The sequence below is a fragment of the Equus caballus genome, chromosome 15 (genome assembly GCF_041296265.1).
Source record: "Equus caballus isolate H_3958 breed thoroughbred chromosome 15, TB-T2T, whole genome shotgun sequence".
Taxonomy (NCBI): domain Eukaryota; kingdom Metazoa; phylum Chordata; class Mammalia; order Perissodactyla; family Equidae; genus Equus; species Equus caballus.
The window spans coordinates 77,484,789-77,556,877 of record NC_091698.1 but is presented as its reverse complement, the minus strand read 5'-3'; positions in this window follow the sequence as shown (position 1 = coordinate 77,556,877).

The window sequence follows — 72,089 nt, the reverse complement described above, 5'->3', positions numbered from 1 at the left end:
GGTTGAGAGAGGGCCAAAAGAGAGAGCTGAGAATTAAAGAGCTTTTATTTTTCATACTCAGGAAAGAAAAACATTGTCCTTTGGCCAAAGTTCCAAGTCGTGAAAAATTAACCACCGTTAGGAATAACCAGATTAGTACATGTTTTAAAAATCAGCCAATCAACAACAGCCTTACTCAAGTAACTATGACTTCTGAAAGTCAGCCAATCAATGATAAAACTCTAGTCTTGAAAGTCAGCCAATCAATGACAAGCCCATGCTTCTAAACAGTAGCCAATAAGCAAGTGCCTGAGTCACTTTCTGTGTTTCCGAAATGTCGACATCAGTGTTACTACAGTGAGCACGCTAACACAGTTGAAAGTCCTATATTTCCTGAACACTCCCTCTTCTGAAAGTCTGCCAATCTCTGAAAGCCAGGCCTCCCAAAACCTTGTATAACATCATCTCTGGCCTTGTTCACAGAGACAATGCCTCACAAATACCCCCTCACTTGTAGGAAACTGAAAGTTCACATTTCTGCATCAGATAATTCGATTTATTATTTGCAAGTTCATAGCCCTTTCAACAGCTAACCCCGTTTATGGTTACTTAATGACTTCGGACTTGTGAGTGATGGAGGTAATGACGCTGCCAAGAGATTATCAAATTTAATCTTTTCAATTCTTGTGATGGTTTCTAGTATGTATATTTTTTTAATTTAAACTCCCAAATGTTGAAACAGATGTAGATTTTGTGATGAGTTCTCTGAATAGGGGACATTCGCTAAATAAGGAAAAAGTTCTCTGGGAGCTCTTTGTGAAGAATGTGACTATTCAATATTGAAAATGGTGGAAATTCAGATATAAACCAGCATATTGGTATAAAAGAGGTATGATTTTCTCAACTAGTACCAAAATAGTGATAAAATAACAAAAATTTTGATTATGTCAAATTCATATGAAGAGAAGATAATTGCAGTAGAAGTTGCAATGACCTTCCACACTGCATATCAACATCAGTCTTTCAGCTCAAATGCCTTTTGAATATACAGCCACCAAAAATTTTTTCTGATTATAAAATTACAAGCAAATTTTCAAGTTCCAGAATTAAATCCATTGCAATAATAATAAAATATTGCTACATTTACTATTACAGAGATTATCAAAGATCTAAATGTTTTACTTTTACAAAACAGCCACCGTGCGAATAACCACAACGCAGAAAAAACTTTCCTTTTGCTTGTGTAATATTTTTTCTCCTAGAAAAGACTTCTTTATAAAGCCTTGGGGAATAAAATTCCTTTCAGATGAGACTTCAGGAACACTAACAAATTTTTAGAGACTCCCTTTTTGAGTTAGGAGTTAATGAGAAAACTTGTACTGCTTTCGGTAGAAGTAATAAAAATACAAATTTTGGTAAATGGGTAAAAGTGAAAATAAGATTTATACAAATTTGAAGCCAAGTATAAATGATTTTATGGAAGATATTCGCTGTTCTGCCCATATTCTGCATGATACTGCTCAAAGAGCATACATGTCCTTTCTATTGACAATATAGTGGTTCTATGAAATTGTTCTCTAATTTTGGCATTTGCACCGCCAAACTGAGGGATTAAAGGATTTTTGTGATTTTGTTGGAATTCAGTATTCTTCAGTTCTCTCACATTCAAAAGCCCATTAGCTGTCTTTAACAAACACAGTTGAGACAATCTCTAGTTTATTTGAAACACTGAAATCAAACTTTAGTATTGAAGAAGGTGGCCCAAAATTCTTGTTGCTTTAGAGGGATTTCTACTTATTTCCTGTTCACAGTTTTCAATATCTCTTTAGCAATAGGATTATGCAAACTGAAATAAGAGCAAACAGTGTTATTGCAGTACTTCATTGCTTAAAGACACTTGTGGAATGCCTTAAAGAAAGAATCGATGAAAAATTTATCCCTTTAAGTGTCAAGGCTGTTTTTAAAAGGGACAACGCTACTATGAATGGAAAAGGAAGTCCATCTTTAAGTGTATAATCATTATGGCACTTATCATGACTACCTTTTGAAATGTATTTCATGCCTTGAAGAATTTGATTCTTTTACATGAGTGTTACATGACAACAATTGGAATCATCAGGTATAGTGGTGAAGAACAAGGAAATGAAAATTATGGACAATGTTCTTTCTATTCAAGGCACAGCATTTGAAAAGTCATTGATCAAGAGATGCCACATAATCTTGAAGAATTCAAAAGCAAGTAAGGAAAGATATTATTATATGTTTCAACAAATCAAATTTGAAGAGTAATTCTCAGATTTAACTTTATTCCAGTACATAGTCATGTACTGGCTATTAATACCTATGCTGGGTGTGTTTTCTCATTAATAAATTTTCGGTGAACAAAAGTATAAAATAAGTTGAATGTGACCATTGTAGAAGCTGTATTACAATGTAAATGGAACACAGACTACAAAGATCTTTATAAACAAATTCTATGAAACAAAAACCTTTCAGTAGATTCAAAGCAACAGAGAAATAACTTTTAAATATAGAGGTATATTTCAGATAAACAATGAATAATTTTTTAGTATATGTATGCCCAGTGCAATCTTTTTCTCTTATTTCAAAGTATCTACGCATAGCACTTAGAAATAATTCAAATTTACCTGGGTGTCTTGTATTCTCATTTGCTAAATCTGGCAACCTTAATAAGGGTTGAGATTTGAGAAGAGATTAGAAGATATGAGTCACCGTAGAGAGTGTCAGAATAAATGAACCAGGAAAATGTAATGTGATTGTCAGGCAGTATTTTAGGTCCTCTTGAAGTTTGGAGTCACAAATTCAATGTGAGACCAGTCAGCATGGGTCTGTGTTTATCACCAACCACCTTTGGCTCTGTGGTGTAGTCATGGAGTGAACAGAGAGATGTATTTGATTAGGGATATAGTTTTATGAATAATATTACTCTAATAGAAATACTTTCATTAAAAATAATTGCTATTTCATTCCAGTCTCCACTTTTAACAAATACACTAAACTCTCTCCCAATGAGAAGTGATTACTTAAGATAAACTCTTACTTGCTTATGATTATAAGATCTGAAATAAAACAACAAATAAAAATTAAATTGCATTCAATTAAAAAAGTTAGTAAACCAGGTATAAATGGTAATCCCCAAAACTGAAAGATAGCTGATGTCTCTTTTAGCCTGTTTGTATATTTGCTCACATCCTTTCTAAAGAATTTGATGAGGGTCACACTTACTAGGATACAGCAAAGACCAAAAAATGAAATGATTTTACATGATGCAGAAATGGCAGATAGCTAGAAGTAAGGATTTAGGAAATGTAGTTTCTAATTTTGATCCGTTCACCAAATCAATACCCTAGGCATATCTTCATGAACTCACATGCAAGTGTGTCATTTCCAAAATAATATACAAATACTGAAGAAATACATATGATCTTGGTTGATGCACTTTGAGATCTTCTGAAGATGGAACAAGGTACCTACAAGCAGAAAGAATCCTTGGGCCAGAAGTCTTTCCCTTAGAACACTATCTGGGATTAATTGTCATTCCTGTTCCTATGATAATTAGATTGTAGGCTTTTGTTATTCTTTAATTTTTTTTTGAGCTCACATATCTGAGTTTGTATTTCCCAAAGGATTTTGACTATAAGTAATATACATTTCCTATCTAAAATGCCTCTGTTGTATTTCATAGACAGAATTTCTCTATTTTTCTACTTGTCCCATAACACAAATGATTTTAGACATTCAATGATCTATTTCTTTAGTAAGTCTCTTTCTATTTCAGTGTTTATGCGTGAGATTGATCTAATGCCCAGAGGAGAAATATCATCCTCAGCTTTTACAACATTTTCGGAAAGGCACATATGCATTTTGCTTCTCCTGTTTTATGGAGCTCTTTTTACTGCTTTCTCTTAAGAACATATTATGAAAAATCCAATTCCCCTGCAGATATGTCAGACTGTGCTGTTTCTTGAAAGCTGGAACAAAATCTGCTTTCCAGATGACTTACGCAATTTGGAACTGAATAGGTGGGTGTTCAGCTTAAGAAAATATCATAGAATTATCATTGCAATATTTCCACAGTCTGGAACAGGAACTCATTGATTGCTTTTAATCTGAGTACATACAGTAATGAGTAGCCAGGCACCATGATGAGCATACATTCTAATAACCTCGTGAATTGTTCTGTACTAAATGATTCACTGAGCCAAAGAGGAAGTCTTAAGGAAATAAAATGGCTCTAGAATGGAGATGTGGAAGGGGAAGGAAAGGGGGGATGGTCAAGGAGTAAGGCGAAGGTTCCAAAGAAAAAGTAACTGTCATCTTTCTCCTCAACTCATCATTTGTGTGCTTGTTTATATATTTGCTTATTTTTAATGTAATAGTATTTTATATATGGAAAAGAATAAACATATAAACGTATATATATAAACTAAAGCACAATCGTAAATAGAATATCCATGAACCCCCTATCCAATTTAAGAAGTAAAATTTTACAATGCCATTCTATCTGTGTGTTCCTCCTTATCCACTGACTCTCCCACAAGCGTGACTACACGATGAAAGTTATTTTTATATCCTTCTTTATTTATTTTTACCTTTCTTACTACTTATATATTCATTCATAAATATTCACTTGTCAGTTTTCCTTCTTTTTGACATTTGTAAAGATAGCAGTATACCATAAGAAGATTTCTTGGATTGATAATTCATGCATATTGTGGTGTATAGCTTTATTTTATCCATTTCAATGTGCAAAATATTCAAGTGGGTGAATAAATCATTCTATTTATCCATTTTTCTGTATATTTGAGGTCTTTCCCTCCTTCCTCTTTCCCTTCTGCCCTCTTTTCTTTGTCTTCCTTCTTTCCTGCCTCTTTCTCTACCTCCCCTCCTCCTTTCATTTTTCCCCTTCCTCTCTCTCTTCTTTACTTTTCCCTCTCCCTTCCTTCCTTCCTTCCTTTCCCACTTCTTCCTTCTTATCGTCCTACCTTCCCTTTTGCTCTTTTATTGCCTTTTATGGTAGTTTTGCAACAAACATTTTTTTAAGATTTTACTTTTTTAGAGATGTTTTAGGCTCACAGCAAAATTGAAAGGAAGGTACAGAGATTTCCTGTATACACCCCACCCCTACACATTTATAGCTTCCCCTATTATCAGCATCCTCCACCAGAATGGTACTTTTGTTACAAGTGATGAACTTACATTGACATATCAGAATCATTCAAAGTCCGTAGTTTACATTAGGGTTCACTCTCGGTGTTGTACATTCTACGGATCTGGACAAACATATAATGACATGTATCCATCGTTATAGTATAATACAGAGTGTTTTCACCAACTGAAAAATCCTCTGCCTGTTGACTCCTCCCTGCTCCCTCATGACCATTTTCATAGCTCTGTCTTGACACTTTGCGGAAAGAAAGCATCAAATATATTCATATGGAGGCAAAATTGTTAGATCATAGGTTATGCAAATGTTCAAACTCACAAAATAATGCCAGTTGATTTCTCATCATATTTATATTTCCACCAGAAATTGATTGATTCATCTCCTCTTTAATACTCATATTTGTCCGACTTCTTAATTGTTGTGAGGATTATCATCTGTAGGAATAAAATCATGTCAAAAAGGTAATTTGTACTTCCCTTAATTACCAAAGTGGTTAAACATCTTTTCATGTGTTTGTTCTCTCATCAAGTTTCCTCTTCTGTGAGACACTGTGTGTGTCTTTCCTCTAATTTTCTATTGAGTTTTGTCCTTTTCTAATTGATTTGTAAGGGTGTTAACAATCCTTCGTAAATTACCTGTATTGCAAACATTTATCAGTTTGTATATTGTCTTTTCACTGTCTCTAAGTTGTCTTTTGTAGAACAGAAATTTTTAATTAACAAGCAGTAAAATTTATCTATCTCTTCATGTTAAACATGTATTAAATTTAATTTAAGATATCTTTCCCTAGCTCAAATTTAGAACAAAAATAAATATAATTCCTTATTTTTCTTCTAAGGTCTCAGAGATTCTCCTTGAAATTTTAAGTCCTCACCCCACCTGGAACTGATTTTGGTGTATGGTGGAAAGTAAGAATCAATTTAAGGATCCAATTTATGTGGGCAATTAGTTGTTCAGTCACCCTTATTGAATAGTCCCTCCATTTCACAATGATCTTGAACCCCACCTTTGTGATATATTAAGTTGTAAAACACAGTCTATTTCCAAGATCTTTATTTTGTTCCATCAGTCAGTATTGTTCAATGCCTGTGCCAATTCCTTATAATATGCTTTGACATGTGGTAGGGCACGTCCTTTACTCTTTTTCTCAGAAATGTTTTAGCTCTTCTTGTTCTTTTGCTCCCCCAGAGAAATTTTAGAATTAGTTTGTAAGGGGTCATGAAAAATCCTATTGGGATTTTGGTTAAAATTGCATCGAATTTCAGATAAATTAGAGGCCATTTGTTGTTTCTATGATTTTGAGCTTTCATATCTGTAAGAATAGTATTTAGGTCTTCCAGAAAAAAATGTATTTCAGAAAAAAATGTATTCCAGAAAAAATTGAGGGGATGTGGAGGCTTATCTTCTCTGCCAGTTTTGTAGCTTAGCAAAATGCTGGCTCAGCTGGTCTGAATTCAACGAAGCTCTAGACTTGCACTATATTCCCCAGTACATATATAATGCAAGCCACAGGTGTAATTAAACATTTTCTAGTAGCCACATTAAGAAAAGAGTGAAAAGCTACAGGTGAAATTAATTTTAATAAAGTGTTTAGTTAACCTGAGATGTCCAAAATACTATCATTTTGACACGAAAGCAATATAAAAATTAGTAATGAGATATTCTACATTTTTTTCACACTATACCTTCAAAACCTCTTATGCGTTGTACACCAAGAACACATTGCATTTAGGACTAACCTCATTTCAAGTGCTCAATAGGCATATGTGACTAGTGGCTACTGTATAGGACACTGCCGCTGTAGCGTTTTCCCATTTCTTTGATCAGGAAGTATTACTGAATACACAGTTACCCATATGCTCCTTGGCTCTCCTTTTAACTACAAATATAAAGATCAGTACTAGGAAGAAGCCTTCTATCAGAACCTTTTCACGAAGCACCCACTCCAGTGATGTCTGCACTTGAAAGCATGTACATTTTCCTGTTGTTGGATGCCGAGATTTACATATGTCTGTTTAATCAGGCTTATTAATTATGTTATTCATATCCCATATATTTACGAATATTTTGTCTGCTTAATCTATTAATAATTGGGAGAGATGAGTCAAAATCTTACGCTACAATAGCGGACTTATCCTGAAATTTAGTTTCAGGATTTTGGTGCTATTGGCATTTTCCTACAAAACCACCTTACTTGTCCTTTTTGCTTCAGTTCAAAGCATCCAGCATCATTTTCAGTCCATTTTTAAGGAATTTTTTGGGATATTGTGTGCTTGAAATTTCCCTTATTTCAGCAAACCCAGTTGGGACTGCATTAAAAGGATGCCTTATTCGAGATCCACTTGTTTTGTAGCAGAATGTTCCTTTAGTATCTAGATCCACTTCCAAAAGTAAAATTCCCTTATTTTATTTTTAAAAACACTTTCACTTTCATTATTTTTTCACTAACTTCCCTGTAGGAAATTAATGGCTGGCTGTGTGTTTGCGCAAAAATTGTTTTCCAAGTAGCCTTTTGATCCTTTTTTTTGTACTGAGATTTTTCATTTGTTTGTTTCACAAAAGTTTTAAATGTTTATGTTGCCAAAGTCACTCACTGTAACTTAATGTTTTCTGGCTTTGTTTCTATATTTACACATATCTACTTCAATACAAGATTCTATAAATGTCAAGATTTTCCTAGCATGTTTATGGTTTTTCTGTTATTTGCCTTTTATTTATCTGAAGTTTATTTTAGAGAAATGATTGTATAGGAATCTCATTTACACATATCTACTTCAATACAAGATTCTATAAATGTCAAGATTTTCCTAGCATGTTTATGGTTTTTCTGTTATTTGCCTTTTGTTTATCTGAAGTTTATTTTAGAGAAATGATTGTATAGGAATCTCATTTAATTTTTACTTGAGTGATTATCCAGTTTTTCTGAAATCATTCATGAATAATCTATTCTATTTTGCAGATTTGAAATGCCACTTTTATCATAGAGTAAATTATCTTGATTTCTTGGTAATTTTTCTGTTTCTGCTATTCCAATAATCTATCTATTAGGTTTCAATGTTTTACTTAGTTCAGGTTGATAGCAAAGCATAATATGTATTGCAAGAATACTTCACTATTAGTTTTCTTGTTTGTGGATTTTTCTTGCATGTTTATTGCTTTCTGTTATTCTTTAAACATCTTTATATGAAGATAAAAAGATGTGCTAAGATTATAGTTAAATTTTTTATACTAGTTTTGGGATAATTTTTATCATTAACATTCCCATTTGAGGGGCCGGCTCCGTGGCCAAGTGGTTGAGTTCGAGCTCCGCTGCGGCGGCCCAGGGTTCGGATCCTGGGCGCGGACATGGCACCACTCGTCAGGCCACGTTGAGGCAGCTTCCCACATCCCACAACTAGAAGGACCTGCAACTAAGATATGCAACTGAGTACAGGGGCGATTTGGGGAGATAAAGCAGAAAAAAAAAAAAGATTGGCAACAGTTGTTAGCCCAGGTGCCAATCTAAAGAAAAAAAAAATTCCCATTTGAGCAACGGTTTGTTTCTCAATTTACTCAACTTGATAGTGTCCATTATCGGAATTTTAAACTTCTCTTCACATGAGTCCTATAAAGTTTATTCCTAAGAAAAGAGATTTTATTTTTCAAACTTTTTATTGGGAAAATTTCAAACATACTTGGATTCAGCGATTATCAGCTAATGGTTACTCTTGCTTCACCTGTGTCCTCACGCAGGTCTAAATCACCCACTTTATTTTGAAGCAAATTCCAGAAATCACATTATTTTATATGTGCCAAAATTTCAGTAAGTATCACTAAAAGATAAGGGCTCAGTGTCTTAAACATAATCATGTTAATATTGTCATAGCTCAAAAATTAACTATAATTCCAGGACAGGTAAATTGAACTCTGTAAACTGCAATTTCCTCATCTGGAAAATGGGAGAAATAGTCCTACTATCTCTTAGGTTGAAAAATTAAAAACTGCTAATATTATTATTAATAGTAATTTAAAAGATCATATTCATTTTTCATTTGGTCTGCTGTATGATGGGTTCTATTGACGAATTTTTTTTTTAAAGATTTTATTTTTTTCTTTTTTCTCCCCCAAAGCCCCCCAGTACATAGTTGTATGTTCTTCGTTGTGGGTCCTTCTAGTTGTGGCATGTGGGACGCTGCCTCAGTGTGGTTTGATGAGCAGTGCCATGTCCGCACCCAGGATTCGAACCAGTGAAACACTGGGCCGCCTGCAGCGGAGCGCGTGAACTTAACCACTCGGCCACGGGGCCAGCCCCTATTGACAAATTTTTAGGTTGAATTGTCGTGTCTATCTAGAATGAAAGCTCTCTTGTAATTATATATTGATATTGTGATATATTTTGGGGCTCAAGGATGAGTACCTTACTTTGTATTTTTGTATCTAATAAATGAGATTACTTTCTAGACTTTAGTACATTTTTCTTGGCTTTTTTAAAATTGAGATAACATTGGTTTTTAACATTATATAAATTTCAGGTGTACATCATTATGTTTCAATTTCTTTGTAGACCACATCGTGTTCACCCCCCAAAGACTAAGTACCATCCATCACCATACGCATGTGCCCTGTTACCCTTTCCGCCTTCCTCCCTCCTCACTTCCCCTCTGGTAACCACCAATCTAATCTCTGTATCTATGTGTTTGTTTGTTGTTATTGCTGTCCTTTTTATCTTCTACTTATGACTGAGATCATACGGTATTTGACTTTCTCTGATTGACTTATTTTGTTTAGCATAATACCCTCAAGGTCCATCCATGTTGTTGTAAATGGCAAGATTTCATCTTTTTTTTATAGCTGAGTATATTTCATTGTGTATATATATCACATCTTCCTTATCCATTCATCCTTTTATGGGCACTCAGTTTTTTACAACTGAGTTTTAGTAGCTTGTTGTATTAGTTTTCTTTCTTTCTCTATGCCCTGGAATAGTTTGACTATTAACAGAATTACTTGTTACCAAAACATTTGAAACTTGTTCATGGAAGCATCTTGTCTTGACAACATTTGAGAAAGTAATTCTTTTTCAGTTTCTTCACCTGGCTTTATTCCTTCTCTTTCTTTTTTGTTTGCTTTTTTTTCTTTTTTTTTGGTGTGGAAGATTGTCCCTGAGTGAACATCTGTGTCAATCTTCCTCTATTTTGTATGTGGGACGCCGCCACAGTGTGGCTTGATGAGAAGTGTGTAGGTCCACATCTGGAATCTGAATCTGTGAACCCCAGGCGACTGAAGTGGAGCATGTGAACTTAACCACTAGGCCACTGGGCCAGCCCCATATTCTTTCTCTTTCTTAAAGTCAGAGTTCAGGTTACATGTTCTTTTTCTGATCTCCTAAAAATATTAAGAATTAATATTGTACTTCTTTTATAATTTTTCTGTGTGGTCTTTCTTTCCCATAGAGTATGAGCCTTTCAAAGGTAAGAACCATTTCTGACAATAGATGCTCAATAAATGTTGACTAAATAAATGAGTGAATAAATCAATATTTCTATAAAGCACTTAATACACTGATGTAGATATCAGCTGCTCTTTTTCATATTTACCAAGGGGAAAAAAAAATTCAATCATAGATTTTGGGGCTAAAGATGACAATCCCATTGTGTCCCCAAAATCACTCTGTCCTTTTGGAAACTTTATGTACGCTAGTGGCTGTGGAGGCAACTACCCACCTCCCCACCCAGCCCAGAGTGCCCAGAATATATAGACTGCCTGTCTTTGGTTTTCTTTTTCCACAATCTCCTTTCCTTGTTCTAGGCTTCCTAAGGAAGGAATCTAAATTGATGATCAATACCATATAGTACTGAGAATAAAAGAGACAAAATATTTGAAAGGATAAGTGAGAAACAAACTTTCTCAAAATCATAAATTATATGGTAATGCCATCAGGCGTTCTTCATGCTGATAGAAAAAGGATAAGTTCAGCAGGCAATGATGATAAAGGCCGTAAACATTCACTTTTGGTCTGCAGGAGATTTGTTGTCATCCCTTAGAGAAACCATTTAATATGTGTGGGACTCGGTATTTTTCTCTCTCAGTGATAACTTGCTTTACAGGAATTTAGCCCAAGAACTTAATAATAATTAAAAATCTGAAAGGAAAATGAAAAACAATTAAGAATCATTAAAATAATTGTAGATATTGGATAACAATAATGTGTGAATTTTAAACAATCTAAAAGCTGTGTTAAAAAAACTTCTTAGCATTGATCACGAAATTGTGAAATGTTTCAGACTTCTGTTTTAGATCTGAAAATGAATTTATATACACCGGGAGTTTTTGTCAGCTTTATGGCTCAATGTAAAAATTAATCTTAGACAGGCAGGGCTCTTCCTCAATTTCAACTGTCCTGGGAAGAAAACAGGTTTTTTTCAATGAGTTATACACGCTTTGCTCCCATTCAATGTCAAATGTTAGTTCATATCCTACACATTTGAAACATGTACCTACTTGGATGATATTCTGAGTATTTCTCTCATATTTTGTTTGGTTTCATTGTATCTACTGCTTTTGTTTGCTTTTCACAAAATATATATTTTGAAGTTTTATGCTTTTCTGGATTTTGTTTTGGTTTTTCTGCCCCAACTTTGAGGGGGTTGGTAGGAAGGATGAAGCCTGCTATGTATTTGGAACAACTATCAAAATATTTCAGAGCGAAAATAAGTTTCCAGACACCCACTGAAAGCAATTTTATTTTTAGTGAAGACTCTAAATTGTATGTTTAATCTCTCCTATTCAATTTTCAAGAGGCTTTCTGTCTGAAGGAGCAGCTCCTCTCCACCCACCACCCCCACAATATGCAAACACAAATCTGCTAACACCTTTTTTAAAAAATAAATGTATTTATTTATTTATTTTCCCCTGAGGAAGATTAGCCTGAGCTAACATCTGCCCCAATCCTCCTCTTTTTGCTGGGGAAAACTGGCCCTGGGCTAACATCCGTGCCCATCTTCCTCTACTCTATACGTGGGACGCCTGCCACAGCATGGCTTTTGCCAAGCGGTACCATGTCCACATCGGGGATCCGAACTGGCGAACCCCAGGCCGTCGAAGCAGAACGTTCGCACTTAACTGCTGCACCACCAGGCTGGCCCCTGCTAACACTTTTTGACCTGGCCATGTTAAAGACATCCCTGGAAGCTGATTGCAGGGATTTGATTCAGCCCATCAAATTGTAATCATTTAGTGTGCATCTGTTCATGTCAATAGATATTCTGTGGAACATTTAAAATCTACCTTTTGCTCACCACAGTGCTAGAGAAAAGTGGGACTCTAACATAGCAGCCAATATTAGTCTGCCCTAGACTTAGTTCTGAATTTCACTCTGAAAGTTTAATAAAACAAAGTCCTCTTCCACGTTACCCAATCCATTCATTTTTAACAGTTCCCACTTTATTTTTTTTCACAATGCATTAGCATCTTGAGCTCAATGATGCAAAATATAACACTATATTTTTATAGTGTTAATTTCCTCAGATCATGCCTTCCTCCATGCACAGTACTGTGAGATGTGGATGTCTCTTCTGTTTGGGGACAAACAGCTTTCCTCTTGCCAGTTCTCAGCAGTTTTCCTGACATCAAATATAAACACACAGCTGGAGGTCCTTGCTTACCTCTTAGGGAAAGAGCATTTGAAGCTAAAGCAGGTGCCATATAGGTCTGAAATCAGGTTTTTTTTAAAAGAGTCTTTCATCTATAATTAGCCTTTTCTCATTACTGTATTACCATCGGTAGTCCTCGTTTTGAGATTTTTTTAATTTCGGGAGAAATTTAATTTACAAAACTCTTTGCCTATTCACAGATAGCACCAGAACAAGACTAGATGATTTTTGTATATAATGATTACCATAACTAAAAACGTTTGAAGATCTTAATATAGTTATTCCTATATTTAAACCATATTTGACTTCACCAATAAGATTATAGTATTATCAAAACAGCCCAAAGACCATTTACAAGATTCAACAGTTAAATACCACAATTATAAAGGAATTAACTGTTGAAAAGTGAGTTAATCCTTAATACCAATTTCACAGGGCCATTAGTAACTTCTGAAAAAAGCCCAACTTAACCAACCAAATTTCTAAAGTCCAATATTTTTAGATATCGGGAACATAGGTAGCAAAATCATATATGCTTGAGAAACATTGCCTATACCTCAAATCGAAAGGATAGAAAATGAGGACTTGCTGAAATGATGGACAGATTGGTTTCCCTAGGAAATGGACTTTGAGATGGAGATTTGCCTGAAGGAAATTTATCGGGAGGTCTTTTCAGAATATTATAGCATTCAAATAGTATTTAGACTTGGCGTCATTGACGCAGGTCTCCTGAATATTGTACATTACCCTGGATTACAATGCGGAATTCACTTGTGTTGTGCTTCTAGAAATTACATGAAGCTTGACTGTCTACTTATGTTAGTGGTTTAATAAAATTTTTCTCCCATTCATACTGGGATTTTTGTTGCAAAGGCTGTGATCAAATACTTGGGCATATTTCTCTATTGCACAAGCCAGAATCCTGGAAGTCACTGTCGATACCTGTTTCTCCCTCATACCACACCCCACATCCTTTTAAATTTCCAAGCCTTTCAAGCCTAACTCCTAAATCTCTCTTGATTTTCCCTTTTCTTCATCCTCTGTTACTGTTTCCTTAATTCAAGTCATTAGTTTTTCTTGCCTGGCTCACTGAAATGATCTACTAACTGGTTTCCCAGATTTGATTCTTAACCTCTTCATTTTGTTCTCCATTCAGCAGTCAATGTGATCAATTAAAAATGCAAATATGATTACATTATGCTTCATAAAGGGCTTCCTTTAGCCCTTAGGGTAAAGTCTAACATTGATAAGAGTATTACCCATAAAGGATCTGGCACCTGCAAAAATGTCCAGTCTCATGTTATGCAATTTTCCCTCTCCCTTGCCATTTGGTCAGTTATTTCCCTGTGTTGTGCTTTCTCCCAACTCGGGCCTTTTCCCATGCTGTTCTTCTGGCCAAAATATCCTCCCAGAGCAGTCATACTAACTTCTCTCCACATGAAACTAATCCTACCTAAACTCATCTTTTGGTCCTTGGCTCAAATATCTCCTCCCTAAGGAGGGCTTTTCCAACCAGATCAAATCCTCTGCTGTGGTTTGATAGTATGCTGTGTTCATGTATCCTAAAAGCTCATCACACTTCTGATGACCTATTTCAATTTCCTGCTAGATTGAATGATTCTTTAGGCTGTAGACCTTGTCTGTCTTTTTCACTAAGAAAAGTACCTAGATACCATGAGGCCTTGATTTTATTTTATTTTCTTTAATTAACATTTTTCTCATTATAAAATAATGTTTATCCACTAAGAAAAAAATAAAAATACAGAAAACTATAATTTAGAAATTAAAATAATCTAAATCATCTATTATCCTACAGTCAAATGATAAGCATTGTTACTCTCTCGGTGATTTCATTCCAGTCTTTTTTTCTAGGAATGTAAAATAGCTGGGTGTGTATGTTTATGTGTGTATGTGTGGGTCTGTGTGTGCACATGTGTTTGGGGGAGAGACCTTGTACCGTATACAGAACTTCACTTTCTGACTTTTTAAAATACAACTTGATAGAAATATTCCTCCCTCCAACTCTGATTACCCTATTTAAATCAATCTTTCTTCAGATTCTTTGGGTATATTAGTTCCAGGAAAACAAATCAATTTAAAAAAGTAAGCATTTGCTTTTTGAACGGTAAAGTAAATATTGATGTTGTTGTTTGTTTGTTGATTTTTTATTGCCAGAGTTGGGATGAGGAAATATGGTGGGTGACTATTCCAGGGTAAACCCGGGGGCTGAGAATCACAGAGGCTTGCCCAGTTGGCTTTTTGAAAAAAACTTCCTGCTGATGTGTCATTTACCCTCATTAAACACGTTACACATGTTCCTTCTTTTGTCTCTTAGGTGACAAAGAACAGGATCATATGTTATATATATATAATATAACGTTATATATATATATACACATATATATTTGAAACATATGTAAAATAATGTCTATCATAGCAAACAATTTTTAAGAAAGCAATAAGATATTCTGACACCAGGTTCAGTGTTGTACTAACTGCCGTTAAGAATCATAGACAAGCCAACCACACAAGGAAGCCTGAGCCATTGGAGGGGATGTGGAATCATTGAACATAATAGCACTGGCAGTCACTGCTAGAACTTAGAACGATCTGAAATTCAATGATCTTAAACTGGCTATGGTAGTCTCTTCGAATGCTTTTTACAAAGCCCAGAATAGAAAAGCAGACTCGGATGCTATAGCTACCTCTAAAGAGTGGTCTGGCATGTGCTGGTCCTGCTCTATAAACCTAGGCCAGGTTACTGCTCTGTCCTTATTTCCCTCCTTCATCTTCCGTCTGCAACGTGGTTCCTGATGCTGAATATCTGCCAATGCACAGAATAAACTCTTGTTTCTTTTCATAAAATATTTCTAAATTCTTTACATTCAGAGGCCAAATTGTTGTTTTATTCTCCTATCTCTTTAATAATGTAATGATTTTCTTCAGGTACCTCAACCTAGATTAAGGTAAAATAAGACTGAAATTGTCTATCAGAAGATATCTAGATGTACTGATTTCTGATACATTCTATGTAGCTAATAATGATGACAATAATGATATAGTTATATTGTTCATTATATGCACTGTTCTATGCAGTTTTCATGTTTAGCAGTTTTGAGTAATCAGCAAAAAAAAAAACCCTGGGATGTATGAAGTATTTTATGACCAACTTATTGATGAAGATCTTTAAGTCCAGCAAGCTTCAGCAACTTAACCAAAATCACTGAGCTAGAAAGTAGCAAAGGCCAAATTTGGATCTAGGCAGCTTGAGCTCTAGAAAAAGTGCTTCGAACGCTTATAAAACTGTGCTGCCTCTTGCTAAGAGAACCACTATTGTCCTAGATTATCAAGCACAAAAAGTTGGATTATAATAAATTAGGCCAAAACTCTAACTCTAAGCCAAACCTTAAACCAAACACTAATCCTCATTCTTGATCAAAAATGTTTTCTTTTCAAACAAATTTGCCAGCAACTCCTCATACCGTTCCTACGAATCAGCAGGAACTCCCCACTCCTACCCTTGACGTTTCACACAAGGGCACCAGTCCTACACATCGACATGTCAACATCGGCACACATCGACATGTCAACATGGGCACAAGTGAATGTCAAACTGCTTGTCTTAGCTGCCACAATTCATTAAACATCTCTCATGTGAGTTCAACGGCATAGTTAGCATAACCTAAATCACAAAGCAGAAAAAATTATGCAAATGTGCACAGCCAACATGAAAGTCCATTGATGTCCTGGGGTTAAATATAATGAATTCTCATCACAAATTTTATGTTCATGAACTAATGAAAAGGGACTAATAGTAATGACCAGGGTCGGAGACAACATTTGGGAGAAGTGCCTTAAAAAGTTTACAATATAATAATATCACAATATTGCAATCAAGGAACCAAAATCAATCATTCAATGTATTGCTTTAAAATGGCACTTAGATCACATAGGTTTGGAAGGAACATGAACTTCATGTCTATTATTTTTCTAAGGAAAAGTATGAATAGGAAAAGGAAGACTGGGCATAAAATAAACATGATTCAGAAAGACTAAAAAATTATGGGGAAAATTGGTTACTGTCCCATTTTGGTGTCCAGTCTCACCAAATAGAAATGTAACAAGAAATGTGGGGAAAGTATGCAAGTGTAGTTTGGCTGGGAGTATAAGATTAGTATCCAGAAAAACTCAGTTTGATTTCTAGCTACCTCTTTGCTGCATTCAAAACTTTGAGCAAGTTACAGAAACACCGTATACTCAGTTGGCACAGAAGTATATTATCTATGTGTTATATTATCTAATGTGTTGTATTTATATTATCTAATGTGTTAGATAATATAAGTGCTTAATGCCATGGTAGAAAGTAGGAATCTTTAAATCAATGCTAATTGAATTTGATCTCCTTTGGTCCTTAGGGATATTGATAGAGTCATTCTATAATAAAAAATAAATTTATGTAGGGCCCTAACTATTAATTATATTTTTTTCTTTTTTTTTTTTTTTGAGGAAGATTAGCCCTGAGCTAATTACTGACAGTCCTCCTCTTTTTGCTGAGGAAGCCTGGCCCTGAGCTAACATCCATGCCCATCTTCCTCTACTTTATACGTGGGACGCCTACCATAGCATGGTGTGCCAAGCGGTGCCATGTCTGCACCCGGGATCCGAACCAGCGAACCCTGGACCACCGAAAAGTGGAACATGTGAACTTAACCACAGCGCCACTGGGCTGGCCCCCTTAATTATATTTTCTATGTGAGATAATTAAACTGTAGGAGATGTTATGGAGTGTAAATTTGCTTAAACACCATAGTGTTCAGGGTCAAATCAGGAGAGAAAAACCATAGAGTAATTTGAACAATAAATGCTTAATATAAAGGATTATTAACTACCTTGGGATTAGCTACCAAAGGGATAAAGAGAAATCTAAAGAATACAGGAGCAGCAGATACAGGGTGCAAGTACTACCCTACCCAGAGCACTGAGGCAGAGTACCAAAGAAGGAGACTTTGGAGAAGGACCCCCATCCCCAAGGCTGAGACTCAGCCCTCGGTGTAGGGAGTATGGCTACAGCTTAGCAGTTGGTAGGGCAGTTCATTGTGGAGCCACAGGCTAGGTTTGCATGCAGAAAACTACCCAGTGGAGTGCTGAAAAAGCTCGCCTGTGAGCTGCCTGGGGAGGTGTCATTGAACTTACCAACACTCTATTGGGGGCACCAGTAGTCTTCATCAGGAAACTACCTACAAAAAGACCCTCAGCTGGATGTCAGCTGGGTGTCCATGGAACTCTCAAGGAAGGTGTTCATCGGGAAATGCTGAAACTCTTTGAGAGTGAGTCCCAGTAATGTCTGCTCTGTGTGTCGCACATGCCTGCCAAATGCTGCAATAGCAAGAAGAAGTGAAGACACACCAGAAGGAGGAAGAGGAGCCCTATTCTCCTGCACTGTGCCTCAGGGCCCTAGACTGACAAAGTTTAACAGAGCTAATGAAGTTAAACTAAGAAGAAATGTTTCCAAGGTCTAGCTTAAGTATCACAAACGGGTCGATAAAGGGTGGAGTTGGAGCTGAGAGGCACTAACTGTGCATATTTGTATACATATCTATACAATGTGTACATATCCACCTCCTGGGAAAAGAGGATATTACTTACTTTTTGTTGGCTCTTACAACTCAATATCAAGGCTAATACTCTTTTAGGAAATAGAATACCACCATTTATCCTTAGACATCGAGTCATTTATCATTTAGAATATATGAGCAGGTGCCCAGCTACTGTCAGTTTACCTTCAGAAGTAAGAGCTGTGAGTATTGCTGGAGACCGCTGTTTCCTTTCTATAAGGTAAATTCATAGTGAGAGGTTAGCTTTCATCAAATGTGCTTTTCCCTAAGTCAAGAAGGTCTATGAATCACCGAGAGTAGAGGGAGAGAAATACAATGTCATCGATCCGGCTTCCAGGGGAGTGGTCAACTAAGAACAAGAGGAGATGTGATGGCAACAGGCACTGAACACATGGAGCCTGTGTCTTTGGCCAAAAAGTGTTGTCAGTCACATGCGTCAGGGCACCTCTCACCCTGCAGGTGGAGGCATATACCGGCGTGACCAACGTGGAAACCAACTAACAATATATAGTAAAAATGAAGACGTACACATCCCATTGTTGGCTTAAATCTCAGAGAAACTCTTACATATGTTTTAAGAGACATGTACAAGAAAGCACATAAAAACACTGTTATAGCAAAAACAAAATTGGTGACAATATAAATGTTCCTCAATAGAGAAATGGCTAAATAGTTTGCTGTATTCTCAGACAGAGAAATACTCTAGAGCAGCAGGAACAAATTAACTAGAGCTATTTATGTCATTACTGATGAATGTCACAATTATCTTTAAACAAAAAATGCAAGTTGTAAAATAATGAATATGATATAATATTTATATAAAATGCAAAGTAAAATATATACATATACATACATATACTCTGTATAGTTTAGGATTATATGAATTGGTAATAAATGTATCAAAAATACATATAAGTGATACAAATTTCAACATAATGGTTGCTGCTGGAAGTGGAGAGAGAAGAACAATATCAAGAAAGGATTCCTAGGGAGCTTTAACTTTTTATGTAGACTTTTATGTTTTAAGCTAGAGGTAAATCCATTAGTCAATGATTCTTTTACTTATGTATGTCTTTGAAAATTTTATACTATATTTTCTGAATTGGAGAAAGGTTTTAAACAAGTACATGGCCATACTGATATTGGCTACCAGGGATGTTATAGAAGATCATGGTCGAGGAATATTTTTATTCTTTCTCTTTAATAAATCACAGCTTCTAAAGATCAAGTCCTTGGAAATCACATAAGGGAGCAGCAGGAAGTTTTAGAGCTCGAGGAAGTAAATAATTTTTGTTTCATCGTAGAGGAAACATTTCCACACTACAGATGAGAAAAGACAGAGTCAAGAATAACAGGGGAGTCTAGAGCCCAGGCCCCAGTGAACCGGGGAGGCAGTGCAGAAACTAGACTAGAGGGCCACCACTTACTTCCTTCAAGATTTCTTTCAAAGCACAACATGAAGATCTCAGTACCCTAGTTGAAGAAATTTACTGAGCAAGAAGATTTCATTACAATGAATTGCATCAACTGAGGGATTCTAAATAGCATCTTTATATATATATATATATAGCAACTGTGAACTCTTCAAAAAAAACTTCATAAATAAATGCACAAATAGATCAGTGGATGGTTTGGTAGATGAATGAAAATGTAATGTTAGATAAGATGTAGCTCAGAATATTGAGGTATAGAGAAACTAACCTTATATATAACCACTTTTCTTATTTTTTAGTTATCAAAAACCAAGGTACAAGTTTCAGAAAACGTATCCTATTAAAAATGTTACTTTGAAGTTACTCTTTGCTTTAAAACCTCTGCGTGCGACTCCTACCTGTAAACTATATCATGCCTGCAGATACATTTTACTCATCTCATCTCCCAAAATACCATTCAGCCCACCGAATTTGCATTTGCCTTACTCGTGCTATCCATGCCAAACTGCTCGTGGGCATCTCGAACTCCCTTTACTGCTTACTAACGACCAGGTTTAGAAGAAAGGAATCTATAGAAAGCTAGAATTGCAAGCCATGCTCTTATACTGATTTCGAAAAAATTCAAGGCCATAGATGAGAGTGGGATGAGAATAATATATTCTTTCCTTTGTGCTGTTTTTGGTTTTCCACACCTTTTACTATTATGTGTGTACTACCTCATTTCCTGAAGTCTTCTCTCTCCCTACTCCCAACCAAATTTACATTTCGAGTACATACTTGCTTAATAAATTAAAACGTCTAATCAATCAAGAAGTAAAATTAAGAGTAAACAGGAAAAATTTAGTTGTATATTAAGGTAGAGTCAGACCAAAATAAAAATAATTATCCTCTGTCATGAAATTCAAGCAAACTTGACTTGCTCAGAGCAGAAAAGGAATGAATTTGAGAGATGAATGTCCTCCCCTTAACACTTTACATTTGTGGCCTAGAGATAAAATATAACAATTTTATCTCAATGTAATCAGCAGAAGAAATAAAATCTTGGGCCAATTTCCTAATAGTACAAAGAGGGAAAAAAAATCACAAAGGCAGCTAGGAGGACTTATGTTCACTAAGAAATAGAGAGAAGGACTCTCAGAGGCCTCACCTGTCAACCTCCACTCCCCCATCCTCCACCCTGCTTGACCTTCTGATCAGGTAGTTAAGCAAGAAGAGACATTTATTTTAATTTTTTTTTTTTTTTGAGGAAGATTAGCCCTGAGCTAACTACTGCCAGTCCTCCTCTTTTTGCTGAGGAAGCCTGGCCCTGAGCTAACATCCGTGCCCATCTTCCTCTACTTTACATGTGGGATGCCTACCACAGCATGGCATGCCAAGTGGTGCCATGTCCACACCCAGGATCGGAAACGGCGAACCCCGGGCTACCAAGAAGCAGAACGTGCTCACTTAAGCGCTGCGCCACAGGGCTGGCCCCCAAGAGGAGAAATTTTATGGATGTTGGTTAGCACATTTTGGTGGGAGAAGTGTTGGGCATGTTGTTTGCAAAACAGTTTTTTGTTACACCCATTACAGATAACATTGTCATATTACTTTTGAACAAAGTGAATTCTAAATACTGTCGACTAACGTAATATTTTTTGAGCAGGAAAAGCTCATTTTATTTATTCTTGTAATGATTTATTAAGGCATATACAAATTTACTGAGCATTTTAGGGGAAATCTGTTTTTACTTGTGATCTCTAACATATGTGGAAGTTTTAGGACAATTTAAAGGCATCTCAGCTATCAATGAAGGAAGCACGTCAGTGACCATAACTGAAACTTTGAAAATAAAAATTGTGATTAGGGACCGGCCCAGAGGCGCAGCAGTTAAGTTCAAACATTCTACTTTGGTGGCCTGGAGTTCACTGGTTCAGATCCCAGGTGCAGACCTACGCAACACTTGTCAAGCGATGCTGTGGCAGGCATCCCACATATAAAGTAGAGGAAGATGTTAGCTCAGGGCCAGTCTTCCCCAGTAAAAAGAGGAGGATTGGCAGCAGATGTTAGCTCAGGGCTACTCTGCCTAAAAAAAAAAAAAAAAATTATGGTCAAAACACTTTGGCCACGTTTTCATTTTATGGGTCCTTGTCCCACCTCTTCTGCTTGCCCTGAATATTTCACCCATCCGTTACCTCCCAAGATTTCTTCCGCACACAAAAGAACAGATGCTCCGTGAAAAACATTAGTTATTGTGCAAAACACTTCAAAGATCTGAAAGAGTTTCAGTAATCGTTAAACCCCTGACCTTGTCCAAGAAGTCGGTAAAGCACACAGTCCAAGGAGGCAAGGGTATCTGAGTGATTCAGAAGGAACAGAGGAGCAATAACCCGCTACACCCTGGAAGACAAATAGTGAACTGAACGGGAGGGAGGACTATTAGCAGAAATAACCTGCTTATAGGTCTGCAGACCAAACTGATCCATTATCAGTAAAGCACATTGGAGCCTGCGCAACTAGTTTCATTTCTGCACGGTGACTGTGAGGAACACGAAGTAAATTCAGTTATCCTCAATTTCCTTCATAAATTGGAAATGGTGCTAATGACGCCCAATTATTATAAACATTTATAATAAAAGTTTTCTCCCAGACTCCTCTTAAAAATATTTAATGGCTAAAAGTTTTACAAAATTTTTTATTAAAATATTAAAAAATGTACATGTGTACTTCACATTCTATTATGATTTGGAACAAAAGATGTCTGATTTCAAATCTTCCAAGAATAAATTATTTTCCCTAAAATTATCCGTGACTTTTGGTGCCTACAGTATAGAACTGTGTTGACCAGTACAGTTGACCATTACATACATGGCTAGTGAACATTTTAACAGTGGCTAGTCTAAATTGACAATGACGTAAGTATAAAACACACAACAGATCTCAAAAATTTAGTATGAAATGGAAAGGATGTAAAATATGTCTTCAATAAATTTCTATGTGATTATATGTTCCAATAATATTTGGACTTGTTTCAAATTAATTTCACTTGTTTCTTTTTAACTTTTTTTAACGTGGCTACCAGAAAATACAAAATTACATGTATGGCTCACCTTTGTGGCCTGCATTATTTCTCTGTTGGACTGCTGATGTAGGGAACATGTAAGCATCATACGATAGGTACCTTTCCTGCTTTGTTCGTTGCTGTGTCCCATGCAAATGTAACTGTGTCTGGGACATGGAATACATAAAACAGTTGTTGAATGAATGACAAGAGTCAGGATGTTTTGGTCTCACTCACCATTTGACCTTGAAAAGATTTTTAATGCACTATAAGGAATACTGGTAAAGAATTAAGTTAATCTAATGGATGTTATTCCAGAAAATACTACATAATGAAAAAGTGCTGATGTTCTGACTGTTTTGTTTCAAAGTTTCATGTACACAAACCTTCCCAAGGTCAAAATACTGTGACCAAAAACAACTGTATGACCAAAAAAGTAGAATCAGAATATTTTGTACTTCAACACTGTGATTATTTTAACAAGGAATATTTTGTCCCACCATTTAATTTAATTAAAAAATATACTGAAATCTGAGACTTGATTGAAAATACATCAGAAGCTGATAAATTGAAAGTAAATGCAAAAATAACAGCTTCATTTCTGATGACAAAATATAACAAACACACCACAATGTATATAGTCTGGAATTAAATTCTGTGGTATCAAAGGGTAGATCTATTATAATAAAATAGTTTATACTTAAATTATGCATAGTTCAAAATTCTTGTCTAAATGATGCATTATAACGAATATTGTGGAGGGAGTTTAAACAAGTACTAGACAATGCCAAATTTCTTTGCTATGTAAGGTAATGTAATTAGGGTTCATTTTCTATTAGATTCACACCTTTTTTAATATAGCAAGCAAAGACTTGCAGGTTCAAGCATTAAGTATCTATGTGCTGATAAAACACACACACTGTGAGGTCTAAATGAAAAAAATAAAATAACGCAGCATTCAAATGCTTATAGTAGGCATCAAATGAAGGCAAATATTCAGCTTAAGTGCTACTTTACATGCATTGTTGTTTATTGACACAGAAAAACACAGAAAATCTAAAATTGTCCTCCGAATAGGGATTTAAACATTTAAAGAATACATAAAGTGCCCTCTCTCTTCAAAAGGTAGACAGGAAAAACACACAATGAAAGTCTGGCAAATGGGCACAGGAGCCAATGGAAAGAGTTCCCAATGACCAAAGCTAGAATGATTTGAGCAAGAAAACAAATAATGCGGTATTGGATTATAAACCAAAGTATGAAATAAAGTTCCATGAGTCCATGCTATGTAAATAAATGATTAAATAAATAAGTAAAAGAGAATAGACAAATCTCTCATGCAGAATTCCAAAAACTTTTGTAGATACTTCCTGCTAAGGAGGTGGAGCATAACCTCAACTCCTTAACTGCAGATTGCACATAGTGACGTCATTGCAAATTGCACAGCAGGGAAAGAAGAAAAAGAACAACTTTAGAGAAGAAAAGCCTGACACACACTACATTAGCCAAGTGATCAAGGTCCACATGAATAGCGATATATCATGTTGAAATAGGTACCCTTAATATGATGTGATAAGAACGACACTTTACCTCTGTGGTCTTCTTTCCAAAAATACACAACCCCAGTATAATCATGAGAAAAACATCAACAAATCCCCAAAGATATTCTACATTCTACAAAATACCTGACCAATAACTCCTCAAAGCTGTCAAGGTCATAAAACATAAGGAAAGACTGAGAAACTGTCACAGTTTGGATGAACCCTAGAAGAAGAAGATACAATGACTAAATGTAATGTGGAATCCTGGATGGAATCTTAGAACAGAAGAAGAACATTAGGTAAAAATTAAGAAAATTTGAACTAGTGCATCAATATGGGTTCATTAGATGTGACAGTTGTACTATACTAATACAAGATGTGAACAGTAATGGAAATTGGTTCTCAGTTATATGGGAACTTTCTGTACTATCTTCACAACTTTTCTATAAGTCTAAAATTTTTCCAAAATTTAAAGTTTATTTTTAAAAATGAGGATATGGCTATACTTGGAAAGTAGTAATGGGAAGGAATAAAAGAAACAACCTGAACTGTTTGGGAGTATACGTACATATCAAGTATTCCTTGGGTGCATTCATAAAATGGAAGCAATATTACTCTCCTCATAGGGTTGTGAAACTGAGCTGTGTTAGCATGGGTAAAACGCACAACTGTACTTGACTTATGAGGAAGGGGCTCAAAATTATTACTATTAATAGTAGTAGTAGTAGTATCACTCTTCCACAGTATCCCAAAGACTGGCATTTACTACAAATATCTGAGGTAAATTTTTTATAAGAACATAATATTGGAGTCGTGGCTCATCAGCTGATGATATCAGAATGAAGGTCTTCTGAGCAAGGTTAGAAGGCTCTTAACAGTCTGAGGTAGATGTGTTTGATTGAAGACACATGACTATCTGATTAAGAAGCATTTGAAACTTAAAAAGAAAGTAAGAGAAAAATGTAAGCAAAACTGTAAAACTCTGAACTTCAAAGCATACAAAACATAGGAAAATAAGAGTTCAATTCAACGTAATCATTATTTATTAAGGTTATTGAGTTTCCAGTATATTGTGCTAGGCTCTGAAGAACACATAAAGATGAGTGTGAAGGTGTGGTCGTCACACGAGGAGACTTTTACTACTGGCGCATTAGGCGGTAATCCATGAAATCTCAACTTTCCAGCACTAAAAAATTCAAAAGATGTATAGTATCCAATGTCTCTGGCCAATAATGTATCTTTAGAATACTTAAGGATTGGAAAATGCTGTTTCCAGGAATTTCCATGGTTTGAGTGATTTATGTTTAGATTATGTCAGTGCAACAGACTTCTCTCCACAATGGAGATCTAGCTGTGGACCTGAAATTCCAAGTTCAGGTATCAACTCCTCCTTGCCTTTTCTCACTCCCACAACCTTGATTGCCTTACTGCATTTGTCCTATCACTATACCCAGTTTCAGAACCCCATGAAGAATAAAATGTGGGAGTTTGTACGTAAAGTTAATGAAACTTAGAACCAAGCACTTACAAATAATTAAGGGCAGATCGCCAACTAGCGTCAGTATTTCCTTGCTTACAGTTTGCTGCAAAGCTTACACCACTAAATTCTCCTGCTTCTCCTTCAGCATGGTGATAGATGTGAGAAAGATTCATATGGTAATTTGATTAGCTTCTCTAGAAATGAATCTTATCCTCCTCCCATCGGATCTCGATTGCTGCTTGGCAATGATTCTAAACAGATTTTTATTCCCTGTCAACATTATTCAACATGCCTAGTCCAAGTCTTCCCCACTTACTGAAGCTGCCAAACCCCTCATTTTCTATAGATGACATTTCATCCATTTCCCTATATGAAAATCTCCAGTTTCTTTGCTGTCTAGCTCAGAACTTCTTTCCAGCTTTTTTTTCATCTCAAAGGATGGAATCCTCCTCCTTCATGTGGGCTTGACTGCTTATCTCTTTGATTTTATGATCCCTGCCTACTTCACCAGTTATCTTTCCCTCTTGCATTCTCCATCTCCCTCTACTAAATTACATGTACATGTTTAAGTCCATACAGAATTATATAACTGAATACAACATACACATCTGTGTAAAAACCATGTAGCAGAACCACCTCATATTCCACTATGGTGACATTATAGAATAATTAATCTAGCTAATTAAAGTAATTGCTAATTTTTACATTTTTATTGACTGTTTTTTGTGAAATTGCAAAGAAGGAGTATCTTCATAAGACAAATCAGTTCTTCTTGAAAGTTCTCTTTTCCTATTGGTTTCATTCTCAATGCCTCACAAACTGTCTCCAAATCACTCACATGCCATTTCAAGCTCTTAAAAAGACTCTCAAAAATCTGCTTGGGTAGGCTTTTGTCTCTTCCAGCTTTCACTCCGGCTCAGGTCTTTATTTAATACATTATTTTAGCCTTTTTCATTTCTTACAATTTCCTTATTTCACTGTTATGCAGGTTCTGTAGAGCTAGAAGTTGGGAAGTTAAAGGACAAGCAAGAGTCCTTTCGTACTAAAAGGGTGGGGCCCGGGAAAAAGATCACAAAATTTATGTTAGTCTTGTTTCATTTTGTTTTTTATACTCTAACTCTTAAATACCCTTTCTTTGAATCAATAACTTCCTGAAAATTTTACCCAATCTCCTTTTTTCAGTAATTTCTAAAAATTAGTCTACACTTACTCCTTCAGTTTAGGTATTACCAACTCATAGCTTAACTCATTGCACTTATGCCCCCTTGACTCTACTGAGAACCTTCTTTTGAAATTCACTAATGATCTCTTTATTTTAATTAATTAATTAATTAATTTTATTATTTTCTTGTTGAGATATTATTGACATATAACGCTGTGTAAGTTTAAGGTGTACAACGTGCTGTTGATTTGCTACATTTATATATTGCAACGTGGTTACCACCGTAGCTCTAGTGAACAATGCTGTATTACAAACTTCAAAATTGCTAAGAAAGGAGATCTTAAATGTTCTCACCACCAAAAAGAAATGATAATTATGTGATGGGATAGAGGGGTTAGCTAATGACCTCTTAAGGATCAAACTAATAACTTCTTTTCAGATCATAAAACTCATGGTCTATAATTCAGGTTTTTATTCTCTTGATAGCTGACTTCTTGATAACACTCTTGTCCTCCATGCAGTTTTGATTTCCAACTGTCCTCTGATCATGACCAACTGATTCTCTGATCATGACCATTCCGACTTCTCTCACTGTTATCAAACCAGGTTGTTTTGTTCACTGCACAATTTTGCTGGTCATGGAGATGACGTTTGCTGCAGAGAAAAGGTTTATTTACAAGGCAGCCAAGTGAGGAGATGGGAGAATAAATCTAAAATTCACTTCCTCAAAAGTGGGGATTAGGGATATTTGTGGGATAAAAGGGTGGGGTGGTCTGAAGTGTGGGAATCAATGATTGGAGGTAAGGAGAAATCAGGTAATCGCTGATCTACACAAGCGTAGTCAACCTTCATGGCTCTTCATAGGACACATGTTCACAAAATGGTGGTGTTAACATGAAATAAGGGTGGAGTTTTCGGCTCCTTGATGTCAAAGGGTCACTTATGGGTCATCTGCATGGGCCCAGTTGATGAGTTTATGGTCTTAACCAACCTGAACTGGACAAGGAGTTGACTCTCAGTTCCTGAAAAGCTCAAGCACCCTAACTACTGTGGTGACCTAAGTGTCAGAGATTTACCTATAAGGTGAGTTTAAGTAATGCATTATCTAACTACTTTTGCAAACAGACAACTAACTGAGTATATTTAAAGCAAGTCGGCTCCTTGTTTCATTATCTTCTGAACAAGGGCATTCCATTGTCTGCTGTCTTCCTCCTTTTACCTTTTTCCCTGAGCAACCTCAGCATCCCACATACTTTCATTATCACCTCCACATACATCTCTCAAAACTCAACATTTGCTGCTGTCAAACTGGACTGCCCGTTTGTCCTGGAGCATACACTAAGCCTTTAAACCACCATTCCCTTGTTCTTTGCATTCCTCTCTTCCCTTCTATTTTACAAGCTCAACTTTCGTCTCACTATCTCTTCTTGCCAGGAGATTTCTTTTATTATCCTAACAAGAAGAAATGTCTACCTCCTCTGTTATTCCGTGGTACTTTATCTACACTTCTGTCTTATATTATTGTAAGTATTTTTGCAGTATGTCAATCACAACATCTCACACATTGTAGCCACTCAACTGGGTGGGAGTAAACTAAAAACAATTTAGTAAAGGATGATATAAAGAAGTGGTACAGATGAGGACATATTTCAAAGGAAAAATGGCTGGCTAGTAACGCTGGTAATACTAAAATCTAAAAGCAGCATTGAACACATAGAAAATGCTCTCCATTTTTTGCCAAGATAAGAAGGGAATAGCAGAAAGGATGTCCTCCATTTGAGAGAATTTTTAGGGAAATATGTCAACAGAGGAGAGGGAAACTATAATTTATTGGGAATGGTAATGGGGATTCAAGGCAAGGATGGAATAAGACAGGATAATTTGGAAAACAGTATAAACTTCCAGAATGAAGATTGTACATTAGCAAACCATGGAATAGGGGTGTATGGATGGGAGAAAGCAAAGAAAGAAATTGTACCTAAAGATGGGGGAAAGGGTGCTAGATAGAAATAGAATCTTGAGAGAAGCTCCCTAGACTGGCATTTATCCTTCAGCAATGAAGAAGCAGGAGGAAGAGAGAAGAGGACTGACTGAAGAAGATGGTATTTCTACTTGATGATATTTCAGTGCTCAAACTAGCTTAACCAGTTTTTCCTATTTCTTCTCAGGTGTTGATTTCAGCTGTTGTTTTTGGCAGTATTGTGCCTCCTCAGGGGAAGTTTCCAGATAAATTCCTCCTGATGGGCTATCAATGGGTCAGGCTTACATCCTGCCTTATCTGTAGCAGAACCGATAATGCCTTCTGAAAAGTGGAAAATATTTGCCTCTTGCTAAGGAAAGCTGTATCTCTCCCAGCTGGATTCCTAGCTCTGGGCAAGAGCTAGAAAATTCTCAGGTGCGCACAGATCTAAGTCCCTGCAGGAAGGGCACGGATGGAACCTGTCCTCCTTTCCATACCTGAAAGGTTTAATTACCAGCATCCTTTCACCAGTAACCAGAATTGAACTCTATTCCATTATCTGGAATGAGGTACAGCAAATGATAGCTTAAGAAATAAAAGTCTTTTATACGACAAGTAAAAAATCCTATGATGAGCATATTAAAACATGTTTATTACTATGAAGCAGAGATAAATATGCAAGTAGCTCTTAAAGTAGTGTTTTTCAATATCAAAGGGACACCTGAATCATTACAATGTGCTAGTGGACCTCTGTCAATATATGGGGTGGGTTTGTACACAGTGCGTGTATGTGAGTTTGTGCAGTGTTGGTTAGAGATGTTTGTAATTCAACGATGCTTCCCCAAAGGCTCCACTGTTTATCAACCTCAATTAAGAACCACTCTCCTAGAGGTAAGAAATATTTTCAGAGTCCCAGGTGGAACAGGACACACAAGGAGAGCATTTATGTTTGCCCTGTGCCCTATGTACCCATATTGCACTAATAAGAAATGGATATTTTGTTAAATTCTTTTAGAAGGGTTTTATTTTACAACTTGTGTAAAGTCTCTCTCAGGAAAGTCCTCTTCAAACATCTCATCTGGCAGTACCAGCTCCTTTTGTCCTATTTTTCAAATCCCCCATAACCGTGAGTCATCAAGACTTTCACTCTCTGTAAAATTCTATCAACCCCAGCTTGATATTCACTTTATATTTAGAACAATTTAGTTGTCTCTCTGCTTTATCCATTTTTTATCCCCACTTATTATTCAGTGACTCAGATCTTTTCTAACAAGATGTCAAGGCAAGGGACATAATATATAAATAAATAAAAATAAAAGTATTAATATATATTAATAATAAATAAAAACATTAAATATTATATTAAAACATAAATGTTAAATGTATATTATAATACATTTTATTGTATTATTGTATTGGAGGGGCATCTGTGTCAGAATCTTCCTTGTTTCCCTGCCCGTCTCCTTCTGGTTTCTCATAAGGCGCGCCCTTTGTAGTTTTAGGACTGTTTACCCGCTGAGATTACTCCTGACCTTGGACTCAAAGCCCTAGGCTTAGGATCAACCCTACATTTAGTTGCTGAAATATAACCATTCTGGTCATGCAGACTTCTTGAGACCCAGAGTCTCTGGTTGCCCAAGATCCTGCGAGTTTTTCTGTCATAATTCCTGCTCTGTGCTCTCTTGTTGATCTGCCTCTGAATTTCTTATGCCCTGGATTCTGTAGGTACTGATCTGCCCCAGCTGCCAGGTCTTGACTTGATTTCTCTCTCACATGCGTTGTTCTTGGTATCAACCATGTTCATATTATCTGATTGCCTACCAATGTTGGCCACTCTTGGCTTGCCTGGTCTTGCTGTTGCCAGGTCTAATTCTTTACTTCTTTCCGGTTGATGTTGATCCTCCAAGCCCTCAGTAGTGAAACCATTGACCACTCTTTTTAATTCTAATGTGACTTTAACTTCATATTTTGGACTTTTAAATTGGAAAAGAACTTAAAAATTATACAACTCATCTCTTTTGTCCAAGAGATTAGAAAACCAAGGTATAAAAATTATTTGGCAATGCTAGAAATAAAACTAGAGCCTTCCAATTTCCCAGCCAGTGGTCTTGCCACTAAATCATGCTTCTCCTTGTTGACATATCTGGAGGAAGACACTTGACCTCTTGTGGCCTTAGTTTTTTATCTTTATAATAGAAATGGCTTCTAAGATCTCTCTTGAATCAGATTTTGGATTCATTACTGTGTCAATGGCACAACTCTCTTTTACCTCCAAATATATAGAGATTGGTTTTGTGAACAAACGAACTGTTTGTTTTCTAAGAAAAATACTATCAAGGATTAATTGCATATTTATATTAAAATATTTTTCTGAAAAAGAGCTTAAGATGAAAATAAATTCAGGCAATTTGCTTTAGTGATTACTGAGAGCATTAGATGGAATTTCTGCATCTCTTTATATGAATATTTTAGGACTTTAGTGTTTATCAATGAATACAGCTATCTAATAAAGTAAATAAAATTGTTTTCAACAGCAAGTCATTTTTGGTGATGAATTAGCCCTATTGCTCTAAAATTTCAAATAATTTCAATTTTATCAGCAAAAGTTAAAACATCAAGGCAGCATGAGCTAATGGATGAGACTCTGCTAAATGTTAGATAGAGTAATATAGATGGGATCTTGTCCTCTGAGGGCTTAAAATTTAAAGTGGTCATATAAAAACTGACATCACCATAAGTAAATGGCATAAAAAAAAGCAGGGTGTAATTAGGTCAATTCCCATTGCTTTAAATAGCATTACTATAAAGATCCCTGCATGAAGGATTTCTATGCCATAAATAATAGCTTGTTTATTTCAACTAGTACTTAATAATAAAGTTTTATTTCCTTAAGTTAGTTAGCAGAAATTGGAAACGGCAGAGATGAAAACAGCGCAGAGATTTCAGAAACTCCTCGGATTGCTGCACAGAAAGGGCACGGTAATATGAAGTTATTTATGATGAGCCACAGAAGAAATGATCAGGGCTGACTGCAAAGAAAAGAGACATAAGAAGAATGAAGACCAGGAATAATACTGTCATGCCATCTGTATTATGTTTGTCTCCATGTCTGATAAGAACACTAATGATATATGGCGCAAATTAAGTGGTCTTTCAGAATAAAAGCTTAAAGACTTGAGGAAGGTTTCTATTTTAACTCTACCCCCAGCTGACCTTCCACCATCAAGTGTCCAGATTTCAAATATCATCACACAAGGATATGGTCAGAAAGAATGAGAATTATTAAATTCATTATTTCAGAAGTGTGGTGATTCTGGATGACAATAACATTTAGGATGAGTTTTTGGAAATGGGTGGTTAAGAATGAACTGATATGCAGGTCATTGCAGGTAAGAATATATTCTTTGCTAGACATGTATGAAATAGTTCCATGTGAATATATGAAAATCAAAGAGAAGAAAGCGAAGAAATAACCCTGGGGTATATCAAGTAAAAATTTAGAAGAAGTTGGCCTGACTCCAGAGTCTAAGGTTACAGTGTGCTCTGTGGCATTCTCTTAAGAGTGTTGCCTATTGCAACACATAAAATTTTAACGTTGTTCTTTATATGTCTGATTTTCTGCTAGGTTATAAACTACTTACAGGTAGAGATCTTGTGTCTATGTTTTTCCACAGTGCAGTTCCCAAAACAGAGCAGCCTATCAATGCCATGTTCGTTTCTACCTCCTACTGCCTCTCAAATTTATCTCCAACATCAATACTTTGCTAATGTACTTCAAACTCACATCTTCTCCTGTCTATACTACAATACCCCATATTCTCATTCTTCTCAAATCTATTCTCTCTTCTTCAACAAGAGTGACTTCTTTTTAAGACAAATATTATCAATTTACTCCTCTACTTAAAAACCTAGAGAGCCTCCCTTTTCCTACAAGAAAAATTCCAAGTTCCTTAGCATGGAATTTATAAATTCCTAAGTCAACTCTCAGAACATTAAATCTTGCCTCCTCTTTTCCTTTCATGTCCTGCCATTTCAGTCATCATTCCTCACACCGGGACAGCCATTTCCACTTGACAAACATCTACACGTTCTTCAAAATAATCCTTTAGACTGTCCTCTAAAACAATACCGCTCCTGTCTGTGCAATATTTAAAAAATTCTATTTTCATGACTTTCTGTACTTTCTTTGTAATTATTAATGTAACAGACATTTTTAGTGAACACCTGTGTCACAGACTCTTTCCTTCTGGGCCCATGGTTGGAATGTTCTTCCTTCATGCCTTTGAAGGTAGGCATGGCCATATGACTTGCTATGGACAATGAACTGTGTTAGGAAGTGATCTCATGTGAAGCATTTAATTACCAATGCCTAACTCTCTTTCCCCCTCCTCTGCTGAGGCGAGTGGAAGCACATTTTGATAAGGAATTACAATAACAAGCCATCTCAGGGACAACAGTTGCCCTAGAGAGTAGCAGTGCAGACTACATTTAAGCCCCTGGAAGTTGGGGGTTGGTTTTTATTAGCATATTCTGAGTGGAACCATTAGTTTATATTTCCTTCTTCCACAGTCACTGGACTGTGAAGTTCTTGAGAGCAAATACTGTGTTCATCGTGTTTTATACAAGGAAGAAGAGAGAAATGAGAAGTTAACCAAATGATGTAATAGCCTAAGTGTGACTAGACATTTATTCCTTTTTTCTTTTTATTGGCTGCAAAACTTCTCGTAGTTTTATTCTTCTCTGTCTCCACTTGTTCCTCATGATGTGAAGTCAGCCTGACCTACATCAAGGTAAAATATGCAGTTCTTCATTTCCTGAGTTGCTACTTAAGGGGATTGTGTTATTATGGAATGAGGCACACGAGGAACCAATTTCACAAGACTGACTATAGCAATATATATGCATTTTAAAAGAGTAATCAAGGTAAAATTGAGTTCATTTTCCATGAAAATTTCACGTACAGCTATTGAAAGAAATCATTTTGGCAGAGGCATTTTAAGGGCAAAGTGCTGTAGGTGCAAATAATCTGAATGGTAAATGTGTTTGCTCTCTCATCTTGAAGGTAAATTTCATGTTTTCAGCACTAAATATTCATTACTACTGTATTTTCCTCTCCTCCTTAGATCTAGTGGACACCAGCAAACCTTTGCATAAAATTTTGAACTATCACCAAAGCAAATGCGTCTTTGATTCACTCTCTTCCAATTCTGCTTGGTTCAGGATTTTTTATGTAGATGAGTTTGGGATTCTTCCCTCAAACCAGTTTCAGGGCTGGAACTCATTCATCTAAAGATGATAATTGGGACCTCTCTGCCTCTTTTTAACCCTTAAGTTCCAACGACAATCCACATCTCATTTAGAGGCCTTGTCCATCATGTTTGGCAATTTACCAAATATTGAAATTTCACACAGTAAAAATTTCTCCGTGTGAAAGTAAGTCAAAGTAGTCTTGAATTAAGTTGTCAGTCTTAAAGCATTTTCTAATTTGTTCTGAAACCTTAATAAACATCTCATAGCTTACTTTTTTTAATCTGTAAAACAAAAATTTTATGTGAGGAATTCTTTTTCCAATAGGATAGAGATACCAAAATTTATAACAGTCATCATTCCTTTGATGTAATGAAAGTCGGACTTGCTGTTATAATCTAATGAGTTTCCCGTTAAGGATAATATTAAGTCAAAACTAAATGTTGAGATGCCCTTATAAATCTTGTAACAACAAAGACTATGTTTTAAATACAGTGACTATAATTTTCACTTTCAATAGATATATTTGAAATAGTGATGTAAGTGGAAAGATTAAATTTCACCAGTTACTATACATTACATTGGTATATGCACTAGAGTTTGAAATTCTATGATTTAAACATGACTATGTTTATTTGGATACGATGAAACTGTTAAATGTTTTAAATCCTTAGTTCGTATAAATTTCAGTATTAAACAGTTGCAATCTGGGGAATGTGATGTGGCTGCTCCAACTCTAGCAGTTTATAAGAGACGGTAAATTGAACTGACTTGTAAAACAAGCCCTTGGATGGCTACAACTTCAGATTAATTCTAGGGGTTGGATTTAGATTTCAAATGATAGGTTGTCATCTTTCAGGAGAGAGCGGGTCCTCGTTTTTGTAAAAGCAGAACGAAGGTATACTTTTAAAATGCAGGAAATATAGTCAAGTTGATTTGAATGACGATTTCTTGCTTTAAAACTATTAAATATGCATATTATTTCATGATGCATCTATAGTGAAATAAGGCTCAGAAGAATGGCAAAATTAATTTGCCCTTCAAAAGACTAGAAGCACCAACTAAGTCCATCCCTTTAATTTTTCTAGAACTCTAGGTGTGTGAAAGAACCATTTGTAGCTGCATAGAGAAAGTCTGCTGCCCAAGGAAAGACTGGGCCATCCAAGCCTGCGCTGTCCATCCTGCATCGTATTTGACTTCAAGGTGAGGATATGGATGAGTTATAAACTTCCTTCAGTCAGGTCCAAAGATTAAGTCAGGCATAAACAAGTTAGATTTTAAAAGTTACATATGAAAAGTGTGAGTGTTTATTCATTTTTATATATTCCATATGCATATTTTTTATTAAATTAGCATTTGGTAATCTTCATAAAGGCACCTACTTTGAAAAAAATATTTTGTTTAACTCTTTGTGTAACTGGTTTGGAAAATACACACATTCATCTCAAGTATGTTTAGCTTTCTGTGGTTGAGGTCTGGTGTGCTTAACTAGATGACCATATGAATGCCAGCAATGGATGTCAGCCTACAGCAACTGCAGCCTCACTTTTTACTAGGTTAGCTAAAACTCTCAAAGTGTAAAAACCCATTTAGGGAATTCAGTTTTAAACTGGCTCTATATTGCGGCTTTCTATCCTGGACTAGAGGAAGCAAGATGTGACTTAGCAAATGTCAACTAATCAAGCGGCAGAAATAAATGAGAACGTAAATCCACTGGAGAACAGGTCTCTGGTCCTCTGGAGGGTTGTCTCGTGTGTGTGTTTATTTGCCATAAGGGGAAAATTCCTAAATTTGGGATTTAAATGTGAATGTGAGAAGAACTTAGGTTACATTTAAAAAATAGGAAATTACGACAATTAGATAATTGGATTCTACAATCCTTAGGAATTCAGGGGAAGGTGATATATTGAACAAAACATGGCTGCAATATTTTGCTGCTCCTCTCACCAAGAGATGGAGTCTATTTTTCTAATCCTTTAATCTGGTTTTGGCCCTGTGACTTGATTTGGTCAATAGGACATTAATAAATGTAAAATAAGCAATAGTTTGAAAATGGCTGGACATTGGGTCTTTCCCTCCCTCTCTTCGTGGAAACTTGAGACCATCATATGTGGAAGACTTCCCTAGGGGAGGATGAGAGATATGTGTAGCAGAGGCAAGCTGCCCCGACTGAGACCCACTAGAAAAATGACCCTGTCAACTGCCAGATGTGTGAAGAAGGCCAACCTAGACTATCTTGCTCCGGCTGAACCACCAACTGATTACACGCTGGCCTAGACCAGAAAGAATGCCAGACCAGAAGTAAGGCACAGCGGACTAACAGAATCATAAGCAAATAAGATGATTATTGTATCATGCCACTAAGTTTCAAATGGTTTGTTATGTAGAAAAAGGGAGAATCATGGTAATTTACCAGAAGTATCCTCTATAAACAATGAGACTATGTTGGAATTGAAAAAAGAATAATGAAATTTGATCTCTTCTTAGGGTTAAGTCTTAGAACTACTTTAGAATAAATCCTATTGCCTTAGAGCAGGTTTGTGAGGAGATAATGAGTGCATGATATGGCAGACCTCTACTCGAAGGTGGCGAATAGGTTCTATCTGATACATTAATTCAGACAAATTGGAAGTAGATAGTTGGATGGCTGGGCTAAGAAGGGTTCAGGAATCAACAGAAAAGTGTACCATATTTGATTAGTACTGTCAGTCCAGGACAATTCTGGCAAGGCAGGAAGGAAAGTCGCTGAAACACCAGAGGTTGGTTGGGAAAGGAGACCAAAGAGTGGTCTTCTTGTCATTGTCCTGCAGCAGTGCTCAGTCCTAATGGAACCATAGCACTATTTACAGCAGATGTTTTGCAAATCCCCCTTTACTATCCTAAGTTAAATTCAGAGGGGATATCATCTCTCCAAGTGTATAATTAAAAAGCTATCAGTAAATGATCTTAAGCTAAATATAAATGAGAAATAAAAAGTAATTTATAATAAAAAATGATTAGATATGATTGGCCAGTGCTCCGATGGCATACATAATGCTAAAAATATTGTTGCAGTTAAAAATATAAACTGATCTATGCATGTTTATATTGGTGAGGACAATGCCACAAAGAGTATTGTCGTCTCTTGATTTACGTGGTAGTTTCATTCCCAGAAAACTCAGTGTTTATGAAAACCAAGCAAACAACAATTTGTGTTTATATATATATAAAACAAAGCTGAATTCTAGACTCAAATAATTGTAGATTTTTCTTTCACCTGTATAAATATTCAGGAGTTTATTTGAATGTGAGATATTTGACACATTTCTTATTGCGTGGTAATATATCCTTCCATGCAGAAAGGTTGGCAAAGATAGTAAGAACTGGAAGGTTATGGGGCTGGCCCAGTGGCATAGCAGTTAAGTTCACATGCTCTGCTTTGGTGGCCCGGAGCTGTCCGGTTGGGATCTCAGGTGCAGACATTTGCATCGTTTATCAAACCATGCTGTGCCAGGCAGCCCACGTATAAAATAGAGGCAGATGGGCACAGATATCAGCTCAGGGCCAACCTTCCTCAAAAAAAAAAAAAAAGAAAAAGAACTGGAAGGTTGCTTTAAAATAATTTTGAATATGTCAAATAACCTATCCTAGGAAGAAACTGCTCATCATTAAGTAAAGTGCTACCATTTTCACTCTCTATTCACAATTCATACACCACTACTTCGTTTTTCATCTTTATGATATCTTATATTTGGGAAAGTACTAAATTCAAATAGTCTGAATTTCTAAATACTATTCTTGAACTGTTATTTATTTACTGTTTATTACTTGATATTGTAAATTGACTACTTAACATGGCAGGTGAGGTTCCAATTTCACTGACTTCCGTTCTTCCTCTCTTCCTATCCCCTGAACACAGTTGTACTCGCTTTTGATTAAATCAGTATTCAGTGTCTCTATTTTGTCTCTGTAAATATTGTTCACTGCTGAATGTCTTGTAGAACATGTTTTGTTCTGCGGTTATTTTTTTCCCTCGAGGTAATTATAGTTTGTTTCATTTTTTTTGCATTTGTTTAGTTTCCTTAGCATATTCTAATAAATTTTCCAGCCTCCTCTAACAGTTCCATAAACGTCTGTCAAAACTTTATCAATTCTATTTTTCTTCTTTCTCCTAGGGATATCCCTTTAGGTGGCCTCTTTGAAGTTCCTTGACCTAATTCCTGGGGGTGGGGCGGGGGGGCGTGTAGGCTTCCCCACACCAATAAACAATTCTAGATACCAGCACGGTGTCCAAGAATTCAACTCAGTTCAACTCGGTGTTGACACTACTTACCTGATGAGACCATCAGATTCCACAGGTAAGGGGTGCAGTCCCACAAGACCACCCTCCACTTCAGAAACCAATCACAAGCCTAGGTTGTTACCCATGCTCCTGACTGACCAGCTAGCTACAAATTGGAGGTTCCAATGACCCCCTCCAACCCAGGATGCCAATTGTAAGCTCAGGTTGTTACCTGTGTTTCTGACTGACTGACTGTAGACAGAGGTTCCCAAGACTCCCTCCTTGGGTTCGATTGATTGCTAGAACGGCTCACAGAACTCAGGAGACTCGTTTACTCACTACATTACTGATTCATGATAAAGGATATTAAGGGATATGAATGAACAGCCAGATGAAGAGATAAATAGGGTGACATCCCGAACAAAGGAGCTTCTGTCTTGTAGAGCTTGGGGACCGGCATGGTGGCACACAAAAGAGTTTTGTTTCCCTAACGCTGGAAGCTCCCATGCCCTCTTCTTTGGGGTTTTTGTGGAGGCTTCATTACACAGGCATGACTGATTCAATCACTGGCCATTGATGACTGGTTTAACTTCTAGCCTCTGTCCCTTGCCTGGAAATCAGGGGGTAGGACTGAAAGTTCCACCCCTCTATTTGTGGTTGCTTCCCCTGTCAACCAGCCCCTATCCTCAGGTGCTTTCCAGAAGTCATCTTCGTTAACATAAACCTAATCATGGCGGAAAGGGGCTTTATGTGGATAACGAGACACTCACTTCACTTTTATGGCTTTGAAGTATTTTTCAGGAACTGAGGACAAGAAAACAAATCTTATAAAAAGAGATGCTCCCATTGCTCTTATCACTCAGGAAATTCCAAGGGTTTCAGGAATTTGATCGAGGAACTGTGGATGAAGACCAAATATATATGAGAAATATACTTTGGGGCCCGCCTGGTGGCATAGTGGTTAAGTTTGCGTGCTCCACCTCAGTGGCCTGGGGTTTGCAGATTCGGATCAAGGATGCAGACCCAGCATCACTCGTCAAGCCACACCGTGGCAGCATCCTACATAAAACAGAGGAAGATTGGCACAGATGTTTGCTCAGCGACAATCTTCCTCACAAAAAAAAAGAAATATATTTTGATCATCTGAATGATGGAATATATATATACATCTCTTGTACATCACACTATTGCACCCTCCCACTCTCCTGCTCCAGTCTGGATTAACTATTCTCTTGGCTTTCAGCATAGGTATCACTATGGGCTTTCCCTTCCCCATCATGCAGGGAATTTTCTTCATCTCTCCTCTGAGTTGATTCTCGTCTTTTCTCTTCTTTCTTAGTGTACTGTTTAAAACAAAACCTACACTAGCTCCCTGAAAAGTAATGAAAAAAGGGGTAAAATTTTAGAGACTTAGTATTTGAATCTTGGTTGAAACTCATAGTCACTCAGAATTTTGACATTGCTTCCAATTTTGCTGTGAGGAATCCATTGACCTTATTATTTCATATATTTTTTTGTTTGCGATTTTCAAAATATATGTATTAATTTGCTTTTTTTCTCTGGAAGCTTTTAGGAGTTTCTCTAAGTCCGTGGGGTTCTAAAATTTCGTGATTATATACCTTGCTGTGGGTCTTTTGTTTGCATCCATTTTGATAAACTTTAGATGGGCCTTTCTTTTTTCTGGAGAGGCATGTGTGGCTGTATGGATAATTTTCTTAGATATTTCTTTGATAATTTTCTCTTTCTTTTTCCTGTTTCTTTGTCCTTCTTTCATGAATCCTGTATTTTCTATTATATCTCTCAGAACATTAATTTTATTTTCTGGACATCTCTCTATGCATTATCTTTTCCTTTCTCTATTTACTTTATTTTCTGCTATCCATGGTGGAGGTTTTCTTCAAATATCTGGTGATCTTTGTTTACTCACATTTAAGAGTAAGGTACTAAGAACTTCTTGATGCATAAGGCTCTGTGTAAACCATCGAGCTTCATTGTAGTGACAGAGGTGCTAGGAAGGTTTTTCATCCCATGTCATCCAAATGGAAGGACCTGTGGGTCTTTTCTCTGGGACACTTACTTTACCAGAAAAGAATATGAGTCTCCTCTTTGGAGATGGGGTAGGAGCTTTGGAGACACAAGTCTCTGTTGGTGCTCAGGAGCTGGGGAGTAGACTGGAAACTTACTCTTCAGCGTAAGGATGTTCATAATGAAACCTCTTTTCCACTCCTTTTTGGGTCAGGTGTCTTCAAATCAGATATCTCTTTGTTTTAGTTTTTCTTGAGAATAGACTTCTCACCTCTTTCAAGTGTACAGGATCAATAGTCATCTGATTATGCAAAATGGAGGTACAGACCTGGGGTTCTAACTGCTCCTGTGCCTACTTCCAAACGTCCTTTCTGTTTCAGCCCTCTCCTTTTCATGATACATGCTGACTTGATTCCTGAGCAATTTTAGGATTCTTCTGTGCAAAAAGACTTTTTTCTAAATGTAATACTCTCCAGTGCAGTCACGTAGATTTGCTCTTCTTCTTTCCTGCTACGTCATTTACCACGTTTCCATCCACTTTTTATCTTCATGTATTCTGGTACAGGAACACTTATGTCCCCTATTTCACCAAATATGCAGTTTTATGGGATCTTTTTAGATATACAATAATTTCTCTTTCAGAAGGTACCATCTTTCAGGTTTGAATGATTCTCAGCACTAAGATATGAACATGGAAACTGAGACAGGATCTTCCACAACTTTATGTATGCACTAATAGAGGTTAAATCAGATGAGAATAAACTGAGGATTTATAACGACACAGTAGCCAAACATTCATTTATTTTTTTCCCTAAGAGCATAGAAATGATTTATTCAATGCAAAAGAGAAAACAAAAAAATGGAAAAGAACTTTTATAAGTACTTAAAAAAATAAATAAACAAGAACTTTTTCCCTCTTTGATATTTATACCATTTATCCTGAGGAAATAGAAGCAAGAACCTGACAAAGCAAGCAAGAATTCATTGGAATTTCTTGAAAGAGCAATGCTTTATGTTAAAACGAGATTGTGCTAGATTGCTAGTTTTTAAATTTGTCCAGGTAGAAAAATGCCTGGATGTCATGATGTTCTTTGAGAAATAATGTGGAACAGTAATTTAATGAATTTCATCTTATGAAATGGTGCAATTTTTTTTAAATTACAAAACTACTTGTTCTTCCTAGTTTGCTAAGAGTTTTAACAGGAATGACTGCAGAATTTTTTACAAGTTTTTGTTCAGCTATTAAAATGATCATATGGCTTTTCTCCTGTAGTTTGTTAATCTGGTGAATTATATTAACTGATTTTTTCAAGTTAAAACATCCTTTCATTTCTAAAATGAAGCCAACTTGATCATGATATAACCCTTTTAACATACTGCCCTAGATTTACAAATTTTTTGTTTGTTTTATGTCAATGTGTTTGAATGGAATTAACCTGTAGATTCTCTTCTTGTGCAAAGTTTGTATTTGTTGTCAATATAATTAGAGTAATCTCTCTATGCCCTCCTTTTCTTGTTTCCTACAAAAGGTGGTGTGCATCACAATTAAGTCTCAAATTATTGATATGATTCATTAGTGAAACTATCTAATCCTGAAGTAAATTGGTGGGAATATTTTTTATCCTTGATTAGATTTCCTTAATATTATTCAAGTTTATATTTCTTCTTTAATCAGTTTTGATGTTTTATTTTTCTGAATAATGTATCCATTTCATCTGTATTTTTAGATTTATCAGCATAAATTATTCTTAAATACTCTCACTATCTTTTTAAATCTACGACATCTATTCTAATTTCTTTTGTTTTATTTCCAATTTTAATTTGGGACTTATCTCTTTCTTGATTACTATCACTAAAAGTTGATTAATATTATTCTTCTTTTCAAAGGATTAATTTTTCTTTTAATTAATTAGTTGATTTCTATTTTATTAATATGTACTTGTATCCTTTTTATTTCCTTACTATGTATTTTCATTGTATATATTATGTGTATGTATATGCAACATGCAATAAGCAAATTATAAGTTAATTCCATTAAATATATAGTTTTTCTTTTATATGTGGTGTATTGATTAATCTTAAGTATTTTTACTTTTTTTAATATACTCATTTAAGGTTATGTGTTTTCCTCTATGTATTATTTTAACTGAATTCCAAAACTTGAAATGTGGCATTTTTGTTACCATTTAACTCAAAGTTTTTGATTTCTATTATGAATCCGTCTTTGGTTCACCTATTTTGAGTATTAAATTTTTTCATTTCGTAGCATGTAGTGTTTTTCTAATTATCTCTTAAGTATGAAATTCTAGCCTAATTGCACCATGGTCAGAAAAACTAATTTGTATTATTTCTGTCCTTTGAAATTTCTTGAGACTTTCTTTGTAGCCTAAATATGGTCATTTTTTGGAAACATTCTATGTATGCTGAAAAATATATAAAAAGTTCTGATTTATTTCTGGCCTCTCTACTCTGTTTTATTGGTCTATTTGTCTATGTTTGTGCTAATAAAAGCACTCTCTTAATTATTGGGTCTATATAATAAATCTTGATATATAGTAGTACAAGTCTGCAACTTTTGTACTCTTCAAAAGTTGTTTTTTGTCAGTTTTGTCTTGACTATTCTTGATCCTTTGTATTTCTGTATAAATTGTAGAATTAATTTGAATCAACTTGTCTAATTCCACAATAAAATATGTTCTGATTTTGTTTGGAATTGCATGTGCATATTGGAATCTATAATAAAGATTTACTTGGGTAAAATTGATACACATACCATAGTGAGGCTTTCAGTCCATGAGCATGTGCTATCCCTCCATTTGTTTAGGTTTCTTGATTTTTTTTCAATAGTGTTTTATAGTTTTCTGATTGTTGCTAATATATAGAAAATCAACTGAATTTCTTATATTGACACATCCAGTGACTTTTAAAAATTTACTTATCAGATCTAATAGGTTCTTCATGGACACTTTTAGAATTTTCATGCATAAAATCAAATCCTCCACAATTTAATAAATAATTGAAGTTATATTTTTTCCTTTTAAATCTTTAAAATTGTTTTTCTTGTCTTATTGCATAGGCTGAGTCATTCAGTAATATGATGAAGAGAACCGACTATTGTAGGCATCTTTATGTTCTCCCAATTTTGGCCTAATAGTCAATATTTTACCTTCAAGTATGACACAATGCAGATTTTTATAGATAACCATTTTCAGAGTAAAGAGGTTTCTTAGATTTCTGCTTCGCTAAAAGTTTTATCATGAATGAGTACTGAATTTTGAATTTTATCAAATGCGTTTTCTGAATCTATACAGATAATTGTATGTTTTTCCTCCTTTATTCTGTGTGATAACTTATCTTAAATAACTTTTAAACTTTATGCCAACCTCTTTCCTGGATAAACTCTACTTCGTCATGAAATATTATCCTTTTTATATATTGCTAAATTAGATTTGCTGACATTTGGCTTAGACTTTTTCCATTTTCACGTCTATTTTTATCACAGGAATTGACCTATAGTTTTTCTTTCCTTTCTTGTAGTATCCTTGTCATATTTTGGCAACAAGGCTATGATATACTTTAAATAGATTTGTAAATGTTTCCTATTTTTCTTTGCTCTGCAAGGTTTTATACAAGATTAGTGTCATGTCTATCTTAAATGTTTGGGAAAATTCATCATAAAGCTATATGGACTGAGATTTTCATGAATATAATGTAATAACACTATGTGATTTTTAAATTTCTTCTTGTCTCAGTTTTGGTGTATTTTATTTTTCTAGGAGGTTATTCATTCCATGTAGAGTTTCAAATTAACTGGAAAAATATCATGCATTGTATACTTATTTTATTTTCAATATCTGTGGGATCTTTATTGATGCTTTTTTTTGCTACTAGTAAAGCTGATTTGTGCCTTCTCACTCTCTCTCTGTCTTCTTGATCAGTCTTACCATAGGTAGGCCAATTTTATATTTCAAAGATCAACTACTTTTATTGATTTTTCATTATACATTTATTTTCTATTTCATAATTTTTCACTTAATATTTTCTTCCTTCTACTTTTCTTGAATGTATTTTATTCATCTTTTTAAACTTTCTGTAGGGATAGTTAAATATAATGGTTACTTATAAACATTCTTTGGATATATAAATTTTATGATATGAATTTTTCCTTAAGCACAAATTTAATTACATCCAACAGACTCACATGTGATATTTCTTTTATTAATTAGTGTAAAATATTTTCTAACTTTCATTACTATTTCTTTATTGGCTTATGAAGTCTTTTGAACTGCATTACTTAGTTTCCAAATGATAATTAAATATACAAATATTTCAAATACACATGAAACATTTTCCAAAATTGAGTATATACCTATTCCATATGCACTTGAAAATGGCATGTATTCTGTCATTGTTGGAGGCAGTGATCTATTCATGTCAACTCAGCAATTGCGTTTATTACAAGGTTTATATAGTCCATATACTTACTGATCGTTTTTTTGTCTGCTTGTACTGTTAATTATCGGGAGAAGTCTGTTAGAGTCTCCACTGTGATTTTAGATTTGTTGTTTCTGGTGTAACTCTGTTAATATTTATCTTATATATTTTGAATCACTGCTGTTAGTTTCATGCAAATGTAACAACACTTATATCTTTCTAGTACAGTGACCCTTGTATCATTATGAAGTTCTGCTAATTATCTCTTGTTATATTTCCTGTCATTGTGTCTACTTTGTTTCTATTTCTGACAGATCAGCTTTCTTTTTGCATGGTAAATCTTTTCCCAACCTTTTACTTTCAACCTTTCTGTGTCACCTTATTTAAAGTGTCTTTGTCAGTAAATCTGAGTATTTTTTAATCACTCTTACTGCCCTATTTTAATTATAGCATTGTGTCCATTTATACTAAATGTATTTTTAAATGGATGTATTTGTTTTTATATTTAGCTTTTACTGTTTCTTTCTATTTGTTCCACCCATTTTATATTTCTTCTGTCCTTGTTGTGAATTAATTATTTCATTATTGATCTATTTTCTTTTAATTAGCTTGTTAGTTATACATTCTTTACAATGATTTCAGTGGTTACAATATGTACCTTTGACTTATTACAGTCAGAAATAAATTATTCCTTTACGTCTTACCTGAAAATACAACTTAAAATACACTTACTCTATTTATTTCCCTTCCTTTTATTGTGTTATTTTGTCATATGTTTTAACTCCACATGTATTTTTTGTGTCCCAATACATGAATATTATCATTTTGTACAATCAGTATCTATCCATATAATTAGTTTTAATACAGCCTTCATTCCCTCATGCATTTCTTAGCTTCCAACTGTAATCAATCACATTTCTGTGTAAGGAATTCCTCTTTAGTTTTTTTTTTTTTTTTTTTTGAAGTGTAGATCTGCTGACAATAATTTCTTTAGGTTTTGTTCAAATGGGAATATATTTATGTCATCTTTTTTTTAAAGAATACTTTCACTTGCTATAGAATTCTATTAGGGCAGTTATTTTCTTTTATTTCTTTGAAGATGTCATTCCATTGTATTACCACTTCTTTTGTTTCTGTCTAAAAGTCAGTTCTCAGTCTCAGTGTCTTTTTACTTCTCTGCTTCCAAGATTTTTCCTCTGTCTTCTGTTTCCAAGTTTCACTGGGGTATGCTTAGGTATGAATTTCTCCATATTTAACTTGCTTTGTATTCATAATACTTCTTGTTTGCATAATTTGAGAGTTTCTGAGAGATAGGGAAGTTCTCAACCATTGTCTCTTAAAATATTGGTTCTGCCTCTATCTCCTCTTCCCTTCCATGACACCTACTACATGTGTTTTAGTTGTCTTCACTGGGTTCCATATGTCTCTTACACTTTCTTCTGTACTTTTCACATACATTCTTCGCCTTCTTTAAGCCAGATTATTTTTACTCGCCTATTAATTTAGTCATTATTATTTTAATCACCCATTCAGTTTTGTCCAATCTGTGAGTAACTTCTTCTGTTGAGTCATTAGTTCCCGTTATTGTCTTTTTTTTTGGTCAAGAGTTTCCATTTGTTTCTATTCTATTAGATCACAGTTCTCTGATGAAATTCTTCCTGTTGTTATCTTTGTTCTTGGGCATATTAACCAGAGATGTAAGTCTAGTCTCACAACTACAACACCAGAATCTTCTGTGCTTTGTTGGTATTGTTGGTTTTCTAGCTCCTTTTATTTTTTCTTTTGTATGCTTAGTTTTAATTCTTTTTAATCAAGTGCTGGATATGGCACATGAAACATTTAGAGCCATTGAGTAATCTTCTTTCAGATAGAATTGATTCTGTGCTTTCTTAGGCAGCCTGTGAGGGAGCAGATCACTTTATTCAATTAGGGAATGAGCTGATCTGAGGAGGTGGTGCTGTTTTGAGGAAACATTCTGTACTTCTGTTTGGCCACAGCTCCTTGGTTTAGCTCTCAGAGATGTCAACAGTTTGTGAGTGTTTACTAAAGGCTCCCTTCTTTGCTGGTCAAGAACTCTCATTTTTGTCTCCTCTTCACCAAGAAACTGATGATAACTCTTTAGATTTTCAAGTATTCTTTTAGTTTCTTAATCTCTTTCCCCAAACACCTTAAGACTTCAGTAAATGCTACAAGGGGCAAAAAAGAGAGGATTTGGCTCACTTTTCAGCACCTCCCTTCTCTCCTGGATGTTGGCCTCACAAATCCTGCCTGCCTTGGCACTTTTGTACTCCAACACTGTTGGGTTGTCAATGCTCTGTTTGCTCCTCTGGTTCTTGCCAGTGAGCCACGCTTTGCCTGATTTTTCAGCTTCTCACCCAGCACCAAAAGTTGGCAAATTCTCTGTAGGATAAACTATGACAGACAGTTGGTTTCTTCTCTTTACGGCTTCCACTTCTCCAGGATCTTGGTCTCTTGATGTTGTTATCTCAATATCTCTGGATGACTTCAAACAGATCTTAAAGTGCATTTTACCTGGTTTTTTGCATTGTTTTTAGTGGCCACCTTGGTCTGCTGTAGTCTATTCAATCATAGCCTTCTTTTATGCTCTTAAGAAAATTTTTTGGAGTTATTTAAATTGTCTTTAGCCAGTGAGTTGATCCAAGTACTCTAGTCTGTCCTATTTTTTCTAATGCATTTCTATGCACATATAAATTACTATGTGCCAGTTCCAATACAAAATGGAGGTGGGAACATTATTTCTTAATTTTACAGAGGTTAAGAGATTCTAAGTGAGTTACCCCTTTTACATAGTAAGTGGAAGAATTTAGAGTAAAGAAAATCAGTTCTATCTGACACCAAGTCTTAATAATACAATAAACTTATAAACACTCATGATTACCAAAACGTTCAAGCAATTGAATTATGAATTATTGGTTATTTCAAATTTTTAAATTAATTGGCTACTTTTTCATTCATGTAGTAATCTACTAGCACTCAGTGGGGGATAAATGGTAGCAGATGCCTTCATTTTAAACTCCAAGTAAAAAGAAGACAAATTTTTAACTGAGAAAATTCTATCCATCTATTCATCCAGGATTTTCTTTGTTTGATATAATTAGTGGATGATGTATGGTCAGCTCTTACAACACAGAGTAGAAATAATTTGATGACCTCTTTGCTATATTACAGCAGGAATCTGCATATTCCATTCATTTATTTGTTTACTTATTTATGGAGAAACTGACATCAGGGTAAATTTAAAGTTAAAGAGCTGATTGTTAACAGATCTGAGACTAGAATTTTTCATGCATTTTGGGATATGAAAATGAATACCAGAATGGCTATAATAGTATAAGGTATGGTTCTTGCTCTCTGAGAGCTCTCCATTTAATGTATTAAGTGCCAATAAGTGGTTTACCAAAATATGTATGAGGCTATATAAGATCTCAGAGAAAGAATTGATCAATTTGGACTGGATTTTTCAGTAAAGTAGCAGATTTTTAAAATTCCTCAGGACTTGAACACGTCAGGAGAAAGAGGGAATGGATCTCACATATCAACAAAATGCCTTGCTACCTCAATACTTAGCACGGTATCCATTGCATAGAAAGCAATCACAAAGAGGAAGGGAAAAAGAAATACCTCCTGAGTTCTCTAGACTAGGAAAGATGATGATTTTAAAACAAACTTTCAAGCTGGCTTCTATGTTAGAGGGGATACTACACTCTGTGTTCTTTGCCATGAAGGAAAGAGGAGAAGAGCATACCAATCATTCTGAGCATTTTTTTTTTTTTTGGTCTCTCAATGTCTCTTCCCATCCCAAATTTCACCACACAAGCAGAGAAATTGTTTGGGCAAGAAGACAGTGCTAGTAGCAATATAGGAATGAGGGACAAAGATTTTTTTTCAAAAAATCTGATACACTGAAGAAAACAATGTCACCTAGAGTTATTTGGATTTTTTTTTACAAGCAAAATATCTGTAATCAAATTCATTTTGCAAGAGAAGAGGTAGCCTAAGAGTCTATAATACTGCAGAACATCTTTCCTTGATGGCAAGGCTTGTCTTAGCTTTCAGGAAGAGCTCATGAAATTGATTGTTTCCTTCAGTGAGACACTAGACGTTCATTGTGCATCTGGACTGTGTAGAATACTGGGGAGTAGTTCTGAGACAAATGCTAAAGAAGGAGCTAATATCATAAATGCACAAGATATGTTATTTATGTACTTGAAGAATTTTTATTTTTTAAAATAAACAGTGGGATTCCATTTTGTTAGTTCCTTTGTTTGCCATAACATTCTTCAGCGGTGCTGCACTAAAAACAGAAATATAGCTGACTATTTTTGACTAAAATCAGAAGAAAACAGAGTCTTTGGTTAAAAAACGTATATCCATATAGAAGAGTGTAAGTCACAAGAAAGAAACAATAAAACCTGCTTATTCACATCTTAGCCACTAAAAAATACATGGATTACAAATGACTTATTCTTGGAAAGAATGCTTCAAATCCAAATTGTAGCATAACTCACAGTCCAAATAAACATGAAAAAGCTGTCAAATATGGCTCTAAGTCCCAAAGATCCCATTATCTGCATTAAAAATGAATGAAATGAGAGAAAGGGAAAAAACATCTGCAGTTTAGATTTGTCATTCTTTTGTTATTTTCATGTATTTCAGGATAAGGGGGCTGGCAAAGTGCAGAAAGACCTTCAGGAACTCAAAGGGGATTCATGGCTGCGATTTTAATATTTTAGAGTAAACTGTATTTCAGACTAGACAGCCATTAAAATCTGTTGTTGCCTAGTAGTTATTTTCCTTTAGGCTACATGCCTGTTTTTGCTGTGGCTAAAAGAAAGAGCTGTTAGACGTTGTATACTACAGATGAGAGAGGAAATAGGAAGAAAATTTCATGATCATTAGTCAGGGACCACTGATCAGAGTACAACCGGGAGTTACGCATCTTTTCCTTGAAATTTTGTCAAAACTAACATGTTCTGGAGCACTTAGAAGAGACCATTCAGTTTAGGTTAAAGTATATCTCAGTCACACCTCCCTGGGCTGTATGGTCTTCTTAATCATTTCCTTGAAAATTCCTCTGTTAAAAAAAAAAATTCTCAAGTTGTGAATTTTACAAAATAGTGACAGAATTCTCAAAAGGAAGGTTTTCATATTAGACATAAGACTCTAATCATATAGGTCAAGGGAGCATTTGAACCAAGTACCAGATTCAACAAGAGGGTTAAAATACTGCTGTATAGGCAGAATCAACCATGTGGCAGATGGAAGAGTGTGTGTGTGTGCGTGTGTGTGTGTGTGTAAGTAACACTCTCAGGTCACCTTGCTTCTACCACCATTGTGGTGGCCACTCAAAAAACGATTTCAGCCAGTCTGGCTCCTAGAGAATAGATCTCTCATTCAGCAATTGTCTTCAATAAGAAAAGGGGTACAAGGAAACTTAGACTGTATTCGGCACGGGCATGCGAGCCCTTGGAACCTGTGCCACAACATGCCCACAAATGAAAAGCATGCACAATTGATTGCACGAAGCCAGGGGAGAGACAACCAAGGGTGACACAGGTGTAAATATCATTTAGTGCTAGGTTTAAATTGAGTAGCATTGCAGAGGAGCTCAGATTGTTTTTGACAGACTATAAATATATCCTTGGCTATTGTCTGTAATAGAAGAATAGACTTACATTTCTTTTTTCCTATTGGCAATGGAAATTTAAGCACTGCCAATAACTATTCTCCCTAGGACAACAAAAGGAGGATGCAAAAGGCTACAATTAAAATCAGGATTATTTAGTTTAGATGTGTGTACAGAACCAGGTCTCCAAAATTTGCCACAGAATTAGAGAAAAATCTGAATATGAAAATTTTCCATCACAGGGCAGGTCAGTGCTCCTCTATGCCAGCCCAATGTCAAATAAGCCACAAAGAGAGATGTAGACTCTAGTTTCTGATGAATGTTACAGTTAGTTTTCTCAGTGATTTGATCCGTTTTAAGCCAGTAAGGAGAGGGAGCCGTTCTCACACAACAAAGACCAATATGTCTGTATATGGTGAACAATTTGTAGTTTGGCTTGGGTTAAGTTGCCAGTATACTTAGATATATGCCAAGAAATAGTCCAATGGAAAGTCGTGCACTTAGCAAGAACATTGTGAAGCACACACAAAAATCTCAGCAACCACGCCATGGATCAATTAGAGAAAGCAATGGATTATCAATATGTGGCATCCACACTCAGAATGCAGGTGAAATATATGTAACTTTGAAACAAAACAGTTACTTTGCCAGAAATTTTTGAAATTATTTCTGCTAGGTCAGCATCTACTCCCAGGTGTGAAATACTTTCAGCCTGCAAAACTGTAGACTTGGAAAGTGGCTACATTTGCCTAGAACAAATATGAAAAGGAGCATCAGCTAAGAGTAGATGCTGACACAGCAATGAGGTAGGATAACACTGGGAAAATTTTGAAGGGAAGCTCCAGTGAGTTACTCAGCCAGTGATTCTGGACTCAGGGTGATTTTGCCTCTCAGAGGCTGCACTTTTGACAATGTCTGGGAACATTTCTTGTTATCACAACTCTGGGATGCTGCTGGAATCCAGTAAGTAGAGGCCAGAGATGCTGCTAAATATCCTACAGTGTACAGGACAGCCCCGACATGTGATTAGTGCTGAGGTTGAGAAACCTGGTCTAGCCCAAAGGCAATAATGTTATCGCAGTGGGAAAAGAATGCTTAGTAACACTGCTGTCATGTCTGTCTACTCTAGCAGAATGAAAACTTCCTGGAGGCAAGGAATTTGTCTGTATGGTTCGTTGCTTTATGACTAGCACCTAGAATAATGCCTGATACATAGTGGCCACCTAATAAATATGTGATGAATGAATGAAAGACTGGAAAACCACATCAAGAAAGGAGTTGGCAGCTGTCTGGTTGGACTGACATGGAGCAGGGACAATAAATCCCTGGAGAGTCAGAGATGTATGTGTTGTTACCCCCAGAATCCTAACATTGTCTGAACATCCCAGGAAACTAGTACAAAGAGCTGGGCTCAAAGAATAGAATGAATCATATTATTCTTTATTTATGTAATCTTATTCAATAACAGGAAGCAAGAGGATAATATTTATCAAAAAAAGGTTTAAGTCAAAACATTCCTTTACAAATTTATATCTTCTCTCTTAGAGAGAAAGTGTTAGAAAGGGATATTTTACCATCATTGCTGAGTCATTAAACACCTTGACCTTACAGTCAGGAGAAGTTAGCTAGCCACCGGGATAGTATCCAACAGGCATATAATCCAGAAAGTTTTCATATTCTTGGTTGAAAATTCCCATACCTCCATCTTTGGGAATTGTTTGTCCTCTTTTCCCTATTCAGTCTTTGAATCATGTAAGGAAGTGCATTTTAGTCAGTTTGCTTGTGGTGAAGAAAACCACTTGACAGAAAAGTAAAAATAAAATAATCAAAAAAATTAATTTCCCCTTATAAATTTATTTACGTGTTCAAAATGAGGCGAACTCGTTCCTTCATATTTAGATTTTATTTGATTATTTAATTTCTTCACATCTGTCAATTTCATCTAATTAGTATTGGCCTTTCTCTGGATACTTTTCTGCTTTTGGTTTTCTGAAAGAAAGTATACTTTTTCCCTATTTTCAACCAACACGATGCCTGCATTGAATGTATTTTTGGCTATGATTTTCCAGAGATCATTCAATTCTTATCCTTTTTATAATGGAAGTCAATGAGTAATTCAAAAAGAAATCATCTAATCATATTGTTGCCAATAGATTAAGTCACAAAACTGGTTTAAATTTGAATAACTGAAAATAGGCATTATTTAAAGTCAAATGGCTTAATTTAAATACTGATTATACTCCACCATTAGAGACTTTTAAAAAATTATTCTTCAATCCATCTTTGTATTATTCATTTTCCAAAATTTTCAGAAAGTCACTGGGGCTAGGAGCAGAAGCACAGCTATCACTATGAGACCAGAACGCAGGCCTGCCTGCAGGACGTTAATGCTAGGAAATGGACAGTGCGGCCCGGTGGGCCCAGAACCTGCGCTAATTACGTACTACAAGAGCTGATTGGAGCCAGCCACTCTTATTTTTCTTTTTTTTTTTTTAAAGATTTTATTTTTTCCTTTTTCTCCCCAAAGCCCCCCCGGTACGTAGTTGTATATTCTTCGTTGTGGGTTCTTCTACTTGTGGTATGTGGGACGCTGCCTCAGCGTGGTTTGATGAGCAGTGCCATGTCCGCGCCCAGGATTCGAACCAATGAAACACTGGGCCGCCTGCAGCGGAGCGCGCGAACTTAACCACTCGGACACGGGGCCAGCCCCTTATTTTTCTAATCATGATTTGTGATCATGGGTGTTCAGTCTTTCTTTACATTTGGGTGATTTCTTATATACCACTGGTCTTTTTAATATAGTTTTCTCATTCTTGAGTGTTCTACTTTGATTCTAGTTACTTGGATATAGTTGTTAGGTGGTTTTATTTTGTCTGTGTTTGTTTTTCCATAAGGACTCAAGAATATTTTATTCCCTGAATGATTTTGCATTTGAGAGTGTCTGTCTGTAGCTTTTATACTTGTATGAGAGGTTGTATGAGCACAGCTTCTAGCATTACATTTTCTTCTTTTCAGAATTGTGTAGGTTTGCTTAATTGTCTTTTGACGTTGAATGTGGTGGAAGAGTCTGAGACTGGCTTGATTTTTTCTTCTTCTTCTTAAAAAAATTATTTCCTTTCCAGAATTCATGTTCTTCTCATGAAGTTTGGTGGCTTAAATAGTATATGTCTCTGTGTTAATTGTTCTGTATCTATGACGATCAGAACACAAGTTTTGTTCTTGACCAGCAGATTCCATTCAGGAAGGTTTCTTCTGTTCCATCTCAGTGTTCTTTTCTGTTCCATTTGTTTGGTTTTCTACTTCTGGGATACTCATGATAGATTATTACTGTTCCACATATCTGTTATATTATCTATAGTTTTTGTGTCTTTTTTCCTTTGTGTTTACTTTAATTCAAACAAGCTTTTTTTCTACATCGTTAATATTATTTTATTAGCTGTATCTGGTCTGTTCTTGGACATTTTAAATTTATTATTAACTTTTTACGTTGCTTTTTTGGTCCTCAGTTTTATTTTCTTTTGCACTTTAAACATTTCATTCATTTCAGTATTGTGTCTCCAATTTTGTGTTTGAGCTCCTATATTTTCTTTTAATATAATTATTAAATTCTTCTCTAATGGGGAGCTCTCTTGGGGAATTTTCTGTGTCTTGGACTTTTTTCCAGCTTGGATTCTTCGCCTATTTTGTTTGTCTATTAGTTGTCTTCCTCTCTTCCACCTCCCATGGTGGTATGTTTACATAGTTGCTACGCTTTTCTTTACATTTTCCGCATGTTTACAACGGAACGATCTCTCAAGATCATCTGTGTGCTCCGTGGGTAGTGAGTGGATTCCTCTTGACCCCTTCCACAGCCTCTGAGACCTAGGCTCCTCTCCCTGCCATCTATAGTTTGTGGTCTGAGCTTTTTGTTTTCTATCTTTTTTTTACTCTCTGTAGCCTCAGGACATAGGAGCAACACAGAAAAGAGCTCAGCATTGGTTATGTGCCATCTTTCTTTGGTATATTTTTTTTACCTTAAATAGGATTATATTGCACCTGCTTTTTAGTTATTGTTTTTCTTTGTTTTTTCCGCTTCACACTATGTCTTGAAAATCATTCCATGTCAGTTCTTTAAATCAACCTCATTCTTTCTTTGATAATGAGTTGCATATAAAACTTAGTAAAGATGTATGGATATTTATATTGTTTTTAAGAAGATTTGGTGATGTTCATAAGCATACACGATAAAAAATATTGGGAAATATACTTTTGAAAATTATGGCCAGGGGAAAAAACAGAATACAAATAGAAGGCTAGAAATTATATAAAAAAATTAAAAGTAAATGATATAGTCATACCATCATCTCAATTATCTTGTTTGTTGTAGTATATCTCTAGGCAAGGCATATTAATTACAATGTAGAATTAATTTCCTGACAAAGATTTTCCGTATGTATTTTCCACTTAATGTATTACTATTTTCTTAGCAGCATCTTTTTATTGATATTAATAGTGACTAAAGTACTTTACAAATTAAATTACTTGTAATTATAAGGGATTATTTGTAATTATTTGGGATTATCATTTGCATTTTATTTTATATAAATAATAGCTCATTCAACATCTTAGAATATGTGTTATCCTTTCCCTTTACATAAATTTACTGGGTTACCTAATCCAGGTTTTTCAACCGAGATTATCTGCGCCACATACATATGCAAACAAACAGGTGCTCCTGTAAACCTTTCTTCTCCATGTTACCTATTGCAAATCTGCTTGTTTGCCTTCGAATACCTTAATAATGAGTGCAGTCATGGGTTTTCTAAGCTTGAAGGCATAAACAAGGCAAATAATTCATCAGTAAAATTGTGCTGCTAATAAAACAGAAAACAAACACCATATCTTTAATCATATATTTAAAAGCTATAATTTTAAAGAGCATTTGATTGTAAGTTGGAACCACATTCAGCCACTTAGATGAGCCCCTTTTACACATGGGCCTCACAAAGTTTTGTTACAGATTTTTCCTTGTGATAAATTTCCAGGTTGTAAGCCTTAATTATCTCTAACCGTTCCAATTCACCACAAACAAATTCATCTCTTATTCCTCCCAAATTTAGTAAAACCTTTGGCCAATAGTCACAGTATCTGGTGGTGTTACTGAAGCATATTAAAAAATTTTTAAAGTTTATTTGAGCAAAAATAGATTCAAATTGGGCAGTGCCAAGCTGGAAGTGATTAGGAGCACTCCGCCGACAGGAGCCAGGGGAAAGACTTGTACAGAGAAAGTGTGGAAGCAAAGAAAGGAAATTATTGATCAGCTACAGCTTACAGCCTAGTTGGGCATTTGGGATTGGTTGTCCTTAGAGTTTTGATTTCATAACCTTGAGGCCTTTATAGGCTTAGATTTTGCTTTGCTTACAGGTAGGCCACCACAGCATCAGAGTCACTTCAGTCTAATAGGCTCCTTGTTTAATTAATTTAATAGTGGGTAATTCAAAGACTTCTCTGGCCTGATTTTCTTTTTCCTAATTGTATGGTGGATAATATGGGCTCCATCTTTTCTTTCACTAGTGCTAAACTTAATGCAGTTAATTCCACCTCAAATAGTGGTTTTCAAACTTGCTGACAAATTTACCTGCAAATGTCCTCACTTTTTCATCTGTCTTCTAATCATTACTTAATCTTCTCAGGAACATTCTCTGTCTTTGAAACTTAACTGTTTTTCCTTCCAATCTGTATCCTTCCTTTCCTCTCTTATTCTATTTATCATATTAAATGACTCCAAACTTGTCAGATATTCTTAAGGTAGTGGTCGTGGCTCATTACATGTAGGAAAACAGACATCATAAACTTTCAAGGAAAATTCTAGAAAATAAAGATCCTATCTGTGTCACCTTCTATGTAGTGCTTGAAAGCTCAAATACCCCTAAATCTCTCTGTTAACCTAATGTACACCTCTTATTTAATATTTTTTCTCAAGTATCACTATTTATGATAAATTTAAAACAGAACAAAAGTATCTGATACTATAATATTTATTTTTAGAATTTAATTCCCTGTATTGGTTTCTAAAATTTCAATTCAAGTGCATGGTCATTTAACTTTATTAGAGATTAAGTATATGTGTGTGACTTTGAGTCAGCTTGGGAGACTACACGTTATTTATTAATTAGTTTTGATTTGTGCAGCAAGAAATATATGGGTGACCTACAAATGAGTTATATTTTAAAAAAGGACTTGTACACTGCAGATTCTACATACAATGAATATCTTTTTGTTACTATTTTGGATGTAAGGTAAAATGCATCATTCTAATATGTGAGTAATAGCATCAGAGAGATTATGAAATAGGTCCAGGACCGGGGAGAGCAAGTCAGAAGCAAGGTCAAAGGTAGACCTGGGTAAGAAGCGAGGTAGCACTGAATTTAGCAACACATAAGGGGCTCAGAGATGTTGCAGTGAATTACAGACATGCAAGGGGCGTGACTTTTAAAGGACAACGCATGGCCAAAGTTCTGTGACAGTGTAGTTAGGAATAAAACAGAGTTCCATATACTAAGACATCAGTTCTGTTGTAAGGGAATCAGAGATGGTCAGAGCTGGATTAAGTGTCCAAAGAGAGAAGCAGCAGGATTCAGGGAGTCTGGAGGTAGCCAAGGTCGGGAACAGGTACCAGCAATCATGGTAAGGGCAAAACCTAAGTAGATTTTTTGTCAGAGAAGGTATCAGAGTAAAAATAATTCATATAGGTTCTAATTCCTGGACAGGAGCTACCTATTATTTGCTCACTCTGTTCCCATGGAAACAAATGGCGCATTAACTCTCCCTGGTTACTAGTCATTTCTCCTCTGAAGAATCCGCTCTTTTGTGTCCTCTCTCCACAACTATATAGTCAATCTGTCTTGTATTCTAAAGTGTTGGTTATCATGTGTTAATTAATGTGCTGATTTACCATTAATCACATATATTTTAATTCATTTACCTTCAAAGTAGAAACTTTTCATCAACTTTCTATCAGCAATATTTCTCTTTCATTTAAATGTTCAGATTTCTGGATCTATGTCCCTCCCAAGCTTAGGAGACGAATTTTCAGTTAACTGACTTTTACTTCAGCTCTGATTTTTATTTTCATTAGATCTCGAGAATCTCTCTTCTCTTCACAACAAAAGGAATTTCATTCCCGTCAACATTTCTAATTTTTTAAAGCACATAGTGGAAAAAGAATAAACTTTGCAGATAAATCATCCTTGTTCAAATGTCCCCTCTGCTATTCAGTTAGTGTGTGACATTTGTCCAGTCACTTCACGTATGTAAGACCCTCCTGCACATTCACCTGTAAAACAAGACTAAAACTAACCACTTCAGGAATTTTGTAAAGGTTACACAGGATAATTAATATGTATTAATCGCCCACAAAAACCTTAGCATATAATTAGAATTAACGAGATCTTTGAAATTTGACCTACTGTTTTCATTTCAACAACATTTCAAGAAGACAAAGAATTTGGATCATCCCTTAAAATTTTTTTGCAATGGAATCTACTCTGCGAATTTCAACCAAAACATTTTTCTGGCAATTTTTGTGTGTGTTTTAGTTCCTTACAGATGGAAAAGCCACATTATACCTTCTTGAATTCTTAAAACCTAGCACAAAGAAGAAACTCAATAAATATTTAATGATGCAGGTATTAGTTATGATGCAGTTGCATAATTACCGCTGTGCAAAATGGGAACATATTTACCATGCCAAATAAATAAGCTAAACTGTGGAGACCCACAGCTCAGCACATAACACTACATATGACATTAGTAGTATCTCAGTGAATAGTGAGGTAAATTCCCAGAACATTTGCTCCCAGAGCAGATGTTCAGTTGATCTCTGTGAAAAGGCACACTTTAAACAAAGGTTTTAAAGCTATGGGTGGAATTTCCTGGTTGAAGTAAATCTCAGAATTTTAACTAAAAATCTTTGGTTTCCAACAAAAGGAAATTTTAAGTGCACCATGAATATAAATTAAAACTGATACAATTTTAGTATACTGACTTACCTAGTTTTGGAAATAACAGAAGTTTTAACTTAAAAACAAAGTGTGTGTGTGTGTATGTGTACTTTTAAGACTTCGAGTGCTAATGCTGTGTGTCCTTGTAAGTAAAATACACTTTTACTGCATTCCTTTTATTCCCCAAAAGATAAGCAGAGGTCGTAAAGAGAGCATATTGTAGGGGAGGAAGACATTTCCTCTTCCCAAATGTGGGTTTGTCTGGCAGGAGAACGAATTAAATTCACATGAGACAGAATAGCAAGAGAAAATTAAACAAAGCTTTCCGAGGAACCATGGCCCGGGGCCTTTCTTCCCGAAGGAAGAAAGGGCACCGAAGAAGTGGGGTGCACATAGTGGTTATATACCCCCAAACAGGGTGTTTCACATGTGATTGAAATGTCCCTTTTACAACAGTCACGAGGCCGCTCTGTCATCACAGAACTCGATGGAAAAGACAGATAGGTCTGCTGTCCCAGCGAACGCCGCCGGGTGGCAGGTGTGTTGCCTTGGGCTGGGGGGGGGCGGATCACAGATGAGCGCTGCTATCGGTTCCCAGCCTAAAGAAAGATGATTAATCTTTAAGGAGATGCCAACGTTGGGAAGGGGAGGGAAGTCAGTTACAGGAGGTTACCAGACTAGCACAATAAAATGCAGATTTAAGTCCTTGCCTTTGGTATTGATTAAGAGTTTCTAGAGAGAAGGTCATCTCCTTTCTTCTTCCTGGTACAGAGAGGGAGGCACCTTTTACAGATAGAGATTTACCTTACAAATGTAAATGTGTCCTAAGGAAGGGCAAGTTCCATTCCTCAGAGCCTCCTTCCCTGTCCCAGTTTATCAAAAGCAATCAGCCTCAAATAATCCTGATGCCAAAGAGACATATCTTGGGGTGGCCAACCTCAGGTCCCCACAATATTTAAATAGAAGATGACAGATTTTTGATACAGTAGAATATAGGGAAACGTTCCCTCTTCATGAGAAATGGCCAACACACCACAGAAAGTAAGTGTTTCAGTCATAAGAAAAGCTTCATTCATCACTAAGGAAAGTTTAGTTGATTGAAATTGATGTTTGTCAATCATAGTATAACTTACCTTTCTAAATTGATACGTGACAAAATGATTTGGTTGGTAAAATGTGACTGAGTTAAGACGTAACTCAGGCTGTACGCTCTACATTATGCAATGTCTCTCCATCTCCTGCAGATCTACTAATCAAGCTTCAGGGCAGAGTGGCAGTAACAGCAAATCTCTATAGTCGCCGTGTCTGAGTTCCAATCCTTGATCCACTACTTACTACCTATGTGACCTGGGTCAAGTTATTTCATCTCGCTTTACCTCAGTGTCCTCAATAATAAAATGAAAGCGATACAATACTGATCTCCTAAGATGGGGGTGACAACTCAAGTGCTTAGCATAGCACATAGCATAAGAGACACATACTAATTGTTTAGTAGTATTATATGATACATTTTATGTGATAGAATAAGCTACTTTTGATTACTACAGTAATTAAAACTGTCTAAATTCTCTGTCATATATAGTTGCTACCTCCTTCCACAGGATGTGTTCTGACTTCTGTGACCCATAATAGTTTCTTCCTGAGCTTCTCTTAATCTACATAGGCCTCACCAAATAGTGTCTTTTGAATTATTCTCTGTTTAAGGACTAAATATTTCCATTCTCAAATAATGTACATTCCTTTAGGGAAGGGACTGTGACACCTGTTGCACATGGGGATATTTATCCATGTTTCTATATTCCTAATTAAATTTTTCACTCTCAAATTTCTGATTCCTTTTCTTCTTTTTTTCCTGAACAGATGGTTCTACTTTTCAATTCTTGCCAGTAGTTTCCTCACTTTTTGAATTTCAATTAAAGACTCAGATCATCCCAAAGCTTGCTCTTGACCTTTTCTTCTCCTTTCCTGATTCCTCACATTCTTTAAAAAAAAGAACTGTCATTTTCTCAATGGTAAGATAAATTTCCCATTTCTTCTTCTTAGGCTGCTCTTTACAATACTCTCCTCAGTGTTCATTCTAAAGTAACATTAGTTTTCAAGGGGAAAAAAAGACAAGCACAATCAATGTAAAGATGGGAAGAACTCATTTGGGCTCCACAGAGGGAAGTGAAAGTAATTCCATTGTGGCACACTTAGCATAATGTCTCAGAGGGGATTGGCTAAATGCAATTTGTGAAACGATTTTTCTAACTCTGAATATAACACTTGCTCATTACAGAAAATATTGGAAAACTAAGAAAAATACAAAGAATAAAACACAGCTTATTCCTTCTATATAAAGACAGCAATAATTAATAAATTTGAATAGTTCATTGTAGATTATGAAGATAGGTGACTGGATTCTGTACATAAATCTCAGAACTTTGCTCTTCACTGTAATTAGATCTTGTAATTATATTTCCCTTTGCCAATACAATTTCTTCTAATGTACAACTTTTGTAGTTAAATAATATTTGGCTGTAGGTTGTTCATATATTTTGTTTAATTATTTTCTTCACGTTGAAACTATGTGTTTTTATTTCAATTACTTGACCTAATAAATAATTCTTGTTACATAAGTTTGTTCTATATCTACGTGCCATTTATTTAACTGTTATCTCTCAGTCCCACCCATCTTGTTCTGGACTGTTAAGTCTGGGGGTATGAAACTACATTTCCCAGGTTCCTTTGGCTGTTGACTTCCTGTCTGCCAATAGGGGAGTCTGGTGGGGAATCTTAAGAGAAAGTAAGAGAGAAGCTTTATGATTCTATTTCCAATAATGTGGCAGTTGCCGGTTATTGCTGAACCTTATTTGTGGTGAGCAGAGTAATAGGTTTTTGACGGCTATAGCCTTGGATGAGGAAGTATCTCTTTAGCAAACATAGACTCAACTGTGTCAGTATCTTCAACAGCACAGCAACAGCTGTGGGCTAGTGGGTTTGGCCAGGGACTTGCTCAGCATCCTGTCTCTAGATCTCATCCCTTCTTTCTTTTGTTCATTCAGCCCTCATTTTCTCCTTTTTGCTCCTCATCTTTTCCAACATCTTTGTAACTAATAGACTATATTAAATTCTCTTTATTTTAAATACATTAGTTTCCCTTTTCTTGACTAGACTCTAAATGATAAAAACTTCTGTTTCCTTAGGAAAGAGTCTTAGAAGTGACATTCATAATTCAAGGAGCATAACATTAAATATGCTTGAGATTGATAATTTTTAAAGTTTTAAAATTAACCAAAGGTAGTATAAAACATGCATGTGCATGGTAGAAAATGAGTATAAATAAACAAAGACACACATACGGCAAAACAAGTATTTTCCTTCTTTGAATCCTCACTACTCAGCATTATGCTCAGCATAAAGTAACTTTTCTTGATGTGTTTTTTGAATGAGTGAATGAATAGATATATGCATACCATGAGGTCCTCTTTATAAGCAACCCCAAAACATGAGCATATGAGTATTGGAAATCAACTTACAAAAACACCTAGCCCCCGTCATCACTTAATATACAAGAGAACTACTCACAAGAAAGGAAATATCCCCTATCATTCCAAAGAAAAACTTTGTATAGTTTACTATAATTGTCATATATGCTGAAAGATTTTACTAACATTACTGAGGTTTGATTTTATACATTCAAAAGATAGACATTGCAAAGAAAATTACCTTTATTTTGCATAGTGCAAGATCATCCAACACTGGCTTCTAAAAATAAAGCTTCTAAATTAAAAATTCGTAAAACATACAGTTGTGGGGAAAAAAAAGTAAAATTGATGGAGCAGACTCTAAACCAATATTATATAAATCCAAGGAATTTATTCATCTACATAAAAGCTATATTTTAAAATTATGTAACAACCCATCTAAAATGTACGACATGTGCCCTAAGAGCACACATTTAAATTATCAGGGTTTATTAAACAATGTTCAGTGGCACCCACAATGTAAAAAGGAAATCTTGAATTTAACACATCATAAAAGATGACAAAGGCCCTTCGTACAAAAGGAACTATTTACCAAGATGATAAAGACATCTTAGGGGGTTGGCCCCATGGCACAGTGGCTAGGTTTGGCATGCTCCACTTCAGCAGCCCGGGTTCATGGGTTCAGATCACAGGCATGGACTTACACTACTCATTGGCCATGCTGTTGCAGGGACCCACATATAAAGTGGAGGAAGACTGGCACAGATGTTAGCTCAGGGCTAATCTTCCTCAGCAAAAAAAGAAAAAAAAAGACAACTTAGTATACAATTTAGTATAATATGTATTCCCTGATGATCAGCAGGATATTTTGAAAGTGTAGTGAAATAATATTAGTGTCTTCCTAGAGAGGCAATAGTTACAAGAAAATACTATGAGCTATAAATTTCTGGATAACAAATATTTGTAGTACAAATACATAAAATATTTTTGTCTCACATGATATAGTTAGAGAACCTGATTCTCTCATTGCCAGGATTCTCCTCACTCACAGATTGAAGCTGAAAGGGAGGTAAAGTAGTTTACTATAGTCTTTAAACTCAATCTTGCTTTGTTGTCGTTCTACACAAGTGGCCATGCCGTAAGAGGAACAAACTATTAACACTCAGCATTTGTGAACATAAGTAAGGACTGACATAAAAAAAAACAATAAAATTACGCTGACAAGCATCAAACCATGAAAACTTTTATCGGGCTTTATGGTATTAAATAATACATAATTCCTATGATTGGCTCCCATTAAGATTGCTTTTAGGTAGGCCAACCTAGCGTCCCTGGATCAGCTGCCGGGAGAGAAATAGGAATTAAAACTTACTTAGCTGCTCTGCTGTTCCATGCAGATGCCGAGCTCGTAACTATCTCAGGTGATATTGACAGCAGCTATAACCTGACCTGAGTCTCAGACAAGTTCTTCTCAAACTTTAGTGTGCTTAACAAGATTGCTTAGGATGCTCCATATCAGGGCTCCAACAGCAGGAATGCTGATTTAGTGATTCAGGGAGAGAATACAGAAATCTGCATTCAAAGCACGCCATCTCAATTAGATAGAGGTGCAAGAAGGCTTCCTAGAGAATCAGATCTCCAAGTCTTCCTATCTTCATGGCCTTTGTCAACATTAGGATGTCAAGGATTGTCTCAGAAGGCTCATACTACTTGAGCATCTAATTGTATGCGCTGGAAAGGATGATGTGAGCTTTACTCTGCTTCTGTTGTTCTTATCAACAGAGATACCACCTTCAAGGCTCAAAGAGCATCAGAAAGAAAAACACTCTCCTCCGATTCCTCTTGATGCATAATAAGCAATATCCTCTCACCAGAAAAAGTACTGGAGCTAAACGAGTAGACCACAGGCATTGGCTGAGAATTTTACAGTGGCAAAAGGAGAAGTCCCATGAGCAAGAAAATATCACGGCCCAGCTGCGAGGCATCGGGATAAAAATCTACGTGCACAAAATGTGCTTTGAGAATACGTGTTAGTATATGGGAATCATCAGAGTGGTGTCGAAAGTGGATGCATAGACCTCTCTGGAACGTCCTCCTACTACTGGGATAGATGCCCCACAGCTAACAGGACTTGTATAACCGTCTAAAGGACTGAAAATTTCCTACCACTTTCTGAAGGCTGTGCAACTGGTCACAGGGGATATTGTTAAGAAGAAAAGAAAAGCAACCTGCTCTCATTGGATAAAGAAAGCTCTAGTATTTATAAGCCATTGAGCCTTCATTACAACCCTGCCTAAAGGGAATAATAGAGCTGTTTCCAGTCAACAGCGCCTTTATAGCACCTCTTCAATTTTGAAGTCATAAGCAGTTCAAGTTATTTTTTCTTAATATGTCTTTTATGCTATTATGATGTTGTTATCACGCAAATTGGGAATTAGGTGGCAGGGTATGAAAATGCTGTACACGTGCACATGAAAATGTTGCCATGTAGCAAACAGCAAAAACGTTTTAGATAAATGTGCTGACAGACGAAAATTTCACAACAGACATCTCTTAGAAGTCAGCTGCTTTTAAATTTAATATATGAAGAAAATATATCATGTGCTCTCTAAGAAAAGAATTGCAATGATGAAAAGAATAAAAGAACGAAAACCTAGTCCCTTTGCTCAGCCCAATTCACAGGCCACTGCATATTTTTAGGTCCTCTTTCTTGTGTTCCAAAGGAAAACAACCTAAAATGTTTTGACCCGAAATATTTCAATATTATGCCAGTAAGACACGCTTTTTTAAACCAAAGATTAGAGAAAATCGTTTGGTAACTCAATATCTAAACAGTGTTCATGGCTTTGCATAATATGAATGCATGCAGACCTCAAACCGATTTTGTAGACATGTGCTAATGAACCATACTTCCATTCCGAAGCATTTCACCAATCTTTCCATCTACGTGACCTCAAGTAATTTCTCACTTTTAAAAACTAGTATCTAATAACTTTTGTTTTTCTGACTGTAATCATTACTAATTCTAGAAAATTTTCTGTAAATTTCTACCATGAAAAACCAGATCTAACTACTTTTATAATATGTATTTAACATTTGTTTGGAGAAAATGGAATTATTTCAATGTAATTCTATCTCTCCATCATTATCGCTAAGGAAACCCGGTAGCAATACTTCATAGTAAAGTGTGTACAAATCATCGTCTGTGCTCCATGTCTGCACGATCACACCTACATCCATTTTTATTTTCTGATAAGGGAAAGTTTCATTTGTTCAGCAATTTGTGAAAACAAGCATTTATTGAGAATCAACTCTTTTCTAGGCACTGCATTAAGAAACAGGGATATAAAGTGTTATTTTGAGGTTCTATCTCCCTTTTGGACTGCCCACCATCCTAAGGAATCACACAGGATACGGAGAGCCAATCAGCTTTGCCAGCCCACACTTCCCTTAATGCAATCACTTCAACAGCTGAGTAAAATCAGTGAAGCAATGTAGATATATCGCTACATGATTTGTTAACTTCTCTGTCTTAGAGTAAGCAGGAGAGACAATGTCTTTATAGAACTTCAGAGATTTTCAAATAAACATATTTGTAGTAACAGAATGGAGCTGTTGCCCAGTCAACCATGTATCTACAAACTATTGCTTACTTTTTCCCTATTTACTTCATTCAGTGTTCTACTTGGTAGTCCCCCAGGAGGAGATTGACCAACCCTCTAGGAAGACCCTTCTGTACCCAATTAAAGTGTGGAATATCCCTCCTGGGATCACCACATCTTACTGTGAAAGAGACCTGGTGCATGTCCTATCAAAACTTACTTAGAAACTATAATCCAAACTTTAACCTGACAATATGTTTTGTGAATTTTACTTCATCAGTTTTTTCTCCCCACAGTAGGGTTAAATAAGACAGACTCCAGATGTTCCAGTTTATTTTGCCAATGGCTGTGAGCAATCATGATCAACCAACTTTACACATTAAATATCCTTGCTCCTTTAAGTTGGACTATACTACTATGTATATTTCAAGACAAGAGATATTAAAAGAAGCATGTGGCTCCATCCAGTTCTTCGAGTCTTCTGAATTGATGACTTTTTTTTTTTTTAATTCAGTTTTTTAACGGAGGGCGTTTCTAAGACTGCTCTCTCACCGAGAGGAATTCCCAGTTTTGGTGGTCACCAAAGCAAAAGTGACTTAACATAGCTAGCTTTAGTGGCATGCTAGATTCCATATTCTCATCTTTATTTTAATACACTTAGTAGGAAGCAGAGCCCAGAGAGTGATGGGATTGTTTTGCATTTGGTTTGCAGGTAGGGGTGTGTGTGTGTAGTATACTCTACTTTAGGTATGTTGCTTTGCTTTGCCCTCAGTAAACTTAAATAAGAAGTGCACACTATTTCACACTTATTTTAAAATGGATGCTTTTGATTTAAAAAGTATTATGCCAAAGGAAGGTTGGTGGCATTGCTACCCATTGTTTTCCAAATCCTTTCCATTCTTTCTTATTCATCAAGATCATGTTAGCAGCCTCATTTCCTCTGTGCCAAAGATTTTTTTTTTTAACTTCAATGTGCATTCTACTATTTTCTGCTTCTGAATTTGTTGATGTGATAGTTCTGATAAATCAAGTCTCTCTAGGTAGGACAGGTGTTGCTAACAGACAGATAACAAAAACTTATGTGCCTTCTAATGAATCCAATATTTCTAATTTACTTTTCCTTGAAGAATGCATTTGCTTTCTACGCTGCTTCAGAGTAGAAGCCTCAATCATCTGTCAGCATGTGTTCTTAGGGCGACATTTCTGAAATGATAAAAGTAGAATTTTAAACAGGAAAAAGAATCTTAACAACTACATTTAGTCTGAAAATCTGTCAAGTAGATCTTGAATATCTGTATGTATGTAACATGATTAGCTCCAGGAGAGCATGAGAAAAATAAGAACATAGTTCAGCTAGGCTGTGTATCATGTCCCTTTACACTGAACAGAGAGTCAATCACAATGTATTTAATTTAATTGAGTTAATAAAGAAGGTGAATGTTTTTAATCCCATCCTATACTACATTTTATACTTGAGAAAACACTTTAACATGTTATTATCACATTTAATTCTCACAGCACCCCCAAGAAAAATAGTATTATACCCACTCTACAGATAATGAAACTGAAGTTCAAAGAGGTGTTAAGAGGTTTGCCCAGGTTTACAGTTAGCACTGGCAGAGCTGGAAGCCAAGCTAAATATGTTTTGACTTGGAATTTAGCTGCCAATTAGACCATCTAATGCTGAGGACTCATGGGTCTGAAGGGAAGTTAAACCAGTCACTGATTTTCACCCTCCCTAAAATAATCATTTGAGTAAAATATTCATAATACTATGTAATAACATTAATTCATCAATATTTATAAGGAAGAGTATTATTATTTTAGGGCCATCTCACTTAGAAACCTCTCATTAGTCATAGAACAATCAAAATAATCCATTGTCAACTCTACTATGAACATATTGAAATTGCATGAGAAATCTAAAAAAGCCATATGCCTACGTTTGTAAAATATCATTTTGTCCCAGCAAGAATTAGCCAAAAGAGTCAATAATGGGTCTATGATTTTCATTTAGTTTCTATAACATGCATAAAGATTTTGCAAAATCACTCAGAATCAAACTCTGATTGCTCTTTTAATCAGTAATAGGAGTTCAAATGAGCAGTAAAGAAAAACTCAAACACATTTTAGAAATTGATGGCATTTTCATTTGCACATTGTTAATAATGACTTCAATTAAAGATAATTTGTTGTTTCAAAGAATGAGTCTAAAAACAGATGCCATCACAATAATAGCAAATCCTTCCTTTAGGGAAATGATTATTTTCAGTTTCCTGATTTTATTAGTAAGGTATTAAAAGTTGGAAACCATATCTATAGCCTTTTTATAAATGGTATTTTAAACACAAATAGTATTCCATAAATGTTAACAATTTGACTAAATTCCTGAGAAGAAGCCTATCAATATGAGAAAATGTGGTGTACTATAGAGAAAAGAATATGAATGTAAAATATAAAATGATACTATTTTAAAAATTAAAAATGAAAGTTAAAACTCTATGAAAAAATAAAAATAAATTAAAAATAAAAGAAAACGCCAGTGGGTAATGAGAAAGGAAGATCTTACATCATTATCAAAACTTTATCTTACTTTTGAAGTTATAGATTAGACCAGACATTGGTGATAGATATAGATATAGTACAGCCATAGGTGTATAAATGAATTTAAATAAGAACTCTGATATCTAAAACAGTCCTTACAACACACTGCAGAAAGTTCTATAACAGAACTAGGAACAAAGGTGTTTAGATGCACACAGAAGGATTATGTAATCTAGGCTAGACCTTGAAGGCACAGAAGAACTTACTATGTGGAGAACAGAAAAAGGCATTTCTTCAAGGAAATGACAGGAGTAACTGCATCAGGACATGAAAGAACATATTGATCTCATCAAATGGTTAAAATACCTTCCCTTAGTGCTCCCACACAAGCCACTTTTACTGCTATCATGTGATTTCATGAGATCAGTAAACATTTCCTGACAAAATCATGGCTTCCCTATATGTCTGAAAGGATCCTTCCATGTGTCAGCTCAGATGGTGAACCCTGAAAACAACTCTAAAAATTAAAAGTCTATCTTGGTGTCCTATTGAATTATTTCACATTTTAATACCTTAAATTGAATAACTTTGTAATTTTCCAAAATAGTGTAGAAAGGAGCATAGGATGAGAAAAAAGGAAACAGAAAGAGATGGTAGGTAGTTCCCTCAGCAGTCATGGACGTCATGAGGATTCAAAGGAAGAGGAACACATTGGCAAAGTGGGAGACATTTTGAAAACAAGCTCGCTATGCAACAAAATTATTCTTCATACCGGCTTTCGTTCTGAGCTGTCCCTTCCTTTCCTATCTCTCTTTTGCACTTCCCCAGGGGAAATACTTTACCTTCATGCTCTCTTGGCAAGGAGCACAAAGGAATAAGGGAGACGCAAGATGAGAAACAGAATGGGCATGATATTGAAAAGGTCACAGATTCAGGAATTAGGCAAAGAATCCAACCTTACTGGTCACTTACAAGCTCCGACTAAACTTGGACAAGGTACTTAACTTAGTGTCTCAGCTTTAAGAAATAAAGGTACTTTCTGATTTTTCGGGAGGTTTTGAGGACTCTGTAACTCCTGACTTTATTTTTCTTCATAACACTTATCATCACTTGGCATAGTAAATATTTATTTGATTAACTCTTTTCTTTCTCTTTAAATTTATATAAGTTCCTGAGGTCAGAGACGTTTTTTCTTTTTTCACTGTTGAATCCCCAGTGTCTGAAACAGTTCCTGGTCAGTAAAGAGTTGTTGCATAAATGAATTCGCTTAATGAATAAATAAAAAATAATATGAGAGCACAATGCCAGGCACAGCATAGGCACTTAATAAATGTTAGAGACATGCAGACAGACTTAGATTCAAACTCTGGCAGTTCATTTACCAACTGTGTGACCTCAGGCTTCTTTAACTATAAAATGGGTGTGAGAAATAATGATGCTTACCTTTGATGACTCTCATCAAAGTAAGACAAGTAAATGGGGTGAATAATACCTGGCACGTAATAAATGCTAAATCCACGGTAACCAGTATAGTAACGCAGAATAAGGAGCCTGTCCAGTAAGATGAATGCTAAATTTCCATAGAGCCAAGTTTCTCCATAAAGAAAATAGCCATTTGAAAATGTGCTGGTACAATGTGTTCCTCTGAAGCTAGTATCACAACAGGATAACTAGAAACAAGCTCAATCTATAGTCAGAATGCAGCCACAGGAAGCTAAAGCTTTGGGATTCAAAGGGTTATGCACTGGTTTTTATTCATAACTACGTACAAGGATTCTTGTTTTTCCAAGTGTACCTTCCTGAGGAGCTCTCATATATCAAAATAATCATGTCTAAGGCAAAGACATTTTCATAAAGCAAGGTAATACAGAGTTAGATTACTCTTCATTTCTTATTTATAAGAAGGTAGTCTCACAGCATGCTGGATTTAAGAAGTGAGACATCTAAAGACAAAAAGTAAGCTAGCCTTGGTCCTGGGGAATGAAGGCAGGGACTTAGCCATACATCCAATTTGTCTCCAATAATCACCCCCCAAGGCATCTGCTTTTCCAATTTTCCATACTCAGCTAGGTGTTCAAATAATGTTTCAGAAAAGATGACAAAAAACCACGAATTTGTTCAATCAACATTACGCAGGCAGTGTATATAAAAGAATCACAGAATAATTTAGAAATGAATAGCCATGTTGAATTTTAGTAAAATGCTCAAATTTTCATGATTGAAGATTCAATTTTATTAATGTAGAAAATTGCATTACATAAAGTTGTTTTATTTTGTCTCGCTCTCTTTCATATTCTCTCCAGTATATATAAGAATGATAATGGGAAAAAAAGAGAGTTATCACTGCCACAGAAATTTATAAATTTACCAACTTATACAATGGCCACAAAGTATGCTGGAAATGCTTGGAATGTTATAGTAAAAGTCCAGAATCACTACTATTCTTAGATACAAAAGAGATGCAAACAGTGACTTGAATGTTTTAATTATAACTATAAATAAGTTTATCTCACGTCATAGTGTGAGTATTCCAGGAAGCAGACCTGAGAAAGAGTTTAGTGTGAAATATGTTTACTAGGAAGTACCCTTGGCATTAACACTGTGGAATAGGGTAAGGAAACAGAATTAAACAGATGAAGATGTCAACCTTTGATGGAGGCTCAAAGACAGACTTGAATAATTGCACAAAGAATTCTGCAGCTATAACGGACACCAGAGGTGCCCAATCAGGGCTAAAATGGCTGGGCCTTTATATTCCTACATTGTTCAGATATACCTTATCCTGGGAACAGCATGACCTTGGAAAAGGTAGCTCTTTATAGCTAAGGCAGTACTAGAGAGACTGAGAGTTGAAAGCTGTCCGTGGACAGTGCTCAGAGCAACTGCAGAAAAAAGATCTTCCTTCCATGAAGAAGGATCTGGGTGGTGCTCACCACATCTTCTATTTTTCTAACCCTTAAAGACCATCTGCTTACAACTGTACACTTTGCTGTATATTATGAAAAGTTATCCTGTGTAAAACAACTAGATCCTGCATGAATCATACTTTTTCTTCTGGTTCAAAGAAAATAAGGGAAATCTTCAAGAACCTTGCTCCCATTAATAAAGGAAAAAGAGAACTCAAATTTAAGCTCAGAACCAGGTGCTGAAAGCACTGAATGTTAAACGGAAGCCTCTACCAGTAAGGTCCTTCCTATCTGGATTTAGCCCAGGGATAAATGTAGTCCACACTGTGTACACATCAGCAGCAGGACTCAGGTGGAAACAATAGATTCTAAACTTACCTGATATACAAGGAACCAAGAAAATATAACAAACTATCAAGGCAAAATAAAATCAATCGAGTCTGATCCCGAAACGACCAGATGTTGGAACTGAGTGAAAGGGATGTTAAAGCAGCTATTATAACTATCCTCAATAAACAAAACAGGTTTTAAATGCACAAAATTTTCTGCAGAGGAATGGAGAGCTTCACCAGAGAAGAAACAAATAAACAAATAAAATAATAGCAATTCTAGAAATGCAAAATATAATTTCTGAAATAAAATTCACGTAGTAGACTTGACAGCTAAATGGATACAATAGGCAAAGGAGTAAGAGAATTTGAAGATAGAGCTTTAGAAACTATCCAAGTCGAAAAACAGCAAGAAAATAATTTAAAAAGAAAAGAGCCTGAGACATCTTGTACATATTACCAAACTATAAAACATACACGTCATTGAAATAACAGAAGGAGAGAAGAGTGAGATTCAGGCAGAAAAATATATATTGAAGAAATAATTGTGAGGAGTTTCCCAAATTTCACTAAAGACAGAAATTTGCAGATTCAACAGGCTAAAGGAGTACCAAAA